The sequence below is a fragment of the Schistocerca americana genome, chromosome 1 (genome assembly GCF_021461395.2).
Source record: "Schistocerca americana isolate TAMUIC-IGC-003095 chromosome 1, iqSchAmer2.1, whole genome shotgun sequence".
Lineage (NCBI taxonomy): Eukaryota > Metazoa > Arthropoda > Insecta > Orthoptera > Acrididae > Schistocerca > Schistocerca americana.
The window spans coordinates 727314862-727386950 of record NC_060119.1 but is presented as its reverse complement, the minus strand read 5'-3'; the positions used below and the strand labels follow the sequence as shown (position 1 = coordinate 727386950).

At 40.4% G+C, this 72089-nt stretch overlaps 1 protein-coding gene across 1 annotated transcript; it reads right to left on the bottom strand.

The window, feature by feature from the left end:
* Positions 1-28091: 28091 nt before the first annotated feature.
* LOC124610535 (splicing factor 1-like) lies at positions 28092-66574 on the bottom strand. The gene is made up of 9 exons (XM_047140166.1): positions 66306-66574; positions 61155-61286; positions 60213-60288; positions 38443-38595; positions 38257-38363; positions 38010-38176; positions 37586-37744; positions 34886-35026; positions 28092-29897 (listed from the first exon to the last, which is right to left on the bottom strand). Exons 1-9 carry the CDS (start codon positions 66421-66423, stop codon positions 29076-29078), a joined length of 1875 nt encoding a protein of 624 aa, XP_046996122.1. The 5' UTR covers positions 66424-66574; the 3' UTR covers positions 28092-29075.
* Positions 66575-72089: the final 5515 nt, after the last annotated feature.

The following is a 72089-nucleotide window of genomic DNA, read 5'->3' as shown; positions in this document are numbered from 1 at the left end:
ATGTTGGGGCGTGAGCGGAAGACGGCCTAACGGTGTGCGGGACCGTAGCCCAGCTTCATGGAGATGGTTGCGAATGGTCCTCGCCGATACCCCAGGAGCAACAGTGTCCCTAATTTGCTGGGAAGTGGTGGTGCGGTCCCCTACAGCACTGCGTAGGATCCTACGGTCTTGGCGTGCATCCGTGCGTCGCTGCGGTCCGGTCCCAGGTCGACGGGCACGTGCAACTTCCGCCGACCACTGGCGACAACATCGATGTACTGTGGAGACCTCACGCCCCACGTGTTGAGCAATTCGGCGGTACGTCCACCCGGCCTCCCGCATGCCCACTATACGCCCTCGCTCAAAGTCCGTCAACTGCACATACGGTTCACGTCCACGCTGTCGCGGCATGCTACCAGTGTTAAAGACTGCGATGGAGCTCCATATGCCACGGCAAACTGGCTGACACTGACGGCGGCGGTGGACAAATGCTGCGCAGCTAGCGCCATTCGACGGCCAACACCGCGGTTCCTGGTGTGTCCGCTGTGCCGTGCGTGTGATCATTGCTTGTACAGCCCTCTCGCAGTGTCCGGAGCAAGTATGGTGGGTCTGACACACCGGTGTCAATGTGTTCTTTTTTCCATTTCCAGGAGTGTATTTTTGAAATAGGCAACACTGGATACTGTGTATATTGTGCAGTTCATGACACTGCAGCTGGGAATGAGAGCTTAACATAAAGAGCAGTACTTTAGTGAGGTACATGTCATATAATGCTGCATTATTGACAATTATGAGCTTGAAGTGGTAATACTGGAACAAAGAACAGTAATTTTGCGGATTAATTTATAACTGTGGTGCTAGAGTGATGTGAATAATCTGACACATCAGCTATTTGGTAACATTTTGTGAGGATTTAATTTTCTGGTTGCATGAGAGTAGTACTCAGAGTTGAGTGGACAAGTAGGGCTATGATTTCAAACAACTTCCATCCCTTAATTTTGATTTGAGTAGTGATTAAGTTATTTGATTGTGACTATTCTTTTTCCATAGTGTAATGATTAGTATATCTATGCTACTGCACATCTTGAGGTTTTGCTAGAGGTAATGTACATATTTTGGACATTAAGATGATGAGTCCATAAATGATGTGAATTTCATACCAGAACTTGCATTTTAGTGATTTTGTAAATGGAAAAAAAAAACCCAAATCTTCCAAGTTTAACCAATTTGAGACATAATTATGTCATAGTGTAATGTTTTGTAGCACAATGTGCACTTGATTTTAAATTTTTACTAATCCACACTTGTCGTAGTATAGTCAATTTTAGCGCTAATTATTGTGATGTTATGAGAACTGTGTAATGTATTTATTTATGAAGTAATGACTATCGTTTGCCATTAGTGCGAAACATTTTTTCCTTATACTTAGAAGTTAAAATGAGTGTACTAAAGTAGGGTATTTTGTCTAATTTTTTCATGTACTGAGGCAGAGGACAACCACCTCCAAGGGAACTGACAGCAGTGCATTTCCTTACTACACTCCATATGTCAAGAGAAGGGCTCTGACAGCTGGCAGCGCAGTTGCCAGTATTCGACACCGACGGGCAGTGAGCCAGCAATGGGGGGAGCGGGGTGACAGACCTTCCCATTCCACCCTTCGCCCAACAGCAACACTTGACTCCTTCAGAACCTAACAATGCCACGTCATTCATTGCAGCATTCTGCTGTGTTCCTTGATGGTATATTTTTTCACATGCGCTACCAGTGTTTGTCACCTTACACAAACACATACATAAATATTTTCTTCAATGTTGCAGCCATTTGACTGCAACAATTTTTATTTTATTATTATACGGTTCAGATTTTGCTGTATTTCATACCAGTCTGATATCTTTTGATATATAAATAAGTAACTGTACTTGAAAATGGCCTATGGCTGAACTCTGAATCGTATAACAATAAAATAAAAATCATTACCATCATACGGTGGTAACAACATTAAAAAAAAAAGTTACACAGAATCAGATTTTCAACATTAACAAGGTAAAGCAAATTGCACAAACGATGCATGTAAAATATCAAATGAGGACATTACCTGTATTTTTCGTTTGGGAGAACGGAAACCCCAGGATCATCGTCATCTGATTGGTCATCTCTCATCATGACCACGTAGTCTTCGGTATCTTCACTGCTGCTCTGCTCATCGTCTGATAAAGAAATTACAATATTATGAATGGATTCTTCTCTTATACCTTCTTCTATGTTTGACCTTGTAATCTCTTTCCACACGTGGTTTACGATGTTCTTCCAATTTTCTGGCATCATTCAGCCTCATTTAGCAGCCTCTCTGTGTCTTATAGTGTAAAGGTTTTGTTTCGCTCCGCAACATCTGCTTTTATCTGAGCCCAGATGAGTTCAATTGTGTTGTAATGGCAGTGGTATGGTGGAAGACATATAACTTTGTGATCGTGGTTCTCTGCTAATGTATCAATCGCATATCGCGTGTTCTGTGGCTTGTATTGTTTCAATAATTCCAGAAGTTCCGCTTTCCACATAATCTGTTCAAAGCCTATTTTATTATCTTTCAACCAGCTGACTATTTCGTCTCTCCTTGCAGCAGCTGTTGGTGCCTTATTTAATTTACAGAATGGTACAGCGGATTGCCCATTACAAAAACAGAACTGAAGTCTGGTAGCAAATGAGTAACGAACCAGTCTTTGAATGTATCTGCATTCATCTCCTCATGGTAGTAGACACTTTTTTTTACTGAAACATCATTGTAGCACCAGGCACAAAACTGTTCATAGAGCCAGCATAAACTATAATTGGTCACCCTCCCTTTACCAGTTGGCACACTCATAGTTCCATGGCGTTTGTATCTGTCCATGCAACAGAATGTGCATGACACACGTTGACCCATGTTTGGTCAATCTATATTACATTTTCTGGATTCACAGCTAGCAACTCGTGCAGGAAACGACGTCTCCATACTACAATGTCTCCGCGTTCCATTAATACATTTTGTTCTGAGAAATTTTTCCAACTGAAGCCAATTTTTTTCAAAATAATGGAGAGAATTGTCGTTCTGCCTGTGAACAAATCACTGTCCAACAGTGATGCCATTAACTTTTTTAAGTGTTGGATACTCCTTCCTGCTGTAGTATGCATATATGTGTTGCCTGACAGCATTTTCGTTAAAGTTGTCTGTTTCAGTCACATGACAAGATCTCTTCCTCGACCTTCCACGCATCACAATAACAGGGCTCGCAGCTGAACTGGCAGCCTCTTTATCATTTGTGACTCCCTTCACTGTCGCTGTAGAAATGTTCAATGCTTCTGCCACTCTGTCAACCACTTTACTCACTGATATCAAAGGCCCACCAGTATGTCTTTCCATTTCACAGTAAACACGCAATCTCTATATAAACTCGCATGCTTGGGATTTCAGCATAGCTCCTTTCCAAAAAAAATCCTCTTCTCAGCACTACAGGTAGCCATTTTCCACTTATACACACTTACAAACACCTTTCCTCTTACACACACGGCAAGAAACTCACAGAAGTACTGGTAATGGAATGCACAAGTATACACACTAACTGGAACATAGCACGTGGCGCAACTGACTGAAAGCAGCGGTCGCCCAGCACTACAGCAACACTGGGGCATTGCCATGGTAATGTAAACAAAAGCTCATGATCTGATTGGCTGTTGTGGATGGGTGAAGCATGTGCGCCAAGACCATGTCAACTGTCAGATCTCTTCTCTCGCCGTATGGAGTATAGCTGCCACTTGGACCTGCTGAAGGTGTGGATGACTTGGTGAGAAAATGTGTTAAAGCTCATTAAGAGTAAGTGAACTGAAAGACACAATGCAATTTAACTTTTTGCAACCCATGATCATTTATTACTTGGAGCAAGACAGGACTTGTATAAAGTGATATGGATTTTAGAACCTAATCTTTGTTTTCCAAAAAGTACATCAGTTATGTCGAAGATGCCTACCTTTTATTAAAAATATAACTTGTGGATATTTTGTGCAATTGTACACTACATTAAATGTAAATATTTTGTATGCAGATTTTCATATGGCCAGTTCATATAAGTAGAAATTTGAAAAACTATGTACTGTAGTTTTTGATAAGATTTCTTATGTAATATTTTGTTGTGTGTAGATTGTTGTTGAAAATTAGGTGGACTGATAAGATAATGAATGAGGAGGTTCTGTGCAGACAGCACAGCTTCCATGGTACTAGAGGGAGCTGTAGAGGGCAAAAACTGTTGTTTCTGGGGTCACTTGTGGCCATTGAATTGCCCAGTTAGCTGTTTGCAATATCACCTGGCGAATCCAAGAATCCAATGAGGGCGTAATGCGATGAAGCAAGCTGGGATCTTTTTACTTCCTCTCTTGTTTTGCGATCTGCCTCCTTAAATTCACTTTTGACTAATTACCATTAACATACATGAATATAATCTGCATTTTCATAAGAGAGAAAGGTTCGCCATCATTCTTAAGAAATATACCACCAGATCTAATTTTGTGTTTAGTTTATATCTAAAAACAAAGATGATGTGACTTACCAAATGAAAGTGCTGGCAGGTCGACAGACACACAAACGAACACAAACATACACACAAAATTCAAGCTTTCGCAACAAACTGTTGCCTCATCAGGAAAGAGGGAAGGAGGGGAAAGACGAAAGGATGTGGGTTTCAAGGGAGAGGGTAAGGAGTCATTCCAATCCCGGGAGCGGAAAGACTTACCTTAGGGGGAAAAAAGGACGGGTATACACTCGCGCGCACACACACACATATCCATCCACACATATACAGACACAAGCAGTGTTTAGTTTTGCGTATGTAATTAGTTTCCTAATTTATTTTGACCATTCCTAGCTAATACTTTTGTTATAGGGTGAAATACGTAATTGTTTCCTGACTTAGATTCAATTGTTGGTTTACAAACAAAAATAAATTCTGTAATAATTATAAACATTTGGAAGAAGAGCTACTAGGATTCTAAGTATTTATTTAGCGCCATTCAAAAACATAGTAGCAAAACCAGCCTCTATTTAATACCAAAATAATTACCAGTTTTGTCGAGAGCATTGTTTGCATAACTATATCTGTTAATTTCATTATTTACACAAATACCACGAACCCACTATGCTGTCATAGTAGGAGGAGGGGTGATACTCCAACGTGGCGCGTCCCATGTGGCGGATAGGGAAGTCCTCACCGGTTTACCGGCGGACTTGAGTGAAATAAAATAGCTCTCGCAGACCAAACACACTCTCTGTGGTTAACAACAGTAGTTGTAAATCGGAGCTTGCTCCAACTAAGGTTGACAACCTTCGAAAGTCAAAAATGGAAAGGTCTTTTAGGAAAAAAATTCCACCGTCCTGCTCAAAATGGCAGGAAAAGGCTACATAGGATTCGGTGGGTAGTCAACTAGAAGATAGCAACGAATCGGAGTGTTTGCAACCATCAAAATGCACACAAAAACACAAAAAGAAGATTGCTGTTGTTGTTGTGGTCTTCAGTCCTGAGACTGGTTTGATGCAGTTCTCCATGCTACCCTATCCTGTGCAAGCTTCTTCATCTCCCAGTACTAACTGCAACCCACATCCTTCTCAATCTGCTTAGTGTATTCATCTCTTGGTCTCCCTCTATGATTTTTACCCTCCACACTGCCCTCCAATGCTAAATTTGTGATCCCTTGATGCCTCAGAACATGTCCTACTAACCGGTCCCTTCTTTTTTTCAATTTGTGCCACATACTTCTCTTCTACCCAGTTCTATTCAATACTTCATCATTAGTTATGTGATCTACCCATCTAATCTTCAGCATTCTTCTGTAGCACCACATTTCGAAAGCTTCTATTCTCTTCTTGTCCAAACTATTTATCGTCCACGTTTCACTTCCATGCACTCCATACAAATACGTTCAGAAACGACTTCCTGACACTTAAATCTATACTCGATGTTAACAAATTTCTCTTCTTCAGAAACGCTGTCCTTGCCATTGCCAGTCTACATTTTATACCTCTCTACTTCAACCATCGTCAGTCATTTTACTCTCCAAATAGCAAAAGTCCTTTACTACTTTAGGTGTCTCATTTCCTAATCTAATTCCCTCAGCAACACCCCACTTAATTCGACGACATTCCATAATCCTCGTTTTGCTTTTGTTGATGTTCATCTTATATCCTCCTTTCAAGACACTGTCCATTCCATTCAACTGCTCTTCCAAGTCCTTTGCTGTCTCTGATAGAATTACAATGTCATCGGCGAACCTCAAAGTTTTTATTTCTTCTCCATGGATTTTAATACCTACTCCGAATTTTTCTTTTGTTTCCTTTACTGCTTGCTCAATATACAGATTGAATAGCATTGGGGAGAGGCTACAACCCTGTCTCACTCCCTTCCCAACCACTGCTTCCCTTTCATGTCCTTCGACTCTTATAACTGCCATCTGGTTTCTGCACAAATTGTAAATAGCCTTTCGCTCCCTGTATTTTACCTCTGCCACCTTTAGAATTTGAAAGGGAGTATTCCAGTCAACATTGTCAAAAGCTTTCTCTAAGTCTACAAATGCTAGAAAGGTAGATTTGCCTTTCCTTAATCTTTCTTCTAAGATAAGTCGTAAGGTCAGTATTGCCTCACGTGTTCCAATATTTCTACGGAATCCAAACTGATCTTCCCCGAGGTCGGCTTCTACCAGTTTTTCCATTCATCTGTAAAGAATTCGTGTTAGTATTTTGCAGCTGTGACTTATTAAACTGATAGTTCGGTAATTTTCACATCTGTCATGAGCAAATAAATTATATAGCAACACACAACATAAACTCACTACTTCAGACCAGAAAACTCAAGGAGCTCACAGATGAACTAAATAAACAAAAAATTTTAATAACAGGGATCCAAGAAATGAGAAACACCACAGAGGACCCATCCGAATCACAAGGATACAGAATTTATAGTGGGAAACCAGGACCGAGGGCAATGAAACAATGTCCCCAGTTTGGAACAGGGTTTTCAGTAAACATAAAAATAATAGATTCATTAACGGATTTCCAAGCAGTATCACCAAGAATTGCGACTCTAAGCTTTAAAACAATGAATAAAACCTATACAATAATAAATGCTCATGCCCCAACAAATGAAAAAAATTGTCTAACAAAAACAAAGGAAGATGTAGATAAATTTTGGGACCTTCTAGAACAAACTGTGAACAGAGTAAATAAAAAGAAAGTAAAAATCTTATTGGGAGATTTCAATGCTCAGTTGGGAAAACAAAGGAAATATGAAGATATAATTGGAAAATGGAGTAAACATAAATTTACGAACAAAAACAGTCAAAGACTTGTAGAACTCTGCAGAGAACACAACCTTATATCTAAATCAACATACTTTAAGAGAAAGCCAAGTAAACTTAAAACATGGAAACATCCAGACTGGAGGAAGGGGGTGTGGCAACTAGACCATGTCTGTATGGACAAAAATTTTCATAAGGAGATCCACAATGTTAAAGTACTGAGAGGAGTAGACAAAGGCTCAGAACATTATATAGTTAAAATTAAAATCAGATTCACTCTGTTAAAGAAGAGCACCGGAAAAACTAATAAAATAAAAAGTCGGTTTGACCCACATCAGCTAATTAAAAATAATAAATACCAACAAATAACACAAACCATCAAATTAACAGATGATCTAGAACAACTAGTGCCTAATCTTAAAAAAGAAGCAGAGTATCTAGCTCCCTTGAACCCACAAAGGAAACATGCATGGTGGACATCAGAATGTGACAAATTCCATGAAGATAGACACCAAGCATGGTTAAAGTTTCAAACACATAAAACTGAAGAAAATGCCATCAACCTAAAAAATGAAAGAAAAAAATTCACACAAAATATCAGAAGAATCAAGAGAGGTTCCATAAAGATATTGTAAACTTTATAGAAGGTTATTATCATAAAACCAACAGAACTACTATAAAATCTTTGGGAAACAACTACAACAATATAAGGCCCCTACACTAATACTGAAAGATGAAGCTGGAAGAATGACACACAGTAACAAGGAAAATGCAGAAATCATGGCAAAAGCATTTAACAAACTTCTGAATTGCGAGGAATCCAAAGAACCCTTACAAATCAACATAAATACCCCAATAAAAACCAAACCTAACAAACTAGACCCTCCAACTTTCCAAGAAGTAGAAAAAATTCTTAAAGAACAAAAAAAAAATTATAAGGCATGCGGAGAAGATCAGGTTTTTGTTGAAATGTGGAAATATGCAAGTGACACATTCAAGACCTCCTTACACATGGCTCTAACAAAAATTTGGGTAACAGAATGATTCCCCGAACATTGGACCACAGCTATCATCCACCCACAACACAAAAAGGGAGATAAGAGTAACCCAGACAACTACAGAGGAATCTCTCTCCTAGAATGCACATACAAAATTCTATCCAAGATCCTATATGAAAGAACCAAGGAACAATTAGAACAGGAGTTAGGGGAATATCAGGGAGGTTTCAGACCATGGAGATGCTGTGCAGAGCAGATAATTAGTTTAAAATTGATTATGGCATACTACAAGAAACGGAACAAACCTCTGGCAATAACATTTGTAGATTTTAAGAAGGCATATGACTGTCTCCACAGACCTTCAGTATTAAAAATTTTAAGAAATCTAGGATTCCATCCAAAACTAATTAAAATAATACAACTCACTCTAACCAACACCAAATTAAAAGTGAAGTTTAGAGGAGAAATCTCGGAACCATTCCTCACAAAAACAGGCTTAAGACAAGGTAACTGCCTATCACCATTACTGTTCAACTGTGCACTGGAATACATAATGAGAGAATGGTACAAGGACAATCCAAAGATGATAAGAATTGGAAGAGCAAAAGATAATATTAGCTTAAACTACTTGGGATTCGCTGATGATCTTGCTCTCCTAGCCAACACTGTTAAAGAAGCCAGGCAACAAGTGAAATCACTACAAGAAATAGCAGAGAAAGTAGGCCTTAGAATATCATTTGAAAAAACGGAGATTATGCTAACTGATCCACCACTTGCAAACAAAATTACAATAGGAGAACAGGAAATCAAAATTGTTGATAAATTAAAATATTTAGGCAAAATAATAACATACAATCTAAATGAGAAGCCATCATGGCAGAATAGAATAAAAAAACTGAACTACGCAAATTACATTACCAAAACTACATACAACAAAAAAAGCCTATCTATAGATGCAAAATTAAAACACTATAAAACAGTTACACAACCAGAAATAACGTATGCAGCTGAAACTATCTTCAAAGCAACTAATGCAGCAGAAATTGACAGAATACTAAAAATAGAAAGAAGAATAATTAGGGCATGTATAAATAAACAGTATAAAATAAATGGATATTGGAGAATAGCATCAAATGAAACAGTATATAAGAAAATAGAACCAGTCATGAGCACAATCAGGAAGAAACACATCTCATTCTTTGGACATCTGATGAGAACTCAAGAAAACAGAGTTAGTAAAAAAATAATACAAAAATTGTGGAATAGCAAGAGCGACATTAAATGGATCACAGAAATTAAGGAAGATGTAAAAGAACTCCAAATCACAGTAGATGACCTAAAAAACAAGACAGAGAGAACCTGAAGAAATATTGGGCAGACAGAAGAGCAAAACACCTTTCATATAAGAATAGACTCTAATAATTATATTACCTAAATATCATATTAAGTTATTGTTGAGCCAAATTGTATCCCTGTGTAACAACTAGTTTACAACTTTGTATTTTTGACTAGAGTGGTCCAATGAAGACCATAAAATAAATAATAAAAAAATAAAAAAATTACACAAATAATTCAGCCTAAACTTTGTGGTAGAAGAAACTGTTAGAAAGAAGGCATTTTTCAATGTATTCAGTTAATTGAATGAGATATTTTTTAAATTGTAATTTCTGTAACTTAAACATCGAACAATGTATAGTTTCAGTGCCTATTATTGTGAGGATATATAAAGGCCCGGTTTTTTATCCCGAGACAGTGAGTCCATGGCCGATTTTCAGATGGGAAGACTGTATCAGTTGGAATAACAATAATGCAGTGGAATTACCAGTAGTGTAACACCAATAGGCTGTGCACTAAAACAATGAGACTGTCTGTTCAATTTATTTGAGAAATAGTTAACTGTGTGGTTAGGTACTAACTGCTCATAGATATTCGGCAGCAAACTATTGTAGCAGTATGCTGATGTTTGCCTGCAACTTATTAATGAGACTTATCAAAATTTACCAATAGTGAACTGGCCATATAACTGTGTAATATTGGGGGTTGTGAACTGAAAGTAAAGGACTGTGAAACGCAAGTGTGAAACTGTCGGCTACATCATTTACAGTAGTCAGTGTTGACTTCCACCCCCCATTTTTCAGCCAGTATAACAATGCAGTTCGTCAATGCCGAGGACTATCAATGAAGAAATAAAGAAGGCAAACGACACAAACTAATGTTTGACACAACCATTCTGATCCATACAAAGGATGTGCTCAGCAACAACACATATTAAAATCAATGCCCCTGCAGGACTCGTACCGCGATCTTTGCTAGAAGAGCCACTAACATTACCCTGAGACCAGAAACGGCTGCTCAGCGCCGACTTCAGACATCTGCACATGCAGAGACCCAACAAGTGTGACATTTACCAGCTGCTTTTAATCATATTTGCGGGGTGCCCATAGAGATTACTGTCGTTTTCCATATTATTAGCCCTTGAACAACTTCATTTTTTTTTCATCAGAACTTGTTTGCAAAATATTTTACCCACTTGCATTTCAATAAAAAATTTTGAAAGTTAATGGAACATGTCCTTCCATACTTCTATGATTTTGATGTTGCAAATATATGTTTTAAGACATATTTCAGTTCAACATTCTAATTTGTTAACCAATGAAGAAATCAATGATGTTGCCCGAATTCCTGAAATAAAATTAAGCAAGCACAGATAAAAAAGTCTGAGACCAAAAACTTAAGTCTCATTTTGGTCAAAGGAAAATAATTCACAGTGAGAACCAGTGGCGTAGTGTGAGGGGAGACTTTGAGACTTAGTCTCCCCTGTATTTGTACTAAAAAAAAAGATGCAATAGTAATTCATAACAAAAATGTAAACAACTTTCTACTAAGAGCTCTAAATGTGCGAAAGACATCAGTTTTGTAGCCCACGCCGCACTTTGAGTGTTCGTGTATTTGCCTGCTTGAGACTCGACTGCTCTCAGTCTCTGCCTCCCTTGCCTGGCTGTGTGGGCCTGCGCGTTAGTGGCTTTCTCGGCTCCCCTCCACTTTCCCTCTCCACGAAGGCCGGTGCTCTGCACTTGCTAGCGGGTATCAAGACTAGTCTCTGCCGCTTCTATGCTGGCTTTTAACAAGGATGTGAACAGTCGCGCGGTTTGTGTTCATAGTCATTTTTGTGTGATTTTAGTGCATATTTTCATTGTGTCGCCAACATGGGTGAGCCAGCAACTGAACACCTTATAGAATTTTTATTAAAAACCCCTATTTCTACATTAACGCACGAAAAAAAGTGCGAATTGAAGGACAAACTTTTCAGACTGCCTGGCACAAAAAGTGTACTTGGCTGACTGCGAATGCAGTTAATAACAGATTATATTGTTATATATGTCTTCTGTTTGGTGGTGAAAATGAATGGTGCAATGGGGGCATTTGTACAATAAAGAAGTTTGACAGGAAAGAACAAAAGCATCAGATATCAAAACGTCACCTGCAGAACAGATTCATTTCAGTTATTGGGCAAAAGTGGAACTGAGCACGCCCTTTATGAAGCCGCTCGTCTGACAGCAATAAAATACAATGAACAAGTTGCATCCAACAGGAGAGTATTGGCTCGTCTTATTCAGGCAATTGTATTTCTTTGCAAACAAGAACTAGCCTTTCGTGGCCATCGAGAAGAGAATCCTACAGCAACAAAGGTAACTATCTGGACTTGTTGGATTTACTAGCTCAAGGAGAGCAGTTAATTCGAGACCATCAGTCATGCTCTTCAACCATTAAAGGAACTTCTCCAGATATACAGAATGATGTAACAGAAATGATAACTCTGGCAATTAATGAGAAAACAAAATCTGAAATTCGGAACTGCAATTTAATTTCGATTCCGGCTGATGAAACATTAGATGTGTCATGCAAGACTCAAATGAGTATAACATTCAGCTACTGTGTTGCAGACAAAATTTAGGAAAGATTCGTAGGATTTTACGATGTTTCTGAAGATAAAGCTGCTGAAGGTTTGTCAAACATTATTCATGCAGTGTTGAAAGAATGGAATGTGGAAGGAAAAGTGGTTAGTCAAACATATGGTGGCCCTTCAGTAATGGCGGGCAGAGAAAGAGGACTACAACAATTGGTGAATTAGTTCTGTCCCTATGCGCTGGTTTATTCATTGTTACACACACCAACTGAATTTGGTACTGTTACATGCCTCCAAAATCATATGACAAGTACGCATGTTTGTAAGTGATCTTACTGCATTCCATTCGTTTTTCAGCAAATCATCAAAATGAACTGTATTGCTAACTGAGAAAGGATTTAAACTGCCACATGGAAGCAACACTCACTGGAACTTTCGCTCCAGAGCAGTTTCAACAATACCTAGTCATTTCTCAGAGCTATACGGTGCTTTAATTATATAATTGATGATACAGAATCAGTGGGACCCAGAATCTTTGAGCTGTACTGTGGAAATGAAACGACAGATGGATGATCCTACGTTTGTCTACATGCTTTGCTTCTACCAAGGGTGCTTTGTTTATGTTTATCACCTCTTTAATGTTCTTCAGTCAAAATCTGTCAGTATAACTGCTTGCCACAATGAAATAAGAAGTGTTTTGAGCAACTTACGACGATTAAGAGCGGAAACATTCGTTGTTGAATGCATTAAATGCAGTTTGTGTTTGAATGGCAACTTATCGTTCTGTGACAGTCAAAAGACATCTCTCAGGGCACTAACTTACAAGATACTGGATTTGCAAATTGTTCAGATGGAAAGAAGATTTCAAGACTTTCCCCAAATTCAGTTTGTTGAACTTTTGAACAAAAAGTGTTTCCCAAACTATCAAAAAGAACTCCTAAAGTTGATACTGCATCAGTTATTAGAAAAGAACCCTTTTTTCAAACAAGAACAACTTGAAAATGAACTGCATAACATATACGCTGATGAAAAAGAACACTTATCTCCAAGAATCCTCTTAAAGTGCATTGTCAACAATGATTTAGACTCTGTTTATGAAGAAACAACGAAGTTCCTGCGTTTGGTTTTGACCCTGCCCGCAACTACAGCAAGCAGTGAACAAAGTATGAGTACTCTTAAATGAATGAATAATTATTTAAGGAATTCAATGTCCAACACCCGGCTATTGTGTTTGAGCACGTTAGCAGTAGAAAAGACATTACTTGGAGAGCTATCCAGTGATCAGATCTTTGTTGACCGAGTTATAGACTTATTTGTGGAAAGAAAAGACAGCAGCATTACACTTGTGTACAAGAAAATATAAGTGCTTCTTCTCTTGCTGCTGGAGTACTACAAATTTATCATCGTTTCTTGAACAAGTTAGTTATTATTATTATTGGATGGCAATCGTCATAAATCATTTAAAATCTTGTAGCCTTATGGACAAAATAACGCTCATGAGGGTTCAAATGAAAGAAAGCATTACAAATAATACAAAATTGAAGCAACATGAGGAATGGAAAAAATGAATGCAATAACGGGCGAAAATATAAAATGATATAACGGAAGAAATGAAAGCTCAGTTAATACATGGAAATATTTAAAATCACATGGACAAAGATTTCAAATGAAAGACGAATGATACAAAGAAAAATAGGAGCAAATAACAAGCCATGATAATTAAAATGACAGTGAAGGATTAGAAATGAAAAAATGAAACCAGCTAATGGAAAGAAAATAATAATCAGGTATTGTAATTAATCTAGATCCATCAGCATATTAAAATTGTTACTGAAGCACATGTTATAATGTTACATTGGATAACATCAACTTTAGCATACCAAAGCAAAAATTTAAATACACTATGTAATGAAAAGTATCTGGACACCTGGCTGAAAATGACTTAAAAGTTCATGGCATCGTCCATTGGTAATGCTAGAATTCAGTATGGTGTTGGCCCATCCTTAGCCTTAATGATAGCTTCCTCTCTCGCAGGCATATGTTCAATCAAGTGCTAGAAGGTTTCTTGGGGAAAGGCAGCCCATTATTCACAGAGTGCTGCACTGGGGTCAGTCGGTGAGACCTGGCATAAGTCAGTGTTCCAAAACATCCCAAGGGTGTCCTATAGGATTCAGGTCAGGACTCTCTGCAGGCCAGTCCATTACAGGGATGTTATTGTCGCGTAACCACATTGCCACAGGCTGCATTATGAGAAGGTGCTCAATCATGTTGAAAGATGCAATCACCATCCCCGAATTGCTCTTCAATAATGGGAAGCAATGTAGGCCTGTGCTGTGGTAGTGCCACACAAACCAACAAGGGGTGCAAGCACCATCCATGAGAAACAGGCCCACACAGTAACACCACCGCCTCTAAATTTTAACGTTGGCACCACACGCTGGCAGATAATGTTCACCAAACATTTGCCATACCCACACCCTGCCATCGGATCGTCACATCACAAATAGGAGCAAATAACAAGCCATGATGATTAAAATGACACAATGAAGGATTAGAAATGAAAAAAATGAAACCAGTTAATTGAAAGAAAATAATAATCAGATATTGTGATTAAGATCTAAAAATTAAAACTTAAGCACTTCACAAGACTCCAATCTAGGACCATCAGCATATTAAAATTGTTTCTGAAGCATTATGTTATAATGTTACATTGGATAGCATCACTACATGCAACGTTTATCCACTGTTCATTCGTCCAATGTTCACGCTCCTTACTCCAAGCGAGGCGTCATTCGGCATTTACCAGAGGGATGCGTGGCTTATGAGCAGCCGCTCAGCCATGAAATCCAAGTTTTCTCACCTCCCGCGTAACTGTCATAGTACTTGCAGTGGATCCTGATGCAGTTTGGAATTCCTGTGTGATGGTCTGGATAGATGTATGCGTGTTACACATTATGACCCTCTTCAATGTCAAAGGTCTCTGTTAGTCAACAAACAAGGTCAGCCTGTACGCTTTGTGCTGCAAGTGTCCCTTCACGTTTCCAATTCACTATCACATCGGAAATAGTGGGCCTAGGGATGTTTTGGAGTGTGGAAATCTCACGTACAGACGTGTGACACAAGTGACACCCAATCACCTGACCATGTTCGAAGTCCATGAGTTCTGTGGATCGCCCCATTCTGCTCTCTCACGATGTCTAATGACTACTGAGGTTGCCGATATGGAGTACCTGGCAGCACAATGTACCTAATATTAAAAACGTATGTTTTAGGGCATGTCCAGATACTTTTGATCACATAGTGTACATGTCTCATTAGCTGTGCTTGCCACAATGATATAAATGTTTGTGTCAGTAATGTTCTGACATTACCAAGCGAAAACTGAAAACTGATGTCAATTCTAAAGAACAATGAGAACTCACTGGAATCAAGAACTTGTGGTTCTCGCTTTGCCCCTTATTGCCTCGCATATGTATCCATGTTGCATTGTGTCGCAAATTAATACATCCACTAATGAATTACAAGGCAGCTCCTGGCCCATCACAGCACCACATTTATTTTCCTCAAGTGGTAGTACAGTCAATCAAGGTCACTTTTTACCAGTCAGGGTATCTTATACTGTGTATTATTATTATTTCAAATGGTTGGTATACCATGTACTGGCATTATTTTATTCTAGGAATAAAGCTATTACATTTCAAATAATATAAAGCCAGGACTTGGAACTCAACCCATCTGAAAGAAAAACACTAATTGGTACGATACCCTGACCAGTAAAAAGTTACCCTGATTGCATTTCATGGGCTGGAACCAGAAAAATAATAATGTCAATCAATGCTGCAAGCAGGAGAGTTTCTCTCTCTCAGTGATGAGACAAACAGTAATGCACATACGAACAAGCTATGTCAATGTGGGAAGGTAATCCTGAGAAATCGCTACCAACTCTGCCTGTCTTCCCTTTTCTCTGAATTACCGTACTCTAAAACGGCAATTTTGTCTGTGTGTAGAAGCATCGTTACTGATTGTATGAATTCCTGCCGCTCTTTCCCATACAAGCCGACTGAAGCGTATGCAGCTGTGTAGGTTAGGATCCCAGATATTATCACATCAAGCAATCGTTTACTGTGGTGGAGTCTTGTTTATGAGTAATCAATAAAAAATAATTTTCTGTGGTCTATTACACGACTAAAGCCTCAAGAACAACGGCACTGATCAAAACCCCTCTGCAGCAGAATGTTCACTATCTACCCACTGGTAGGGAACCACCCACACTGAGTTATACACTATGTCGGCTCAATCTTGATTGATCAGAGATTCAGAGTATGGAGGTAAGGTTATTGCATCACTTCAACCAGCAAACAATTGTGATATCAACAATGAGCTGTGTACCCAAATCAATATAACACATTTGTACAATGTTGCCAAAAAGTAAATCAGAACTGTGGATACAGTGTCAAAAGTTACGTTGCATATTCTTAAACAATGGAAAATCCAGGATGGAATGTAACAACACCAGAGAAGGAAAGTTGCTACTCACCATATAGCGGAGATGCTGAGTTGTGATAGGCACAATAAAAAGATTCACACACTCATAGCTTTCAGCCATTAAGCCTTTGTCAGCACTAGACACACACACACACACACACACACACACATGCAAACGCAGCTTGCACACACGTCTGCAGACTCAGAGCTGAAACTACACTGCATATTCTTAATATTATGTGTGTTGTAGTGGTTAGTTGGTTGATTTGTGGGAGGGGACCAAACAGCAATGTCATTGGTCCCATAGGATTAGGGAAGGAAAGCGGCCATGCCCTTTCAAGGGAACCACCCCGGCATTTGCCTCAAGCAATTTAAGGAAATAATGGAAAACCTAAATCAGGATGGCCAGACACATGTGTTATAGTGGGGTGGGCTTTGAAAGCAGTGAAAAAAGATCAAGTCTGTGTAATACATATCTACATTCACTATTCCAGTCAAAAACTCCACTGGTTTTGTACAACAATGCAGACGAGACACAAATTACCAATCCAGTGCTGATACTGCAGAGCTTGTACAGGAGTTTCTATTCTACATCTCACTCCCAGTCTCATGAGACTACAGCATAAATAAATTAAGAATTTCATATGGACAATTTTGCATAGAAAATTTTTATGTAAACTTCGCTAAGGTCTAGTGAGAAGCCATAATTAAAAATGGAACTCGTCCCATTCACTTCTTAAAATCAAATGTACAGATAGCAACTCAGCATAATATACAAGAGCAATCTGTACAGAACACCTGGAAATAATCAGAGTCAATGTTGTTAAGTCAACGGAACTACTTTTCATAACAATGTTACTTTGCATCTCACTGCAATATGTATCCCAAAAAACAACTACTTCAGGCATGTCTCCTAACAATACGGAACACAGACAATATCTGAGCCAATTTAAGATTTATATCAATGCCTACAGTTCCGTTTCTAACCCATGCAAGTACTTCTCTGTTGTTCTAGCGTGTATCAAAAATACAGGTGTCAGCATATTGACCAAATTTTTAAATTATCTTCCTACTCTTCATTCAGAACTACAGTGTTGCGGAAACTACTGTTTGAACTCTTAACAAAAATGGTGTTCAATTCACTAGAATGCTTCCTTTATCAGTCCCTGGTGTAGCCCCAATTAGAGATCATCACAATCTTATCTTTTGGCATCTAGTTCACAGAACATGAAATTGTAAAAATATGGTACTGCACAGTTACAGTCTGCAGTGGAGTAAAGCCTTCAACATTGATCAATGCTTTGCTCTTGGAAGAAGCTAAAATATCTCTGCATGTCCAGTGCCAGTACTGGTTGGACAAATTTATGATGCAAGAATCCAAATCTGGAGCCTACAATCACTCAAATTTCCAGGGTTACACAAGCCGCTTCAAACAAATTAACATCTATCTACTGAAACAAACGGCATGTTGCTAAATAGTAATCCCTATGTAACAGAAATATTTCCTTATTGCCCCTTTCATCGTGTGAACCAGCACTTCAAAACTGTTTTCTTTCTTCAGCAACTTCATTCCTGCAACATCCGTCTTCACTGCAAATATGAAACATTACACATATTCGAGATATTAAATCACCACATAGCCAGATGCAATCAAAATATTCACTGGTGGATCAAAAATACTGATCAGCCACATGTGTAAATTCCGCCTCCTTTTAGCCTGATCTCTAAGCACAATGATTGTACTACCTCCGTTATATTAATCACGAGAAGTTGCTTTTTGCAGTCACTAGCAGTAGGCTCAATCCTTTGCAGACAGTAATGGGTGATGCCTCAGCTAACGAAAATTCAAACTTATATGTATTGAAGCCGATGCTTCCTAGCACTCTCAATCACAAATTTGAGTAACAAAATGCCGAGGTAGCTATCTCACTCAGTCAGGCCTTAGACGTGCAAAACCTTTTGTTAAATACGAACATAAAAGCTGAAGACCAGATGTTGGACAAAATGTTGCTGGAAAATTACTAGACCCTAAGAAATTCAAATAGTAGGTTTGACAGTTTTAATGGGCAAGTGACGGGGTAGATGAGCAGACAGGTACCCTTGAAACATTGGATAGATGGATATGCTAAGTTCAGGTTCAAATCTCTATGCAAACATTACAGATTATGACTATGAAATCTAAGACTGAAGGAACATAGGAAAAGTTATAGTCGATCATAGGTTCTGTAGGAGAAGTTGTGAATGGAAAGGTCCAAAGCCATGTCAATCACTGAGTGAGGATTTACTCATTCGAAAGTGGTGAGGTGCAAAACTTGAATACAGCAATAAATAATAGGATATACAGGCAAGAGAGCAAACTTTCATAACCACAAGAATCCAACTGCTGCCACTCCCCAGTATGAGGGCTATGCTGAAAGTTTTTAGCAGCCCGTAAACCGTAAGGCAGAGGCCAATGGGGTTGTTTTCATTCGAAAGAGCGATGTTTTTCGACCTTGGGACGTACGCGCGCAGCCCTTGGCTAGTGGTGATCCCCCACAGCGCAGTAAGAATCCACAGGCAGTGCCGAGTCAGAGATGGTGCAGGATGGAGCTGTCATGCCGCGACTTTCGCGCCATGATTTTTTACGATTACAAAAAGGGTTTAAGTGCCGAAGAATGCCATTCTTCTCTGCTGCGTGTTTTTGGTGAAGCTTCCCCTTCTAGGGCCACATTTGGAAATTGGTTTCACGAGTTTTCGAGGGGTCGACAGTCAATTGAAGATGAACCTTAACCCGGTCGGCCAGCAACAGCTGTGACTCCTGAAAACATTGATGCTGTGGGAAAATGATCAAAGAAGATCCACATTTTACATTTTGCAACATTGAAGGGACCCTAAATATTGGATCAACAGCAGCACAGACCATCGTTCATAGTCACTTAGGCCTTACTAAGAGATGTGCCCATTGGGTGCCACATTCCCTGACGCCAAAGGACGTGAGAGTGGACTGATGTCGTTTCTTGCTCGAAAAATTCAATGGAGGGAAGTCCCAAGACACCTACAATATTGTCACAGGTGATGAAACGTGGGTCTACCATTATGACTCTGAAACGAAGAGACAGTCTTCTGTGTGGTGCTTTCCAGGGGAGGAACCACCCTTAAAAGTTTGACGAAGTCTGAGCTCTGGAGAAAAGATGGTGGCAACTTTTTTCACAAAGATCAGGCATCTCACCTCTGTGACCTTGGACACACGTCCTACAGTCAATGCTGAATGGTACGTGAACAATTGTCTTCCAAAAGTCATCGCCACATGGAAGTCACAGCATCCAAAGTCCAAGAGTGGGCACCTTCTGCTGCATCACGACAATGTGTCTGCGCACAGGGCTGCCAGAACGATGGACTTTCTGGAGAAGGAAAAAGTGCGAGTGTTACCCCATCCCCCATATTCACCTGACCTGGCCCCCTGTGACTTCTTTCTGTTCCCTAAGACTAAGGAAAAATTTGAGGGCAGCAGTTTTCATCAGATGAAGAGGCTATTGCAGTGTACGAGAGTGCACTAAGTGACATCCCAAAAGAACCTTGGACTGACACATATTCTAAATGGTTTCAGAGAACAGAAAAATGTATACATGCTAATGGAGAGTATTTTGAAAAGTTGTAAATGTTTTTTTGCAAATAAATTTTTTTCATACATCCTGCTAAAAACTTTCGGCATAGCCCTCGTAACTTACAGAACCCAGACGAGCTCCAGTGCCACTTGGCTTAATATCGAACATTTTTAAAAGCTGAGAAAATGAGTTTGTATAAAATTTCTTTGTATTACAAAGTCATACTTGTTACTCACAGAAAGGTTTAAATGCCATTTTATCAGTGAACCACTATTAGATATAAATCACTTCGCTTTCTGTTCTACAAAGGTGAAAATCTTCACGTCTGCTTCTGGTAATTTCTAAGTGCTAAGGTTCTGCAATGTGTCCTGCTCAAACATCTTGGAGGATGTTGGTTAATTTTAGACACATAAGACTAAGTTACAATAAGCAGTAAGAAGGAAAGAAAGAAACAAAGAAGCAGTAGACCACCTCAAGTTCCAATAAGACTGGAGCTTATTCCTACTCTTACAATGTGTTTAAATACATTTTCTAAATGGTCCCAAACATCATATTTGTCAGTCACTTAATGTGACTAGAAATTCAATAGACAAGAATTCCTTGGAAGCTAGACTGTAGTATTTACTAGTGGCACAAGTGTATATTATTGTGTGAAACTAAGAGTGGTTATTTTACTTAGGTTATGAACAGTAAAATATCCTGCCCTTGAAGTGTTCATAAATCAGCCAGCAAGCCACCAATACCTGTGTTGGTTTGAGCTACATCGCAATAGATTAAATAAAGACATTGGTCATTTCGGACTTGAGAGGAATGACAATGCTCGCCACTAACAGATTTTGAGCAAACTGAGGTGGCTCACTTCATCCAAGGCAGAGTTCTAGGACAGAATGCTTTTTGCCTGTCTGCCAAAAAGAAGAGGGTAGTCCTACAAGTGGAGAGCAAATCCATCTCAGTCTCTGAAAGGGGGACTACCTGCCACCACTGCCACCCTACATGATTGGCAAGCTCCCATGAGACAGCAGGGAGTGCTAAGACGTGAACAGCCCGATTGACACCTGCTATGCCTATTTCCATTTGTCGGCATAGTGCTGAGCCAGGCACGTATGTAAGCCACAGTACCCCATCTAAGCGAGCACAGAAAGTATTTTCCATTCCCCCCCCCCCACACACACACACACACACACACACACACACACACACACACACACACACACACACACACACACACACACACACTTTCTTAATAATACTTTGAATTAATTCTTGTTGGAAATATTGTATATTGTAGAAGAAAATGTTTACTGTCTTTACACCGGGGTAGCCTTGAAACAGTATCTAATGATCGTTATCACCACCATCACCATGCTCTTGCCCACAAGTCCAAATAAAAAGGACTAATTTCTGATTCCTTGTCTATGCATGACCTTTTTTTATAGTGGAAGAGATGAATTTAACTATAGTCAATGCACCTGTCTCAGACATTTTGAAAGTGCAGTTTTAACACATTATGAACACTCCTAAGATGACCACGTGCCGGGACACGTGACCATACAAGACGAAAAACAAAGGTTGAGTTGAATAGAAAAATAAGTAACAAATCACGTGGCATACTCAGGATCCTTTGATGAAACAACCCTCTGGTGTATTCATAATTTGCTTATCAATTTTATTTTGAAGTACTTAAAAAATGCAATCACAAATTAACTACTGAATAAATTTCAGAGAGGAAAGAAGCTTAATTATAATAATCCCCGACATACAGTGAAGCCAAAATCTGGAAAGAGATTTCGGCTGCCGTCGTTTTTAGGAATTTCTGATTTACTCACAACAGTGTCAATTGCTAAAAATGATTCAAGTTTGAAAGTAGTGTCTTCTTACTCGTGAGATGCATAGGAATACATAAAAGTCCGCCATTCTGATAGTTGAGGCTGCATCAGGGTAGGGAACCATAAGGGCAAAACAGAAGTGGCTAGCTAGACAATCATACTGTTTTCCGACATTGTACGACCACAAATTATACATTCAAAACAAACGTTTGAGTTTTCATCCTTTGTGCTCACCCAGAAAAAGCAAAAATTGATTAACACATTGAATTAACACTTTCCACACCACTATGTATGCACCTCGACTGTGCAGGTGTACTGGCGATTTTCAAGCAACTTTAATGAGTAAGTGTACACAAACCAAGCGCCTCAAAGGCACATTTCTAGCATCATTTGAAACTCCATTGTAAGCTTTATATATAGGGAAACATTCCACGTGGGGAAAATATCTCTTTCCTGATGAAGCAACCGTGGGTTGCAAAAGCTTGAATATTTATGTGTGTGTTTTATTTTATTGTGTATATCAACATACCAGCGCTTTCTGGTTAGGTATATATATGTTTGCATCGGTAGAGGTGAACCAGCATTCCCAAAAATATGAAAAACCTTCACCCAGAAAAAATATTTACATTTCCTAACATGATTTTTACTTAATATTTTATGATATAAAATGATCACATATACTTTATACATAATTCACTTTCAAGTGGTAATCCTGGAAGCACTGAGGTAGGCAGAGCCCTACATTGCAGTCTTTGCACCACCATCTGTTTTCTTTCCTTATCCACTTGAGGGTCCCTTTGTCAGAGCAAACTTTGCAATAACGCATAGTATTTACTTCGTTGACAGTGGGAGGTACTTTTTCTGGAAAGCGACGACCAAAATTTCTGTCCAGGCTAGTGCTTCGTGTTGGTTCTGAAGATCGAAAGTCTCCTCCTGTTGCTACAAATTTCAAGCTAACATTTTCTTATGCTGTCCACAAGAGATTTCCATTTACTGACATCGCTGTACAAAATAAAACTGTTCATGACAGACATTGCAAAAACATGAAAGAAAAGTTTTTTCCCCCACTTCATTGTTTTTCATGCAAATAGATAGTAACTGTACAGCTGATCCACATCAGTCTTGTTCAAATTATAGTCAATCACAACGTCTGGTTTCATTACTGTTGAAATACCATCTTTTGAATGGACTGGAACGTCTTTGGTGGTGGCCTGGTGTTCTATTTCATTCTGCTCCAGTTTCTTTGTTTTGAAACTTCTCTGTTTTTCTTTACAGTTTAAAAAGCTAATATATTTTTCTCCACCATCTCCAGTAGAGGAACACTAGTGTAATATCCGTCCATGTAAATACAGTGGTCTTTACCATAATATGGAGACATCCGTCTATTAACACTGGAATACGGTTGTCCGTCCTCCCTGCTGATCCTGTGCGAACATCGCTGTTCACGATGTAGCCTGTTGCATCATCACAAAGTGCATAAAGCTTTATGCCACATTTGTCTTTTTTTTTTTTTTTTTTTTTTTTTTTCTTTCCTTCATGTAAACCCTAAAGCCAACACGTCCATGAAACTGGCAAATATTTTTTCACCTGTAGTCAAATTTTCGTATGGCATGAAACGGGATCTACATTTGCTGACAAAAAAGTCCCACACAGATCCAATTTTATGAAGAGGATCGTCGTTTTCCTCTCATTTTTTATGAACGTTATCATTGGCATGCAGCATGAACATAAAAATACAAAAAAGTTCATGTAGTTTTACTGGATCCATCTGTGCCACATAGAGTTCCTTTTTATTTCATTTCACTGTTTCATTGCTGCATATCTGTTTTGTCTCAGTCTTTATGTTTAGGATAACACCACCACTAAAAAAGTTCAAAGAATACTGGAAGCTGAGGCTGTGGTCCTACCGGTCGTCAGCACTGTGTTGAGTAAGGTCTACAGTCACATTTGCTGATTGTTGCAACTCCTCATTTAATGGAAAACCATAATTCAAATTAGTTACAAATTCTCTGTATCATTAGCAACAAAATTGAGAAAAAATAAAAACTATTAACTGATTCGTCACTTGGAACACTTTCTCGCTCGTAATTACTGGTTGCCTATCTTTACAATCAATGTGCTATCACAAAACCATTTTTCTATTTCCATGTGACACATCTGTCATAGCATATCATCTGCACGAAAAGCATATTTTCAGCACTTCACAAAATGCTTTCACCCCTACCTACACTTCCATCATTGAAGGGCCACTCCTCTCCAGACACCCAAGAGGCGAGCTCATTTTACATGGGTTAGTGTGGTGTGGTGGCTACTGGGTGATTTAACAAGTCACCAACCAATAATAGTTCACTAGCTGGAAACGTGAGACATTTCCTCGATTATAACCGAGCACATTCTACGAGACTCAGTGTTTGAATTTAAAAGGTTAATGATTGGTATTGTTGCTGAATACAGTACATTGGATGAGACTGAGAAGTGCCACAAGAAAAGGGTGTGGTTGGGTCCCTTCGTCATGTACTGGTTCAGTTCGGAACACTTCACATCGACTGTCTTGTTTTCTCCATTACCGCTGCAACCTAGCAGTAGCTATGTAAAAACAAGTTGTCTTGGCAACACCAATCGTAGATTACTTTATTTCCTCTCTCTCGTCTCCCTCTCTACAATGGTGTAAAATATTCCCATAACTCCACGACCACTCGTGGTGCAAACAATCTGTCTTGTGCCATATATAACTCATTCAGTCATATCAAATGTCAGAAAGAAGAAAGTCAAGTGGGATGTTGAGTGATATTATAGGTTTTTCACAGGAGCTACAAATTTGTGATTTAGAATTGCAACAACGTAAAATCTGAAAATGTAAAATCGAAGTTCCACAGTAAATAAATTATACGATTTATTTAAAAATCTACGTTAGCTTAGTCTGTTGTGATAATAGCAGAAGACACTCATCGACTGTAACCTCTGTCTTCAAAAAACTGATGAGTTGTAGTTAAGCAAACATTTTAAACTGAACAAATTACTACCCAAGTAGTTGCTTAAAAGATTTTAACGCGAAAATGCTGCGTGGCTTTCTTCACTCTAGACGGTGAAATATACTTTGCATTCATCTGAAATTTGCAACCAAAACTTTAAAAACGAGCTATGAGGCAATCCATCTTAAGTTTCTAATATCAATAAAGTTTTGTACTTTAAAATGTATTTTCCCCACAAAAATGTATAAAGACATTCACCATATAGCGGAGATGCTGAGTCGCGATAGGTACAGCAAAGAGAGTCACACAATTATAGCTTTCAGCCATTAAGGCCTTTGTCAGCAGTAGAAACACACACACACACACACACACACACACGCACACACGCACGCACACGTCTGCAGTCTCAGAGAGCTGAAACCACACAGAGAGCTGAAACCACACTGCGAGCAGCAGCACCAGTGCATGATAGTAGTGGCGATTGGGTGGGGGTAAGGAGGAGGCTGAGGCAGGGAGGGGGGAGGGATAGTATGGTGGGAGTGGCGGAAGTGAAGTGTTGCTGTTTAGACGGAGGGCAGGAGAGAAGGTGCGGAGGGGGTAAGTAGCAGAAAGGAGAGAAATAAAAATAGAAAGAGATTAAAAGACTGGGTGTGGCGGTGAAATGATGGCTGTGTAGTGCTGGAATGAGAACAGGGAGGGGGCTGGATGTGCGAGGACAGTGACTAACGAAGGTTGAGGTCAGGAGGGTTATGGGAATGTAGGATGTATTGCAGGGAAACTTCTCACCTGCGCAATTCAGAAAAGCTGGTGTTGGTGGGAAGGATCGTATGGCACAGGCTGTGAGGCAGTCATTGAGATGAGGGATATCATGTTTGGCAGTGCGTTCAGCAACAGGGTGGTCCACTTGTTATTTGGCCACAGTTTGTCGGTAGCCGTTCACGCGGACAGACAGCTTGTTGGTTGTCATGCCCACATAAAATGAAGCACAGTGGTTGCAGCTTAGCTTGTAAATCACGACTGGTTTCACAGGTAGCCCTGCCTTTGATGGGATAGGTGATGTTAGTGAGCAGACTGGAGTAGGTGGTGGTAGGAGGATGTATGGGACAGGTCATGCATCTAGGTCTATTACAGGGGTATGGAGGTAAGGGATTGGGAGCGGGAGCTTTGTAAGGATGGACGAGTATATTGTGTAGGTTTGGTGGACAGCGGAATACCATGGTAGGAGGGGTGGGAAGGATAGTTGGCAGGACATTTCTCATTTCAGGGCACGGCAAGAGGTAATCGAAACCCTGGCGGAGAATGTAATTCAGTTGCTCCAGTTCCGGATGGTACTGAGTTACGAGGGGAATGCTCTTCTGTGGCCGGACTGTGAGACTTCGGGAGATGGTGGGAGACTGGAAAGATAAGGCACGGGAGATTTGTTTTTGTACAAGGATGGGAGGATAATTACGGCCAGTGAAAGCTTCAGTGAGACCCTCTGTTTATTTTGAGAGGGACTGCTCGTCACTGCAGATGCAACGACCATGGGCGGCTGGGCTGTACGGAAGAGACTTCTTGGTACGGAATGGGTGGCAGCTGTCGAAGTGGAGGTATTGCTGGTGGTTAGTAGGTTTGATATGGACAGAGGTACTGATGTAGCCATCTCCTTCCCACTAACACCAGCTTTTCTGAATTGCGCAGGTGGGAAGTTTCCCTGCAATACATCCTACATTCCCGTAACCCTCCTGACCTCAACCTTCATTAGTCACTGTCCTCACCCATCCAGCCCCCTCCCTGTTCCCATTCCAGCAATACACAGCCGTCATTTCACCGCCACACCCAGTCTTTTAATTTCTCTCCTTTCTGCTGCTCACCACCTTCTCTCCTGCCCTCTGTCAAAACTGCAACACTTCACTTCACTGTCTGCCACTCCCACCATACTATCCCTCCCCCTCCCTGCCCCAGCCTCCTCTTTACCCCCATCCAGTCGCCACTCCCATCATGCACTGGTGCTGCTGCTCGCAGTGTGGTTTCAGCTCTCTGAGACTGCAGACATGTGTGCTAGATGAGTTAAGAGAGTGTGTGTGTGTGTGTGTGTGTGTGTGTGTGTGTGTGTGTGTGTGTGTGTGTGTCTACTACTGACAAAGGCCTTAAATGGCCGAAAGCTATAACTGTGCGAATCTTTTTGTTGTGCCTGTCGCGACTCAGCATCTCCGCTATATGGGTGAATAGCAACTTCTCTCTCTGGTATTGTTACACTCCATCATGGATTTTCCGTTGTTTGAATAAAGACATTCCACATTCTAACACCCGAGTACATGTTTCATTACAAGAAGGGATACTTTCAAATTCAAATCATGCTGACTACATTGACGATTATGTTACTGTGATGATTTCATTTTGTATTATTAATCAGTCACCTAATTCATTGCAATAAAACATGTAAGATTTAAAAGAATGGGATTAAGGTCTGGTGCAGTTACCCAATTCCTTTCAACACAACCGGTTTGATTTAAAATATCATTAAACAATAGAAACTCCAAGTTGGAAAATCACCAATATTCAGAAAAGGATAGATTGCCACTAACTGTAAAGATGGCACACTGACTTGCAAACAGGCATAACAAAACGACTGTTAGACATTTAGCTTTCAGACAAAGCCTTCTTCAAAAGGTCCAGTCCCAGCTGCTTGAAATGGTGGTCCTGTGTGTGATATGTGCTTGCTTGTGTGAATGTATTCATATTTTATTTTCCGGAAAAAAAAGGGGTCTTTGGGCAAAAGCTAAATTGTAAGTGTTTTTGTTGTGCCTGTCTACAACTCAACATGTCATCTTTATGGTGAGTAGCATTCTATTGTTAGAACAACATCACACATTTAGATTATCACTAAGCAATTGCCTCATTGTGCATAGTGTCATTAGTAAGAAACTCCTTCAAAGACAATTATGGTGTTTGCAGTTAAGCGTAAACTTACAGAAAGCTAAATAATCCACAACATAAAAAGTGCAATATAAAGTTAAATGACCCACTACAACAATAATACAGAATAGATTTTTACAGTTTATTGGCTATTTAAACCAATAGTTTCCAAAAACAAAACAAAAAATAATACAGGCCACAGTAAATACACATTCTTTGTACATCACTTGTAATAAAGAATATACACCACCTCAATGTTAGGTGAAATATTAAGACTTACTATCCAAATGATTTAGAATTATGTCACTCTAAAACATTATGAATGCTATTATATAAACATTTACAAGGCAGCATGATTTTCCACTAAACCAGTGGGCTATTCTTATTGAAGTATCATAGTTCACAATAAAAATATTCAATGCAAAAATTAACTTAATGGCAGGTGAGGTGCTGTTTGGTATTATAATGGTCATACCAATTACATGGTTCATTAAAAGTTCCCATTTGTTTCTATATAATCATTAAGATAAAAAATGGTGATTCAAGCAAACTATTCCACAGGATGGGGATTCTAGCACCCCATGTAGCCATCCTAAATAACCATCTACAAAATCTAGTGCTGAATGGCAATTTTGGCCAGTCCACTGAAGCATTTTGCCTCTACATGCTTTTCACACGACTCCAACATACTGCACTAAATGTACTACACTACAGAGATCATACGAGTTACAGAAAAGACAGAAAGAGTTATGTAAACTGTGTGAACATACACGAACCTGTGATACAATAGTGATATATCTAATCGAAGACCATGACATTTTGTTTACTCTATACACAAAGTACAAGAAAGTGACAATTGTCACTACAAGACACGTAAGTGGAAATTATTTTAAGGAAGGCTGCTGTCCGAAATATTCTCTCTACATTGCTGAAATGATTAGCTAGCACCCAGCAATACAGACAGCACAAAGTGTAAAGCAATATCATCTTCCTAACAAGATTCTTGTCCCCAGAGCAGAAAACTGCAAACAAAATAATGAATCAAATTCTTCGAAATCAGAATTTCTCAGTGGACTTCATTGTATGACATTTCATATAAATAAATCAATATGTTAACTTGGAGGTGGTGGAGGAGGAGCTGCCAATAAATTGGGAAGCCCTGCAATTGTATTGATATCGACACTGCCTTGTTGCTGCTGCTGTTGCTGCGGTTGCTGCTGCTGCGGTGGTGGCTGTGGCTGAGGTTGTGCTTGAGGTTGTGGCTGTGGCTGCTGCTGTGGTGGTGGAGGTGGTTGGACGGGCTGAGGTTGTGGCGGAGGAACACCAATATAACCCTGATGCCAGGGGAAAACAGCAGGTGGGGGAGGTGGAGGTGCACGTGCAGGAGGTGGTACTGGCCCTGGTGGCACAGCAGCAACAGGTGGTGGTGGTTGCTGCCAAGGTGGTAGACCAGGAGGTGGAACATTTGCTGGCGGAGGCTGAGCTCCTGGTGGTGGTGGTTGTGTCCATGGAGCTAAAGTGGCAATAGCGGAAGTGACAGGAGGAGGCTGGACAGCTGGTGGTGGAGGTGGAGGTACCTGAAGCATATTGGGTGGCGGTACTGCAGCAGCTTGCCATGGTGGTGGAATGGGAACTGCTGTGGAGACTGGTGGAGGAATGTGTGTCATAGGAGGCATTGCTTCTGGTTTCGTTGCTGGAGGTATGCCTGGTGTCCAGGGTGGCGGCGGTAATGTGTTAGGAATCAATTGAGGTGGTGTAGGCATTGCTGGTTGCTCTGCTCGTGGTGGTGGTGCCATTATTGCCCGTGGCGCCATCTGACGCTCAAATAAATTGTTTGTGGCACGGCGATTGTTATTGAAACGATTGTTGGCATTGTTGTCTCCATCTCGATTGGGAGGTGGACCTTCTCCCAATTCAGCCATCAGCGACATATACTGAAAGTAAGGAAATGTTTACAATAATAGTAAGTTTTCACACACACAAATCCTACAAATTTTGTCACTATATATTTATGCACAAATAATAAACAGTACAAAAGCTGGCATTGGGTTAAATTTGAATTTACTGTCATGTTACACAGGAACAGTTACATTACAGTGTGTAAAATACTGCTCATAAATGTTAGAACTATAATTAGCATTCTGGCCTGAGCTGCCTGTCATGTGTGTGAGATGTGCTTGCTTGTGTGTGGGAATGGTGTGTATCTCTCTGTTTCTGTTACTCTTTTGCTGATTAAGGCTGTGACCAGAAACCATGTGTCTTAATTGCGCCTGTTTGCAACTTAATGTGTCTTCTTTACAGTAAGTAGCAATCTATCTTTTCATGCATTGTAGGCTTGTAATAGTGATGTGGTGGTATGCCACGTAACGTGTAAAAATAATACTGAACTTCACAAATATAACAAAACTGACGTCGTAACCGAATGAATATTATCGCAGAAAAATCGAAAAGGTTATGTGATCATCTAATACGATCTGTGATTGTTATTGTAATCTCTTCTCCCTTTGATAAAGGATCACACACACTTCCCTTTTGTCTCTTCGTAGTGCAAGAAGCCATTTTGTGACAAGGCATGAAAACGTGTAACTTTCATGTGAAGTTTAGACTAATTATAATCAAACATTACTTAAAAGTGTCACTAATGTTTTACTGTAACACATCCTATATTCACGAAGTGAATGGCGTAAATAATTTAGGTAAATTTTAGAGAGGAACATTGGTGCAGAGATGAACGCCATTGTTCTGAATGATAACGGCCAGAGTCGTAATAAATATTTTAATATTTGCTAATTTTGGCAAAAAATTAAAAATAAATGTAAATGTAGGAAATTTCTCTTGATTGGCGGTTCTTCTTTTGAAACAGTAATACTAGTTTTTTCTAATATTGAACAATATTGATGTAACGTGATTTCAGTTAGCTTTTTGATACCCACTTAACGGATATTGCGAGAATCTCCTCACAAAAGTAAAAACAACAACTAACAAAAGTAAACTGCAACTATATATCTGGAATATTGTGTTGGTGGTGACTTTTGATATAAAAACAGCTTGTTGGGCAAATAAACTGCGAGAAGTACTGTAACTTAGTCCATGGCATAAATAATTTTCCAGTTGTGAAGCAGGCAGAATAATACTAACTCCAACTTTACATAACAAACAAAAACCAACAATGGCGTTCACCTCTGCTCCAATGTTCCCCAATAAAATTTGCATAAAATTTTTACGTCATTCACTTCATGAATATAGGATGTGTTACAGTAAAACATTAGCGACACTTAAGTAATATTTGATTATATTCAGTTTAAATATTACATGAAACTTACATGTTTTCATGCCTCATCACAAAATGGCTTCTTACACTACGAAGAAACGAAAGGGAAGAGTGAATGAGTGTTTGTGTTTGTTTGTGTGTGTGTGATCCTTTATCAAAGGGAACAGGGATTCCAATAACAACCACAGACCATATTAGTTGATCACAGTCTTTTTGATTGCGACGTCAGTTTTGAATATATTTGCGAAGTTCTTCAATATTATTTTTTCACGTTACGTGGTGTACCGCCACAGTGAGCGTAATAGAATTTATTCCTTGTTAGCATTCAGCACAAAGCACATATCATCTAAAAACACATGGAAATTTGCTCCATGCTATTGGCTCTGAGCACTATGGGACTCAACTGCTGAGGTCATTAGTCCCCTAGAACTTAGAACTAGTTAAACCTAACTAACCTAAGGACATCACAAACATCCATGCCCGAGGCAGGATTCGAACCTGCGACCGTAGCGGTCTTGCGGTTCCAGGCTGCAGCGCCTTTAACTGCACGGCCACTTCGGCCGGCGCTCCATGCTATTCCTACAGCTTATGAGGTGGGGGAAAAAAAAACACTGAGTTGTGAGGTGGTGATCAAGGGCAGAAAAAACAGTGTAGATAATTATTGCAACACAGAATAGGGACTTCTTAGCTTGATGGTAGAGCTGACATTCTGATACGCAACTGCAAGGCAGCAGAATTCGGATCCCCAATTTTGGAAACTATTGTTTTGTTTTAGTGTGTCAATTTGTTTAATCTTATTCTGACTGTGACACTATTTTCAGAGTTTGGCACTACAAAGTTGGTGAAGGTCTTTCCCTATTGGCAGCATGGGCAGAGAGGATTTGTTGCCTCTGAGGGAGAGTGCATGTGCAGAGGTGAGAATAAGGAGTTGCTTGTGAGAGATTAGCCAGGAGAGATGTGGCCCGGCAATGTTGACGACTGGATACTGTAGCTATAGCATGACCAAGAAACACAAGACGAATGCTCACCTTTGCTCTGTGTGGAACCCAAAGCAGTAAATATCATGGTAGCTTCTCAAGAATCGTTGGAACGGTCCTGTACCCTGTTTGAATGCAAGAACAAGAAAGGCGAACTGCCGAATTGAGATATAAGCAGCAGTTGTGAGACAGGTGCCTGGCTATTAGACTTGGCAACAAAAGAGAAATGGTAGTAAGCAATTAAAGTGCCTAGGTTGTTTAATAACTGTTCTAAAGTGTGTCAATGACAGTACCCCACTCAGACCCCACATCACAACTGTTATCAACATTGTGAATAATGACCTTTTGCTGCCTGTTGTTAAAGTAAGAGGTGAACCAATTGTGAGCTACTCCCCGTATTCCGCAATGGTCCAACTTTTGGAGCAGTATTTTGTGATCAACACAATCAAATGCCTTAGTAAAACCAAAAAATATGCCAAGTGTTCAAAACCTTTTATTTAACCCATCCAGTACCTCAGAGGGAAAAGAAAATACAGCATTTTCAGTTGTTAAACGACTTCTAAAGCCGAACTGTACATTTGATAGCAATTCATGTAATATAAAATGATCAATTATCCTTACATACATAGACTTTTCAATAACTTTTGCAAACAGTGATGGCATAGAAATAGGTCTAAAATAATCTGCATAACCCTTTCTCCCTTTTTATAAAGTGGCTTAAGTACTGAGTGCTTTAATCACTCAGGAAACTGATCATGTCTAAAGGAAAAATTACAAATATGGCCAAATACAGGGCTAACATGTGCAGCACAATACTTTAATATTCTTCTACACACTCCATCATAACCGTGAGTGTCCTTGGTGTTCAGTGATTTAATTATTGACTCAATCTCCCTCTTGTCTGTATCACAGAGAAGTATTTCAGACATCAATCTCTGAAAGGCATTTGCCAAGAAAGTTATACGATTTCCTGTAAAAACTAAATTTGTATTTAATTCACCAGCAATGCTCAGAAAATTATTGTTAAATACTGTACATGTATCTGATTTATCAGTAACAGAAATACTTTTACTGCGAACTGACTTTATATCGTCAACGTTGTGCTGCTGACCAGACACTTCCTTCACAACTGACCATATGGTTTTAATTTTATCCTGTGAATTAGCTATTCTATTTGCATACCACATACTCTTTGCCTTCCTGATAATATTTTTAAGCACCTTACAGTACTGCATGTAATGGGCTACTGTAGCTTGATTTTGACTACTTCTAACATTTCGATATAACTCCCGCTTTGTTCTACATGATATGCTTATCCCACTAATCAGCTACCTAGGCTGACCATTACTGCTAGTACCCCATTTAGAATGTTCTAATGGAAAGCAACTCTCAAAGAGCATGAGAAATGTGTCAATAACCACAATGGACCTTTTATGTTTGTGATCTTACTATTATGTGCACAGACCTCTCTTTTTCATCTGTTGAACCGGGACTTGAACGGGGGACTCTACCTTTCACAAGCAAGAGCTCTACTGACACAGCTATTCAAACATGACTCACACACGTGTCCTAACAGCTATACATCTTCCAATATCCACTCTCCCAGGCAAAAGCACCATTTCAACATACAGTTTTACTTGCCACGAAGTTTCAACTTTTTCATTGTTCAAAGTTGTTTTGTGTGTTCAAAGTTGTTTTATGGTATCCCAAGTTTCACCAGCCTTCCATACGATGACCACTACGCACCTTTTATGTTTGTGATATTACTATTATGAAAATCTTTCAACGTATATGCACACAGCAGTAGCTGTTTGTTGTAGTAAGAACACTTGTGCTTATAAAACATCAAAAACCAGCTCTGAGTAATTAATTTTTACTTTAGATACCCCAAATCTGAAAGACAACATAGTTAATGTATCTTATTTTTGCTTAATTTAAACCCATTTTTCCCTACTATCTTCTCCCTGGAGCACCATTTTCTTTGTGTTGCTTTTACTTTTTCTGCTGCCTACATCATGTTACCTGTAAAAAGGATTCCGAAGGTGTTTCTCCAGGTTCTTCACTCTTTCTGCCATATAATTTTTATAACCTAGAATCCTCCTCCAGTACCTATGTGTCTTCTCTTTGTTTTACGGCTATCATGCATGTTTTAAATAATAATAATAATAATAATAATAATAATAATAATGTCAAAGAAGCAACCTACCTAGTTTCTTTTAAGCCCATAAATACCCCCAATGAGGGAGAGGGAGATTAGATTAGTACTTGTTCCATAGATCATGAATACCACACTTTGTAATGATGTGGAACGTGTCAAGTTAATAAAAGGTGTCTATACAAGATATTACATTACACAAAATATTACATGACACTTAATATTTTTATTTTATTTTTGGTGGGTGTTGGGGAAACTACCCACTTACTATATCCAAAAATTCTTCTTCTGAGTAGAAGGAGATGCCATTAAGAAAGGGCCAAAAAGGGAGAGGGAGGAGAAGTAATGATAGTAGGTGTAATCAAATGTAAAATTTACAAAGCATTTTAACTACAGAACATTGTTGATTAATACAAGAGCTGATGGATAGTATTTTATAAACTTCTCACATACTTCACAGTGCATTCAAATAAATTTTAAAAAATCATCACTGCTGCTTATAATGAAAAACAATTTTACCTCTTCATCAATCTTATTTTTATCTCCAGTGGTGGCTCCAGTTGCACCAGGTCTTTTCTGCCTGCAATCTCTTGCTATATGACCTGCTCCGCCACAGCTTGTGCACACAATGTTGTTTGTTACATTGGGTTTGTCTGGGCACTGTAAAAGGGAAATATATTTTACTCCACAATCCAGTCAACTTCACTCAAGCTTACAATGAATTCCTGATGTAATAATCATTTCAACAGCATGGTCACAACTGCTTGACAATTTCCTCATCTTGGAAAACAAGTTCCTCAACTAAATTTATAGACATCAATCAATATTATGTTACTACACGTTGATATTACTGTAGAATTTAATAAGAGGAAGGTTTTCTTATGATCCCTTTATCCAATCTTTATGTCCAAGGATCAGGCCTGGCAGTCAAGACGTAAATCACTTGATGGAAAACCAAGATGGCACAGGATCATATCCCAGTCAGACACTGGATTTTTCAATCTGAAATTTACCCTAGCCTTCACCTTTCAACGATGCATGGAGATGCCAGAAATGACATGTGGTTCAGACTCCATGCTAAGCTGATGGTCCCCTTTCCCTGGTTGGATAACTGGGATAGGTTAAGGACATGCAAATCATGGAAGTGGTGTCCAATTGAAAGACTTGCACTAGACCAGTGAATCACACCAAATAATAATAATAATAATAATAATAATAATAATAATAATAATAATAATAAGAAGAAGAAGAAGAAGAACTGTGCTTTTTGCTTTTAAAACTGGTATTTTGTAACATTCTCCACCTTCCACCATCTGAACATTTCTGCAAAACCAAATTTTCTTCAAACCAGACATTTGTGTCCTCTGCAAGGAAACTCAAAAAGCTATCATACAGTCATACTGCAATTATACAGACTCAATTATTTACGCAGCTGACAAATTGATCTAACATGACTTTCTGGTTTTTAACTTTGTAACTGAACAAATAGCACTACATAATATTTCTCATTCGTGCAAAAGCTTGTCAGTGGTGGAAGGACATATGAAACATTACAAAAAATTTTGTCGTAATTGGGTCACACACTTAAAGCAAGCCAGTAAATTTTGAAGTTACCCACGTATTCAAACAAATAAAAAGGAAACAAGTGTTAAAATTAAATACACCACAAACCACACAATCCAGTCATCACACTACTGTTTTTAACACCAATTAATGAGTAGAGAAATCAAATTTGGGACGAAATTATTTGATGAACATCTTCAGCGTAACAACTTATTTTTAAATTATTGCTTCCAATTACTATTCTTTGTGTATAAAGCTAGAAATATCATTAAAAACTGCTTATACAGTTTAAGTCTCAAATGAAAGCTACAAATAGCTGTAAAGAGTAATAAACACACAAAACGACCAAGTATATTATGGAAAGGGTAGACTGCTCCTCACCACTAAGCAGAGACACTGAGTCGCAGCAGACAGGCAAAACGGAAAGACTGCTACACAGCCAAGCTTTTGGCCAAGAGCATGCATGTGCACACATACACACGATCGGTCTCCGGCCACCGTCTAGAAACAGTTATCTCTCCAGCATGTCTCTCCAGTCCCCAACCATCTCCCACATACCCACCATGACTCAGTATCACCCTGAGCTTGAGAAAATGTACTGCATTCAATGTCTGGGTTTCAAATAATTCCTTATCGTGACCTGCAGTGAGGAATATTCTACCCACTATCTTTCCCACCTGTCCTAGAATGACATTCTACTGCCTGCTGCAAATTTACAGTATTCTTGTCCAACCCTACTCCATCCCTGCTCCAAACTCCTTGCAACATGGCTCTTATCACTGTAATAGACCTAGATGCAAGACCTGTCCTATACATCCTCTTACACTATCTATTCCAACCTGGTCACAAGCATCTTTTATCCCATCAAAGACAGGGCTACCTGAGAAACCAGTCATGTGATCTACCAAGTAAGTTGCAACCACTGAGCTGCTTCCTACTTGGGCATGACCACCAACATGCTGTCTGTCCACACAAATGGAAACTGGCAAACTGTGGCTGAGAGATAGCAGACCCACCCAGTTGCTGTATATGCTGACCAACACGATGTACATATCCCCTTCCCTGCCCTCACTCCAGCACCACACAGCCTTCTATTCAGCTACTACTCTTTTGCCCTTCTCTACTTATCTCCTCTTCTGCCCTCCTTTCACTCCCCACCCCTCAAAAAATTATCTAACTGCACCATGCCCCCCCCCACCCCCCCCACCGGCGCGCGCGCACGCACGCATGCACACACACTGCAGTACACTACAATCTATTATTTTCTTGATGTTATTTTTATTCCATCCTGGACTTTCCATTGTTCAAAATGACCAAGTGCTACATAATAGGTTTGGAAGCAATTAATTTGCATTGCACAGAAATACATGCTAAACATCAACTATTTAGAACTAGACATGCTCCACTGTAAACTATGGAATGAGACAAGAAGCAAAATATTACTCGGCACTGTGTCTCTAACAGTGTTATCAGTGATTGTTCTCCCATTTCCAGTTTTTGAAATTTTTCTGCATCAGTCTCTCACTAATTTTCATGTGTCATTATTTCATCTGATGTGGTGGCGTTTTAAGTGCAGTATAGAATAAAGCAGTTATTTTGGGAAATTACATCACAAGCAGAGATCACAGAAACTGAATTACAAATCAAAGTGCGTACCATCCATGATTTGTGGTCAGAAGCACCACAGTTGGTACACCTTGGCCCTTCATTCTCTCTCAGGGTACCATTCAGTAACGCTAGCTCACGGAGTTGCATTCTCCTTAAATCATTCTGTCCTTCAGGAACTTCTACTCCCTGTCTTATTATTTCTTTTATCTGCAAGCAAGAGCACAAGTTAGATTACAAGTAGCATCAGTAATAAGGGTGATAAAAACATGAGAACCAAACCTGTGCCAATTTTTTCACATGGGTAATACACAGAAACAATAGAACAATGTACAGATGTCAATACTGGCAATTTCTTATTCCTTGACATAGTCTACAGTGAACTATAACTAATTATCTTTTCTGCAGTTATAGATCTTTATTACACAATGTTTCCTGCCTACTTCAAAAGTAAAATTAGCCACAATGATATTACCTTGTCAACTGCTTTTTTGACAGCTTCTGGATTGTTAGCTGTGACATACGCATGTAATGGTTCATCTTCTCCCGGGAGAGGTTGGCCATCCTTCCGGCCAACTTTTCCCTCTTTTACAGAACCTTTGCCACGAATAATTATTTTTGCCCCCGTATCACGTTCCATGGCTGTAAGAAATATAATCCATCATTTTGCTGCAAAAAGCTACAATATATGGAGAATAATATACCTAATGAAACAAACTTACATTTTAGGGTGTTACCTCGTGGGCCAATTAATAAACCCACAAAATTGATGTCAGGATGGTCATCCTGAGGAATCATTACTTTGTCACTTACACGGATAATTGGTGGTCTATAAAAAATAAATTTTCATTGTTAATCACAAACATTCAATTTTAGAGATAAGTAACTACTATGAGAAATACACATACTTGTAATCAGCAGGCGGTTTGAAATCTGGATTGAGTGTCAGCATTTTTTGTATGAGATGATGCCTTTCTTCTTCCAATTTTTTCCTCGTCCTATACTCCCTTGTATTGAGTCTCTTGCCATCACTGCTGTAAATGGGTTCTGGAGATGGAGATCTGCAAACAAGTTGATGTAATTAGTTCTAATCTTCAGTAATATAAAAACACTATGTGAATATCAACATAAGCATGCATTAACTTAACAACCAGACATTCTGAATACAGAATATTCTCACCAAGTACAAAAGATTAAGCACCATATTTCTATACGCAAAGCACACTCTTAGTAAAAAACGGAATAGCAATATGACAAGAGGTGTAATTGAGAAGGCCAAAAACATCGATCACATTTAAGAAAATGAAAGTCGAGCAAACTTAGTATTGTGATTAAAACTTTCTGTTTGGGGTGGAAGAGTCTTGTTGTCCATATTTTGTAGACATGGTTCACACATCTCATTTTTCATGAACTAATATTTCATATTTCTCATCTCTTCCTAACTAACATTATACAGTACATAACTTCTAACATTTGCAAAATGTTTGAATCACAATTGTAACAAGACTAAACTGACAATTTTGAAGTAATGTTGTTAAAGACAATAGATGTTGAAACACGACGACTCAGTCATATTGCGATGTTTGTAGATGAGCTGCACTTTTTTATGAAAGGTGTCTTTGAAATGGTACAACAATGATTTTTTGCAATGTGAGGAAGTGAAAGAGAAACAAAATTAATTGAAAACAATGAAATTCCTGTGCTATTCTTAGCACAAGACAACTATTTATCTTTAAAGCGAAGAAGGGACAGAGGCACTTCATTCAGTGAGACCACAAAAATATTTAAAAAATATCTTGATGAAAGTTACAAAAAGCTCCGTATAATACTGCAAAACATGACAGTCATCCTCCATTACAGAAGATATTTTATTGGTATGATAGCAAAAAAAAAAAAAAAGTAAGTGTCAGTACCCTAAGAAGACACGTTTTGAATAGAGAACAACTTGTTACAACCACATCAAAGGCTTGCCCTGCAGCTGTACAATGACTAGTAGGTTACTGATTCACAATTTATGTTTGAATTTTACAGCACCACTCCTGGAATACTGCATTCCTTTTCAGCTAGCAATCTGGTTGTTATCAGAAGAAGAAGAAGAAGAAGAAGAAGAAGAAGAAGAAGAAGAAACTCCTTTAATGACTACCACACCATTGCAGAACAAGCTTCATGAAAGTAAATGAGTTTCCATAGAAAGAAAATATATCAATTCATGTGACAATTCAGTCTAACCTTCATCACATCGAAGATAGATAAGGAAAAACTTTTTATTCAGGATTAGAAAAAATGGTTAGCAAAAACCTCCACACTATACTGACAACCGTGATGTAACGATTATTATGATCACTGTTTTCAAACCATAAACTAATGAGTCATCAATGCCCTTACACAAAATAGATTAAAAGAACAAAAGCTCTAAAGCCAACAAAGAATGATATATGAAAAAGAAAACAATTTAAAATACAACATCAATCCAACTGAGGTCACAAAGATAAAATAAGAGAAACACGGCAGTGTAACTGTCAATAACATCCATTACAAAATAGCAGGACAAAAACAGTTAACTTCCTACATTGCACAGAATATAATAAAAAAATGTACAATACGGTACCTAATCCCTGTTGGTCCATTACGGCCAGAGGACATCGGCTGGTGGTACTTTTCAATTCAATAACTTCACCAAAAGCCGTACACTTTATAAGATATTTTATTTTATTCTGAAAGCAACCAGTTTCGGCAATTTATTTTGCCATCTTCAGGCCCCATACCCTTTTATTCAAATCAACAAACTTACCATAAAGTGCCGTAAAACTGGATATCTTGAATTCCAATCGTTGTGCAGCTGATTCATACTAAAGTTGGAATTCACGATATCCAGTTTTATGGCACTATATGATAAGTTCGTTGATTTGAAAAAAAGCATATGGGGCCTGAAGATGGCAAAATGAACTGCTGAAACTGGTTGCCTTCAAAACAAAATAAAATATCTTAAAGTGTACGGTTGTTGGTAAGTTTATTGAATTGAAAAATACAGTACCTATGTCTGCCATTTCTCAGCTTTGTAAATGTATTCTGATGTTTGTCTTACATGTATTGTTTGTATCAAGGTACTCTATGATGCTTGCCCTATCACAAAATACCACAGATGGCAGCATCTGTTGCTCATACTGGTGAGAAAGGTAAGATCACATGCTGTGCAAACAATCTCTATTGTTGTCTGCTACATGCTTTATAGGCAACGTATTTTCAAGATGGCCTTGTGTGTTGAGCAGACAGTTTTTGTTAAGGACTAGTGGTTCAGTGCTTGATAAACAAATTTCTAATTTTGAAAGCAGTGATAAAAGCTATTTGTTTCATTACTTTTTGCTGTAAATGTACATACTGTCTATCGTACAAATGTAACTGTCAGAACAAACTAGGGAATGATAGAGATTAGACATAATTATGTTCAATTCTAATAAAAAAGGGCCATTACGGACACCAGCAACCAGTACTGTGCAATATCCGTTTTTGGAGAAAGCGAAGTGGTGGTAGAAAGTTTTTTTTATATTTTCATGATGACTGTAAATTCATAATTTTATACAAAAAGGTATGGGCCAACATTATGTTTAATTCATTATTGAATTGGAAGAGATTGGTGAACAAAGTGTGGCGAAACAAGCACTGTGTCACTGTGCGAGGTACAGAGGTGAGCGAGTGTGCTGGGACTTAAACCAGTTCACTACTGTTAGTGCCACATCACCATAAAGTGCCTCTGCATAGCATACTAAGTATTGCACCATAATCTAAAAGTGAAATTAAAAATTAAAGTAACTTTTCCAAACTTTGTCAGTGTTTGCTTCAGTATATTAATGTTAAAACTGTTAAATCTCAGAAGATCAGATGAGTACGTTCTGGTAAATGAATTATTTTAAGAAAAAAGAAGTCTTGCTAAATAAAGAAGCCAGAAAAATAAAAATTGTTCAGAATGTGCAAATCTAAATTGTAATCAAAAGTTGTAAGTCTCAACTTGATTAAAGCAATGTTTTGGGCAAAACTGGCATTTTTTTGAAAATTTGAAGGCTTTGAATATTAACTCAGAAGAAAATTCATATGTAACCCCAGTCAAGCAAAAATCCTTACATGTGACACTCAGCTACCTCTATTAGTTTTCAAGTTATTTATTAAGAACTAAATTTGAAACATGGAGTACCTTATAAATAGTCTTCACAGGTTTGCTGCCAGATCACGTTGTGCAAATTCCACAATATTTCCTCAGAGCAACTGTCCGACATCTTCAGGTGGTTCAACCTTGCTGGTGGCTAGGTACGACTGACGGTATCTGCATGTCAACACCCCATTTCTAGAACACGTGCACGAAGAATGCGCAGGAGCGGAAATCGCTCATGCGCAATGATTTGCAGATAGATGGTGCCGTATTCAAACTCCCTCTGCCAAAAATCGCAGAGCGGCTCTCCTGTGCGTGCACTGTATGCTGCATTTGCCAACAGTGCGGCTAGACATTACTCACCAATGGCCATACTAGACCAATGTTATGAGGGGCCTATTATCAAAGAATCTGGATTTTTGCATCGTGATTTAATAGCAGCCAATGCAGGGTTCCAAGCTGTCCTCAGTTGAAATCCCGCATCCTTGTTGATGAGATTATCAGCTGTACGAATATGGATTGCTTCCTTAATGACGCAAAGATACATTTGTGGTGTGGCCACATGGGCTTTATACACTACCTACGTTTCTTCGGCACCTGAATTCACTGCATCCAAATATAAACTTCAAAATGGAAGCGGAAAAAGATGGTACTTTACCTTTTCTTGATGTTTTGGTACAAAGGAAAGCAGATGGAACCTTGGGAAACAGCATCTACAGCAAGCCAACGCATACGGATCTATATCTGCAGGCCACAAACTGCCATCACCCTACACAATGCGGTACTGCATTACATATGTTAGTTCATAGAGCATATGTGCTATCCGATCGTTAAAGCCTGTCGAGTGAGCTAAACATTTGAAAACAGTGTTCTGACAAAACGGTTATTCTGAAAGACAGATACGTAATGCATTCAGGCCCAGGCGAGTTCAATCTATGGAGCAGAATGAAGATACAAAGACACCCACCACTTTAGCCTTTTTGCTGTATTTTGGTGCCATGTCGTCAAGAATAGGAAGAGTCGTCTGAAGATATGGAATTAAGTGTCTTTTTCAACCATTTGCAAAACAGAGAAACCTGCTGGGTTCGGTTAAGAATGAACTTGGCCTGAAGAAGGGTGGTGTGTAAAAGATTCCTTGTCAATGTGGGGCAGCGTATATAGGCCAGACATGTCGCACAGTACAAGAACGCTGCGATGAACATCAGCGTCATACACACCTTAGTCAACCGGAAAAGTCGGCAATTGCGGAACACTGTCTGAATACAGGACATTGGATGATTTATGAAAAGACAGAAGTTTTATCCCCAGCATCATCTTTCTGGGATTGTGTCATTAAGCAAGCAATACATATTCGCACAGTCAATAATCTCATCAACAAGGATGTGGGATTCCACCTGAGCACAGCCTGGAACCCTGCACTGGCTGCTATTAAATGCGAAAATCCAGATTCTTCAACAACACACCCTTCATAACATTGGTCTAGTACAGCCATTGATGAGTAACGTCTAGCTGCACTGTTGGCAAACGCAGCATACAGCACATGCGCAGGAGAGCTGCTCTGCGATTTTCGGCACTATCTATCTGCAAATCACTGTGCATACGCAATTTCCGTGCCTGTGCATTCTTTGCGCGTGTATTCTAGAAACAGGGCATCGACATGCGGATACCGTCAGTTGTACCTAACCATCAGCAAATTTGAACCAACTGAAGATGTCTGACAGTTGCTCCGAGGAAATATTGCGGAATTTGCACAATGTGATCCGGCGGCAAACCTGTGAAGACTATTTGCAACACATCCACCAGGAAAGCTTGAAGAGTCACAAAGACTACCTTATTCATAAAATATTATGTATCATTTGTACTTGTTATAGAAAGTTCTAATTACAGCACTTGATTAAACTGATGAAATAATAAAGCTGTACCAAGTTTCAAGATTTTAGTGCAAGTCATTACAAGCAATCTAAAAGAGGCAGTTCACATCACTTTCCACTGTTGGTTCCGTTCTAAAAATTCTAGCTGACAAAAATTGAATGCAGTCGAGCTAAAATTTACTAAACCAAGTTTAACTCCATTCATATAAAAATTAAGAAAACTGAACTATTAAATGCCAGAGATATTAATGTATATAAAAAAAGGGAACATTTATTTGCTGCTACATGTACCTAGAGCTGTTGGTAGCATATGTTTCGTTTGGTGGTGCACTGTGCCCATATATAAATACAGCCAGAGGCAGTAAGAAGAGAGACTTCACACCAAAATATGAACCTGTCAGCATCAGTCAAATGCCTGCATATGATGCGTCTCTGATGACATGACAGCTAGATAGCTACCAAAAGCATTTTCGGTAAACATAGGAAGTCAACTAATGAAGACCGTACACCATCCTGGACTGCCCAGTTTTCATGGAAGTAACTGAGTGTACTGCCCCACAATATTAACAAAACCACATGGCAAGTGGTGAGATCATTTTTCGCCTTTAAGGCGAGCAATTGACATTGACGATGAGAAGTCGGGGTAACAGAACATTTTACGTGGAACTTACTCTAGAGGTCATCTCTGAACTGCTAATTGTGCTGTTTCCGATAGGGACATCATCATGAATAATGATATGTTTGTGTGTGTGAATTTTTACTAAATATATTAATCAGTTTAATGAGTTACAGTTCGAAACCTATTTATAGTTTTAGTTCCTGATTCCGCCGAGTAAAATAGCGAGTAGGAACATTTTCTCTCAGTGAATCCAATGTGTAATATGGCCTTGCAGACTTGCAATTATGGTCAGTATGTTCTCCATCGCTTTCTGGCTGACCGCAAGAATTCTTTTCATACTCTTGTAAACAGCAAAGTTTTATACACTAAATTCATCTGCTGCCCACATAAGAAAGCCTGGTTGTATCAACCAACTCAAAATGGCTCAGTGAAGGACACTTCCCTAAATCGATTCCATCTCCAAAAGTGTCAAAATCGCATTGGAGAAAATGCAAGGTTTGTGCATGATGAAGCAAGTCAAGGTCTGGGAAAGTAGCAAGAAAAGATACCCAGCAATGTGTACCCCTGCTTCAAAATGTTTCATATGAAGGCAAATGTAAGAAATTAATTTTCAGTAAGTAACCACACTTCAAACAATTTTATTTTTAGTACCAATATCTTCTAATTCTACCTCCATTTAGGAAATTAAAGGCAAAAAATATTTCTTCTTGTTGTGAAAACAGAACATATTTGTTTCAATGTTAAAAAGCCATGTTTCTTTGCGGTACTTTGTAGAAAAAGACCGCTCTTTCAAATGCAATGCAATTAATTGACTTAAATTCTGTGCAGCAGAACCTGCAACATGAACTCCAGAAAAACTGGGGAAAAAAACCCAGCATCTACCAGTTGAACGATACCCTAGCTACCCAGTCTGCACTGTTATGATAGCTGGTGGACTAATAATGGATAACCCAGCCATGCTGTTACAAGCTTAGTGTCATGAAGGCCAAATGTGCAGAACCTTAAAACTTTTACTACATTTTACACATTATTATTTACAGCAGGGGGTGGTTGGGTCGTATGGGAGAGACCACCCCTCACGTCAGCAAAAAAAATTTTACTCAAAATTTGAGGCATCGACACCTGTGTGGATCCTCTCATTGTAAGAGAAATATATGTTCATGCTAAAATGCCTGAATCGTTTATATAATGGCTAAACTGTTGTGAGCAACATGAGGTAAGCCATGGTCGCACTGTAGATTTCACTATCTGTGGCTTATTGCCCCTCATGTCCTGCCAATGAGCCCCTCACCAACAAATGGCCCACCATGTCATGTACCAGCTGGCTAAACAGAGTAGGTCAGAGACAGTGGAGGTAACATTAACAAGTTCTTTTCCTTAGATTTCCACATGTCCTGGTACCCAGCAATAAGTTTCTTCTGCCTCTGAAAGAGAACATGATAATGGATTATGATGTTAGAATTTTTAGGCACATCACACTGAAGTATTTACTCACAGATCCTATTCTTAAGTTTGGGAAGATAAACTTAAAAGAACAAGACCGCCCTGGACCATCCAGTTCAGTGCTGACAGAACAGCAAATATAATTTTGTATACTAGAAAGAAAACTGCTCTGGAAGCACTATCATGAGAGTATTATCAAGAAAGCACATTTAGGCAACATGACTGAGCAGTTGACAGAAGTTGTCATGTTTGGACACATCAGTGTCAACCGTAAAAAAAGTTTCCATGTGTCAATTTTGAACTCACAAAATTTAAATAATGTAATGCGGATAAAGGCCTTCCCACTTCAATTGTAAAATTAATTTGGGCCACTTTACTAAGCATAGAGATGCTATATTCCAATCTTTGCTTTGGGTCTTAATTCCATCAAGTGGTAGGATTCTGAACAACTTTTACACACTGATCCCAAATGGCCTCATGGCCCATGGACTATTGTTGAACAAACATTCCATTGGTTGTAGCATAATGTAGATAGATACTAGAAATTTTGGGTATTCTATGAAGCTACATTAACTAAAAGTGTGTGAATGTGTAATTTTTTTTTTGGTCATAGAAAGAAACCATTATTAATCAAATGGATTAGATTTATATATGAGAGTCACTTCGTACACTACAAAACTGAAGAATGATAATCCTTTCACAAAAGTATTTAATTTTTTCTAAAAACATACCACTATTCCTTGATAAGTTTTTACTGTTTATATGCTGCCATCAACTATGTAAGGTATGCAGCAATACTACCACCATTACAATACATCAAACATCAGTTAACAAAAACATACCCAAGATGAACTGCGCAAAAATGTCTTACTGGCCTTCAAAATCATTTAGCAAGTATTGGTTGTCAAGTTTTAAGAATCGTTTGGTCATTCCAATAAAATATTTATCAAATACTGTGTTTTGTGCACTGATAGTTCCATATGGCGCCTGACTGGAAATGTCTTCTACTCAGAATTTATGCAAGTATTTTAACCATTGACTCAACAGTTTCATCTGCAAAGGAGAAGTATAGCACACCTGAGACATAATGGAAATGCAGGAGATGGACCAAAAATTCCTTTACTACAAAAAGTTACACAGAGCATTTTCGTCACTCCCTAAGTAATAAGATGAATGCCAAAACTTACTCTCCCTAATTTTTTTTTGTCTCTAATGTAGCCATCATCTCTCTTCTTTTTAAAATAATTTTTAAGGATTAAATGAAATTAATCCAATAATCAATACATGCATTCTCGGCAATCAATCCTAAATAAAAGTGAAGCATATGTAGAAAATTTGTGCAGAAGTGACTTATCCTATGAGTTTCATCAACAGGGACTGCATGCTTAAAAATCAATCTCTAATGGTGGACACACTAATATAAATTAACCACAAAAATGTATCTACTAGTTTTATTTCTGCCAGTATAATCCGAAATTTTCAAACACTTCCTACCATTTCATTTCCTTATGTTTTTACATCTCACAAACAGCAATATGTTAGAAGTTTGATGATGTGGCAGTGAACTTCATCAATTTTTCCTCTGCATATTTGCCATGGGGGGATTTGTGGTAAATCACAGAAGAATTAAGAAGAATACAAAGAGATTCAAGTGAGGAACACAAGCCAACAACTTTCCAATGGACAAAATTACACAGTAATGACATCTGATTTTTTATTCATTTGCTCAATTTTATGTGAAGTAAGGGAGACACTACTGCAATATGTAATAGTTTCAATGTAACTATAGGAAAAAGAAGTCAGCAAGGTTTGTGTTGATGAGGATATTATGTTGTTCAATGAGATGTATAGTTTTTAAAACATGTTATAATGAGCAGTTTCATACAATCCTGAGCACACTGGTGACAACACGACCACAAAACAGATCATAACTTATAGGTAAAATAAAGTAAGTAAAGGCTATAGTGTTGCTTGTACCTTGATTACCTAAGTTACTAGTTAATGAAAGAAGATTTCTGTGCAACTTTATTACATTGCTTCAAATTACAAGAAGTTGTTTACTTATAACATGGATGTTCCGAATAAAGTTGTGTATCTTTACATGGTTACCTATCAGTTTATGTTATAATTACAAAAACCCTTCTCGCCATCTCATTCAATGATGCACTGAACTTAAGGAGATGGAAGTGACTTACGGAAATGTGATTAATGATAATAATATCTTAGAAATAATGCAGGCCCTTCATACCAAAATATGAAAAGGATCTGAAAACTGGCTACAAGATGAAAATCAATAAAAGCAAATTACCAGCAGTGGAGAGTAATCTAATTGTGAGAGGGAGGAAACAGATCAGGAAATGAAATTCTAAACACAGTAGATGACTGTTGCTAGTTGGACTGCAAAATAACTGATGATAGCAGAAATAATGAAGATTTAACACACAGACTGGTAACATCAAGAAAAGCTCTTCTGAAGAGATCTGTGAACATCCAATGCAAATTAAAGTGTTACAAATATTTTCTGAAAGGTTTTTTCAAGGGTATAGGTATATGTGGGAGCAAAACACTGACAATAATCAGTACAGACAAAAAGAGAAGCTTCTGAAAAGTGGTACTACAGAAGAATGCTGAAGACAGTGTGTAGTTCAGGTCACTAATGAAGAAGTCCTGCACTGAATAGGGGTGGTGGTTACTGCTGAAACAACCAGTTTTCAGTTATCAGGTTTTTTCAACACCACTTTAACCTGGCTGTTAAAACTGCTCAAAATAACCACTTTCTGAAATAACCTAACTTTTTTTAATTCCCATTATTTCCTGTAATAAATGCAGAAACCTAATATTGTGACTTCCTCGGTTTCAAGATGCACAGAATCAAAATATTAAATCAAATAGTCAAATAAAAGGAAACATAGTCCAGCCACTGTTGCTTTTCTTGAAAGGGACAAGTGGTTGAATACTAAAATCACTGGTATTATTCTAGTTATTCTAATTTTTTGAAACGTTGCTAAAAATCATGTTCTAATCAAAGTTTATAATACCACTATTTGGGCATTACACACAGTCAGAGCTCAATGATGAAAACTGAGGCTGAAGAACTCGAGCTCGGGGAAGGGGGGGGGTGTGAATTGGGGCGAGGCGTGTGCAAGCTCGGGGGGGGGGGGGGGGGGGGGGGGAAGGATGGGGTGAGGCGCGATCGAGGCCGGGGGGATGGGGCGGCCCCAGATGGGGCGAGGCGAAAGCGGACCGGGGTGGGGGGGATGGGGCGAGGCGTGGGCGAGCCGGGGTGGGGGGGGATGGGGCGGCCCCAGATGGGGCGAGGCGAAAGCGGGCCGGGGTGGGGGGGGGGGATGGGGCGAGGCGGGAGCGAGCCGGGGTGGGGGGGGGCGGGGATGGGGCGAGGCGGGAGCGAGCCGGGGTGGGGGGGGGGCGGGGATGGGGCGAGGCGGGAGCGAGCCGGGGTGGGGGGGGGGGCGGGGATGGGGCGAGGCGGGAGCGAGCCGGGGTGGGGGGGGGGGCGGGGATGGGGCGAGGCGGGAGCGAGCCGGGGTGGGGGGGGGGGCGGGGATGGGGCGAGGCGGGAGCGAGCCGGGGGGGGGGGGGCGGAGATGGGCGAGGAGGCAGAGGAGGGGGGAGGGGCGAGGAGGCAGAGGAGTGGCGAGGAGGCAGAGGAGGGGGGAGGGGCGAGGAGGCAGAGGAGTGGCGAGGAGGCACGAGGAGTGGCGAGGAGGCACGAGGAGTGGCGAGGAGGCGCGAGGAGTGGCGAGGAGGCGCGAGGAGTGGCGAGGAGGCGCGAGGAGTGGCGAGGAGGCGCGAGGAGTGGCGAGGAGGCGCGAGGAGTGGCGAGGAGGCGCGAGGAGTGGCGAGGAGGCGCGAGGAGTGGCGAGGAGGGGCGAGGAGTGGCGAGGAGTGGCGAGGAGTGGCGAGGAGTGGCGAGGAGGGGCGAGGAGGGGCGAGGAGTGGCGAGGAGGGGCGAGGAGTGGCGAGGAGGGGCGAGGAGTGGCGAGGAGTGGCGAGGAGGGGCGAGGAGGGGCGAGGAGGGGCGAGGAGGGGCGAGGAGGGGCGAGGAGGGGCGAGGAGGCAGAGGAGGGGCGAGGAGGCAGAGGAGGGGCGAGGAGGCAGAGGAGGGGCGAGGAGGCAGAGGAGGGGCGAGGAGGCAGAGGAGGGGGGAGGGGCGAGGAGGCAGAGGAGGGGGGAGGGGCGAGGAGGCAGAGGAGGGGGGAGGGGCGAGGAGGCAGAGGAGGGGGGAGGGGCGAGGAGGCAGAGGAGCGGGGAGGGGGAGGGGCGAGGAGGCAGAGGAGCGGGGAGGGGGAGGGGCGAGGAGGCAGAGGAGCGGGGAGGGGGAGGGGCGAGGAGGCAGAGGAGCGGGGAGGGGGAGTGGCGAGGAGGCAGAGGAGCGGGGAGGGGGAGTGGCGAGGAGGCAGAGGAGCGGGGAGGGGGGAGGGGCGAGGAGGCAGAGGAGCGGGGAGGGGGGAGGGGCGAGGAGGCAGAGGAGCGGGGAGGGGGGAGGGGCGAGGAGGCAGAGGAGCGGGGAGGGGGGAGGGGCGAGGAGGCAGAGGAGCGGGGAGGGCGAGGAGGCAGAGGAGCGGGGAGGGGGGAGGGCGAGGAGGCAGAGGAGCGGGGAGGGGGGAGGGCGAGGAGGCAGAGGAGCGGGGAGGGGGGAGGGCGAGGAGGCAGAGGAGCGGGGAGGGGGGAGGGCGAGGAGGCAGAGGAGCGGGGAGGGGGGAGGGCGAGGAGGCAGAGGAGCGGGGAGGGGGGAGGGCGAGGAGGCAGAGGAGCGGGGAGGGGGGAGGGCGAGGAGGCAGAGGAGCGGGGAGGGGGGAGGGCGAGGAGGCAGAGGAGCGGGGAGGGGGGAGGGCGAGGAGGCAGAGGAGCGGGGAGGGGGGAGGGCGAGGAGGCAGAGGAGCGGGGAGGGGGGAGGGCGAGGAGGCAGAGGAGCGGGGAGGGGGGAGGGCGAGGAGGCAGAGGAGCGGGGAGGGGGGAGGGCGAGGAGGCAGAGGAGCGGGGAGGGGGGAGGGCGAGGAGGCAGAGGAGCGGGGAGGGGGGAGGGCGAGGAGGCAGAGGAGCGGGGAGGGGGGAGGGCGAGGAGGCAGAGGAGCGGGGAGGGGGGAGGGCGAGGAGGCAGAGGAGCGGGGAGGGGGGAGGGCGAGGAGGCAGAGGAGCGGGGAGGGGGGAGGGCGAGGAGGCAGAGGAGCGGGGAGGGGGGAGGGCGAGGAGGCAGAGGAGCGGGGAGGGGGGAGGGCGAGGAGGCAGAGGAGCGGGGAGGGGGGAGGGCGAGGAGGCAGAGGAGCGGGGAGGGGCGAGGAGGCAGAGGAGCGGGGAGGGGCGAGGAGGCAGAGGAGCGGGGAGGGGCGAGGAGGCAGAGGAGCGGGGAGGGGCGAGGAGGCAGAGGAGCGGGGAGGGGCGAGGAGGCAGAGGAGCGGGGAGGGGCGAGGAGGCAGAGGAGCGGGGAGGGGCGAGGAGGCAGAGGAGCGGGGAGGGGCGAGGAGGCAGAGGAGCGGGGAGGGGCGAGGAGGCAGAGGAGCGGGGAGGGGCGAGGAGGCAGAGGAGCGGGGAGGGGCGAGGAGGCAGAGGAGCGGGGAGGGGCGAGGAGGCAGAGGAGCGGGGAGGGGCGAGGAGGCAGAGGAGCGGGGAGGGGCGAGGAGGCAGAGGAGCGGGGAGGGGCGAGGAGGCAGAGGAGCGGGGAGGGGCGAGGAGGCAGAGGAGCGGGGAGGGGCGAGGAGGCAGAGGAGCGGGGAGGGGCGAGGAGGCAGAGGAGCGGGGAGGGGCGAGGAGGCAGAGGAGCGGGGAGGGGCGAGGAGGCAGAGGAGCGGGGAGGGGCGAGGAGGCAGAGGAGCGGGGAGGGGCGAGGTGGCAGAGGAGCGGGGAGGGGCGAGGTGGCAGAGGAGCGGGGAGGGGCGAGGTGGCAGAGGAGCGGGGAGGGGCGAGGTGGCAGAGGAGCGGGGAGGGGCGAGGTGGCAGAGGAGCGGGGAGGGGCGAGGTGGCAGAGGAGCGGGGAGGGGCGAGGTGGCAGAGGAGCGGGGAGGGGCGAGGTGGCAGAGGAGCGGGGAGGGGCGAGGTGGCAGAGGAGGGGGGAGGGGCGAGGTGGCAGAGGAGGGGGGAGGGGCGAGGTGGCAGAGGAGGGGGGAGGGGCGAGGTGGCAGAGGAGGGGGGAGGGGCGAGGTGGCAGAGGAGGGGGGAGGGGCGAGGTGGCAGAGGAGGGGGGAGGGGCGAGGTGGCAGAGGAGGGGGGAGGGGCGAGGTGGCAGAGGAGGGGGGAGGGGCGAGGTGGCAGAGGAGGGGGGAGGGGCGAGGTGGCAGAGGAGGGGGGAGGGGCGAGGTGGCAGAGGAGGGGGGAGGGGCGAGGTGGCAGAGGAGGGGGGAGGGGCGAGGTGGCAGAGGAGGGGGGAGGGGCGAGGTGGCAGAGGAGGGGGGAGGGGCGAGGAGGCAGAGGAGGGGGGAGGGGCGAGGAGGCAGAGGAGGGGGGAGGGGCGAGGAGGCAGAGGAGGGGGGAGGGGCGAGGAGGCAGAGGAGGGGGGAGGGGCGAGGAGGCAGAGGAGGGGGGAGGGGCGAGGAGGCAGAGGAGGGGGGAGGGGTGAGGAGGCAGAGGAGGGGGGAGGGGTGAGGAGGCAGAGGAGGGGGGAGGGGTGAGGAGGCAGAGGAGGGGGGAGGGGTGAGGAGGCAGAGGAGGGGGGAGGGGTGAGGAGGCAGAGGAGGGGGGAGGGGTGAGGAGGCAGAGGAGGGGGGAGGGGTGAGGAGGCAGAGGAGGGGGGAGGGGTGAGGAGGCAGAGGAGGGGGGAGGGGTGAGGAGGCAGAGGAGGGGGGAGGGGGGAGGAGGCAGAGGAGGGGGGAGGGGTGAGGAGGCAGAGGAGGGGGGAGGGGTGAGGAGGCAGAGGAGGGGGGAGGGGTGAGGAGCTAGCGGACAGATTCCTCATTTCTAGATTTCCAAAATGAATTAAACACAGTGCCTTCTTGTTTTCCACTGTAGAAGAGTAATTCGAGTATGGTGATTGCATCAACATGATCAAGCACCTGTTCATAATGCACGGCCTGCGGCGGAGTGGATGCACGACAATAACATCCCTGTAATGGACTGGCCTGCACAGAGTCCTGACCTGAATCCTATAGAACACCTCCGGAATGTTTTAGCGTGCTCGGCAATTTTCGATTATTATAAAAAATAAAACAACGAATTTTTTTCAAATTGTGTGTGAGAAATGGAATCACGTGGTCTAAAACACTTGAAATGTTGACAGTGGCATACAGTGAGTCTGCTCTCAGTAAAAAAAAAAATATGTTTACAAGTCGTACAAACTCTTCCAAGGTGGCCGAGAAGATGACAATGACGAACCTCACTCTGGGTGCCCCAGCACATCAACAACAGATGATAACATCTAAGCTGCTGTTAAGAAAATTGTTTTGGAAAAGTTGGTTCCAAAACTTTGCAATTTTGATCAGGAGAGCCGTCACGTGAGCGTCGCTCAGGACTTCTTGAAAGACGTCAATGATGAACCTGATTTGCTCAAAAGGATCATAACTGGTTACGAAACATGGGTTGACGGTTATGACGTCGAAACCAAAGCCCAATTGTCCCAATGGAAGCATCCTAGGGAGCCAAGACTGAAAAAAGCATACCAAGTTCGATCAAATGTCAAAGTTTTGGTCACTGTTTTTTTTTCCAATTACCATGGTGTAGAACATCATGAATTTTTGCCTTGATGTTGTACGGTCAATAAGGAGTATTACCTTGACATTATGAACCGTTTGCAATAAGCAATATGCAAAAAAAGTCCAAAATCATGGAAAAACATTTCACGGCTTTTACATCATGACAATGCACCAGCTCATTCATCATTGCTTGTGAGAGATTTTTGGCCAAAAAACATGACAATCATTCCACAGCCACCATATTCACAGGATTTGGCCCCCTGCTACTTTTTCCTGTTCCGAAAACTGAAGACACCTATGAAAGGACAGAGATTTTCAATGACTGAGGAAATAAAAACTGCATCACTGGATGTACTGAAGGATGTACCAAGAAGTGCTTACGAGAAGTGCTTCGAGGATTGGAAGAAGTGTTGGCACAAATGTATTGTATCTGAGGGGAATTACTTTGAAGGAGACAACAAGAATAATCAATAAATATTTTTTTCATGAAAACATAAAACCACCTCACTTTTTGAACGTACCTTGTATAGTAGTAGAAGCATTTATAATTCTGTGGTTGATGTCATCTATTTTGTAAAACCTTGTGCAGCAAGGTACAGGGAGAGGTGGGTGTACCATATGGTCTGAAGTCATTACCAGAGTTCCTTACTCCCAATATTCTTTCATGCAGGTCAGAATAACAAAGCCTCACAAACTCACAAGCATCAGTTGTGCCTCTCTACCCTCTGTACATTAAACCAGACTTTCAGATACAGATAATTCTGGGAGAGCACATTAACAGTCTCCGGCCTTGGCATGGTTATCCTCACAGCAATCTCTGACCAGACTCCCAAATGCTTTTGAATTTCAGAGCCTAGGGTCAACACAACCAGTTGGTCGTTGATTATGTGGTGGCATAGTCCTATAGTTGATATGATTTAGAAATTAGACACACTTCGAGTCATTTGTAACACATTTAATCAAGAGGGGTAGCAGATTGATTCACTACACTCACTGCAGTGTGCATTGGCAAGAAGCCCATTCATAATGGTTCCCCAGAAAGTGAAATGTCAAGAAAGGTACCTTATAATTAATTGTAGTAGCATGGTGTGAATTTGTGGAATGGACAATGAGATTTACTCTGGTTGGTTCAATTAATCCTCTATTCTCCTTAAGCATCCTTTGCAGTAAAGAGAGAACCTAAATGTATTTAACAGGCTGCAGTGGAATAAATCACAAAAAATAACTCAAGTGAAGCAGCAATAACACTTGTTCATAGTTGCTGAAATGTCAAATATGATTAAACAGATTTAGGAAGAAAACTCACGGCACTGAACTCAATAGCACAGTAATGGGAGACTTGAATACTGAAATTAATGAATATGCATTTTATCATATACAATGAAAAAATGTTTTGCTTTCATTATATTTCATTCTTTGTGCTTTCATGTCACAATCCTACACTGCATATTAAAATCCAGTTTGTGCCTGTATTTAATGCTTTCCCCCTTACTATGGAACTCAAATTAATGAAAATAGCTTTAATGTCTTTACATTTTATGATTCTGTAGTAGCTTCAGCTCAGCCAAAGTTCTGGCTTACTGCATCTCAATACTTGCAGACAGTACAATGTGCACAGTCACATTACCAGTTTACCAAATACTGGAAAACTGTAGTGCAGGGCCCTGTGAAATGAGTGCTAGTGAAGCACTTCACTCCACCTCCCAACATCACCCCTCTCTGGCTCTGAGCTAGGAACACTCACAGGGAGAAAGTAATAAAATTATATTTTCACATCTATGAACTCCATTCAGGGTCATCATGCACAGAATTTGTTCTTCAGGCAGAAAGCAAATGCTAGAAAGCAGGTAGATGTGACAAAATTACTTAAAAGAACATTTAAAGAAAGATGCAAAAGCAAAAATAAATTACAAAAACCACATATGGAAATGGCTAATCAAATAACTTTATAAGATACAAAAGGAGCAAGAAATTATTTTACACAAAATAAGAGAATACCTGACTATTTATATGAGTGATGGTATGAAAACCAAATTTGAAAATGAAATTTGAGTTGGGTTTCCAGTCACCCTATCCATTTAAAAACCCCTACTGATAATAATGAAGTTTTGGTTTATTGAGGACATTTCCAGCATCCTTAACCTGTCAAATCAGGAAAATTACTGCCTAAATTAACAAGCTGGTTGTAAAGAAATGAAAAAAAAAAAATTGTAACACATGGTATCTGAAAGCTAGATGGAAACGTAAATCTAAAAACAAAACCACTCTTGATTAAAAGGGAGTGACTTCCTGAAAGAAAGTATCATCGATTTACTAAAATATTATTGCTTAAATAAAAAGCTGCAAAAGAAAAGTGGAAATATTATGAAGAATTTACTTTCCCTCATTAATTCACTTTTGCCTGAAGTTACTGATTTGCTATTCAGTCACCAATTTAATCACAAATGCAAATGCAGTAAGAACGGTCATACTTTCTTACTGCATCGCAGAAGTAAAAATCATTTTCAATTTCATTGATAAAGCACAATTTGTGACCACATTATTAGTTAATTACAATGTCCGGACCATACAAAGATGAACCATACAAATGGATGCTATGGAGCCTACTGATATCAGAAAATCAGTAAGTGAGGTATTTTAATGTGTTTGAAGACTAATTTTGGCACCACAGGTTCTGCAGTCTGAAATGAAAACTGATTAAAGCAACCTTCTATTCTTTAGGTCAGCAGTTATGAAATGTGAAGCTCCCATCCATCTTACTTTAAGATAGTGGTTATTAAGCCTAGAATGCCCTTGCCAAAAATGGCCTGTGCAACCATCATCTGTAAGAATGTAGAGAAAGTTATCAGTTTGTGCTCTTAAGTTTTTTAAAATAAAAAACATGAATACACTAAAAATAAAAACAGTATTCAGATACCTACACTACTATGGTAAGACATTTTTCCAAATCCGATGCCCCACACAAATTACAAGGGCAAAATTAATAAACTATGTAACCCATACTTTCCTGACTGTGAGGAGAAAACAACAATGGTAGCCCTAACACACTGATTGTGTTCTACTCCACACTTTATCATCATCTTTTCATGTGGGTGGCCTATCATGTGTGTGTCTTTAAAAGAGACATACATCTTGGATGCCACTCTTCCCCAGTACATTTCTTATTAGAAAACTATACAAACTGACAAATGTAGTGACAAAGAATATTTCAGAGAATCCTAAGTGCAATGTAACTAGTCAAGTCTCTTTGAAAATGTTCTTGGAGCAATCTGCATATAAAACCACATCAAACAGGAGTTAACGCAAGCAACAGCCAAGTATTCCTCAATCTGCTGAATTAAAATCCATTCAGCATTCTCAAATGCCTTGTGACAATTTCAACAAATTCAAATAAGAAAAATTCTCACAGGAAGATGCTTTCATATGTGTTTTGCTACATTTCAGTGAAAGACAAAAATTCTGGCAAAAAGTCTGATACTACATGTCACACACTATATGTGTAAAGAAACTAGGACAAAGTAGTTTAACAAATATTTTGGGTATTATCATTATGCCCTAAAAACTGCAACAATCTCTCTTGCATGGCATTATGTAAATACTAGAACTTGCTACTTAGTTATTAGAACAAAAAGTGCATGGCAACCAAGTTGGGCAATGTTGTCACTCAATTTTCTCTTTATTTTCCAACCTACAAAGAGTTGCTTCAAAACCAAATGTATGCCTTTCACCAAATAAAAAACAAACATGAATCAGGATTTTCGTGTAGCAGCTACTGTCAGTAGTTGTTCTTCAAAAGCACTAAGCAAGGAATTAATTTTACAAACGTATCCAACTTCAAAATACGAAATTTAGTAAAGAAATGTCTATTAAATCAATCAGATTCCTTTCCTTTCCCTTGTGTATACCATTTATCAACAGAACACCAACCAAGGCGATGCAACAGAGAAATCTTCCAAGATACTTTGACAGTACAAATCAGTTAACTTTAAAATTATGCTGTTGAAAGTTAAGAAATTGCAACATATTACTGAACTACAATAGAATTAAAAGAACTGCATGACATACATGTAACTGCATTTATGCAACACAGCAAAAACATTGGTGTCTGAATTGCAGGATTAATATAATGATGAACTCTTTGTAATGAACTATAACCAAGCAATACTGAAAATTATGTTCACTACTGCACTACACAAATTTAAATTAACTATGTTTATTATTGTTCCACTGGTGTACTAGTTTTCAAGGCTGTAGCCAGTGTCTCTGGAAATTATGAACAATGGGTGCCCATAGAGCAGCTACTTTGATTTAAACTTCACCATCTGTTGATTCATTCCAGAATGCAGAAATTATCAACAGTAACTACTTCGGGGTAGAACTTTAATATTTTCATTCTTGTTGATGCCACATTTGCATTATACAGGGTGATTCAAAAAGAATACCACAACTTTAGAAATTTAAAACTCTGCAACGACAAAAGGCAGAGCTAAGCACTATCTGTCGGCGAATTAAGGGAGCTATAAAGTTTCATTTAGTTTTACATTTGTTTGCTTGAGGCGCTGTTGACTAGGCGTCAGCGTCAGTTGATGCTAAGATGGCGACCGCTCAACAAAGCTTTTTGTGTTATTGAGTACGGCAGAAGTGAATCGACGACAGTTGTTCAGCATGCATTTCGAACGAAGTATGGTGTTAAACCTCCTGATAGGTGGTGTATTAAACGTTGGTATAAACAGTTTACAGAGAATGGGTGTTTGTGCAAAGGGAAAAGTTCTGGACAGCCGAGAACGAGTGATGAAAATGTAGCACGCATCCAGCAAGCATTTGTTCGCAGCCCAGGAAAATCGACTCGCAGAGCTAGCAGACAGCTGCAAATTCCACAATCAACTGTATGGAGAGTCCTACGAAAAAGGTTAGTTGTGAAACCTTATCGTCTGAAATTGGTTCAAGCACTGTCTGCAGCTGATAAGATTAAAAGAATCGATTTCTGCGATTTTATCCTTGCTCAAATGGAAATAGATGAATCTTTCGTTTCAAAGATTGTGTTTAGTGATGAAGCAACTTTCCACACTAACGGGAAAGTCAACCGTCACAATGTCTGTATATGGGGCACTGAGAATCCGCGGGAAACAACTCAGTATGAACGTGACTCGCCTAAGGTGAACGTTTTCTGTGCCATTTCAGCCAATAATGTTTTTGGTCCCTTTTTCTTCGAAGGTGCTACTGTAACTGGACTACAGTATCTGGAGATGTTAGAGAATTGGCTGTTGCCTCAGCTCGAACAAGCAGCACAACAATTCATATTTCAACAGGATGGAGCGCCACCACATTGGCACTTATCTGTCCGTAACTACCTGAACGTCAACTACCCGAGGCGATGGATCGGCCGCCAGGCAGCCCGTGACAGAGCACTTCATCACTGGCCTCCAAGAAGCCCTGATCTTACCCCCTGTGATTTTTTCTTATGGGGGTATGTTAAGGATATGGTGTTTCGGCCACCTCTCCCAGCCACCATTGATGATTTGAAACGAGAAATAACAGCAGCTATCCAAACTGTTACGCCTGATATGCTACAGAGAGTGTGGAACGAGTTGGAGTATCGGGTTGATATTGCTCGTGTGTATTGAACATCTCTGAACTTGTTTTTGAGTGAAAAAAAACTTTTTAAATACTCTTTGTAATGATGTATAACAGAAGGTTACATTATGTTTCTTTCATTAAATACACATTTTTAAAGTTGTGGTAGTCTTTTTGAATCACCCTGTATTTATAAATTGAGAATATATTTGCCTGACAATTGTAAGAGATTCCAGGACCAAAACTTACATTATGTCTCTTAATGTCATTCAGCTAAAATGTTTTTTCATAAATCTCCAGTGACTGCAGATAAGTCTTATTTCAAGTTCTATTGAGCACATACCAGTGCAAGGAGACAGTATCAAAATATTCTCCGTATCAACACAATCTTCTTGCAAGAACTGGATACCTTAGACAAAGGGAGGTTGTGCGCGAAAACACATACTGCTGTGGAAGTTTCTCAATAAACTTATGTTAAGCCTAAATACCTAAAATGATTTTTTGCATTTACCTCCAGTAAACCCTGCTTGTAGGCTGACAGATTAATTCTTGTTATAATGAAAGTTGTGTTTAAGGATAACTTTATCAAATTATCACATCACTGTTCACACCCAGGACAAAAGTATTAAAAATTTCTGCAGGAAATGCAGTGGCTAATGGTAGGTTACTTAAACGAGACTTGTATGGACTATCAAATGACAGTGAAATAACAAAAAAAAAGGAAAATTTGAACAATTGGATCATTTGTCTATAGTAAGTCAAACATCCAAAGCATGCAAATTACAGGTTACATCAGTAAGAGTAAAGTGCTATGCCTACATTTCTTGCTATGGTAGTGTTTACAGCGAATACTTGGAATGAATGTCATATCCCAAAACAAAAAAAGTTTAAGTTACAAACATGTTGTAGGTGTAGTGCAGTGGAAGCTGAAGAAGTGTTCCACTTATTGGCATTCATTGGTTGTAAAAAATAGCAAACTCAGAAATAAACAGAAGCCACTGCAAAGTCTGCATGAAATTTGTTTAATATGACTACTTTCAAGTCACAATTTCAGATGTGACTTATGCCTCAACTGGACACAACAAAATTAATATGAATATAAATATTTCAGAACAATGATCTACATTCAATTTTTTTACTTCTTAGTATCCTGCAATTCAAACTAAGACCTGATAACTGATTAAACTCTCAATAAAATTTAAGCTAGTTATCAGCTGTTTCAAACCGTAGTCATCCAACCTGAAATGTCCATCCTTGTAAAAAAAATATTTAAGTTTCCAAACCAATACAAAGCCCATGATAGAAGTAATGATAGGATGGCAGATAAGACTTCTTCAAGATGATGCTAAGCTGAATAGAAGTGGTTATTTTTCATGAAGCACACCTTTCTTCTGGGTTAACTGGTATCCCTAAATCGCCAGTGCGCAGTTTCCTGCTGATTTCTTCAATCTGGAGCTGAACTGAAATTTAATGGGTTAGAAAAGGGCACAAAGCCCAAAAATTAGAAAGTTACAGTAAATACTTGATAAGAATGAAAAAATTTGGTATATATCACCTTCTAAGACTAGTCTGATAAGTCAACTACAGACAGCTTTCATACGGAATGCATAAAAGAAATTAGTCATAACAAATAGAAAACATATAAACTTTTATCTTAAACTAGAAATAATTAACAATTTTTACATTTGAAGTATATAAAGTGATGTTTCTCAGATACAAAAAATGAAATATTTTCATCGATGAAACAACAGGAATAAATAATGGGCCACTACCCAATTAAAAATGTGATTACTCCAAGAAAATCATCCCCCCTCCCAATTACAGGGTCGGTATGTGACCCTACATATACATAAACTGTGCAGTGTGAAAATAAGAGTGATGATGCTTGCAATAATTTATTGTCATACAGCAATTTAATCTTCACCAGTGAGCAATTTGGTTTATGAACAGGCTCAATAAAACTGCAAAAAATAATTGTCATTATTGTTAGAACATACTGAATTTGGTATTACAATGAACACTGCAAAGTATTATACGTCCAACCTCACTTGGTCAAAGATATTGGAGAAAATTATGACATCAAATCCTGATCCCTTTCTAGTTACCTATGGAATCAAGAAAAAAAAAAAATTACAAAGATCAATCACCCATAGTATGAACCCATTTACCTGTAAGAATATATGAATATTCAGTAACACAGAAAAATACATAATCAAATCACCTATCATATTTTTTCACTGGTATCACACGTAGCCAAAATTGTTAATATATAAACCTGTATCAGAACAACAATTAATTAACCCATAATGTTTTATACAAAACTCACCTAAATATGCCTGTTCCTGCTGCTTACTCAGGTTTGTGGGAAGAACAGTTGGCATTCCCGGAATAAACGTCTTCTCTTTCTCATCACCTCCCCATCTGGACCTGCGCCTCTTTCGCCGCTCTTCCTTTTCAGCTACAAAGAAATATCTGTTTTGTAATGGTTTTCACTATCAGCTTCTGAAACTTCACATGCTACAAAACTTGCTGAATGGTATCAATTACAAAATGCATAATTGGAACAAATCCTTTTTGCAAAAAACAAAAGGTACTCGAAGTGCACGTATCACATACACCATGTTTAAGGAATCACAATTACTCACTCTTTATACTGATGTTCCTCTTGTTAAGAATATATGAAATTATTATTCATACATTATTTTCACTAAATACTTATGTTAGAAACCAAGCATCTCTCTCTTCTCATTTGTTAAAGATGTCCAATACTAGTTGCTGGTGTAAACCACCAAGTATATCTGATGTTTTATCAGCAGATCACTTCACTTCATGATTACGAGTGAAATGGATAACATCAATTTCAAAATGCCTAATGCCTAACAGATTATACACATTTTTTTTAACATAAATATAAAATCTGCAGTAAAAAGCAACTACACATGAAGAAGAAAAAAAAAGTATATAGCAAAACTAAGGTTAACAGTAAGATCAATCAACACACTAAGATTTGTTTGCACAAATCGCATATGAGCAAACAAATCTTTGTGGGTAGACCACAAATCCGTGCAGACCTGGGGTTAGCACAGAGCCTGAACAAAACTGCTCACATATATGGTGATAACTCCACGTCAGTTCGATGCAACACTCAACCCAACCCAGTCGGATCTCTCTAAAATTTGGAGTATCCAATGATCCAAATAAGACACAAAACTACCAATCTGGAGGAGAGGTATATGACAACTGTGAAGAAAGTTACAGGTCTACGAAGTTTGGGGATTGTGTGAAATTTACGTGCGTGTCTCAACATAAATGGCTATAATTTTGGTTCTAATCTGAATATAGCAATGGAAATTTTGACACTGAAAAGTTAACAAGTAAAGCTTTACACTGATATGCAACATGGCAGGTTTCTAAGAATTTTACATTCAGGTCATTGACCTTAACCTTTGACATTTATACCTCAAAACAATGCAGATTTTTTTAATATACTGTGTTGGGGCAGTATGCTACTTGCTAATTGTTTCGTGCATCATGTTGTCGATTGACACCATCATGTTTCCAGAGTGGAAAAACAGAATGTGTGCATTTTGTCATGCTGGTGGTGGATGACAACAATCTAGTAAAGCGTGTGCCACATGGAGCACTTTCGTCTGCTTTAAATAGGGAAGTCAACAGTCGAACGTTTGTTGTGCTGTTACATGTGCTGTGGTGTGTGGAATGCACTTGACACCATTTCCTTTCTGTTTCGAGCCTGTCAAAAATTTATAGAAGACAAAGTTGTTACAAGTTTGTTAAAGGTATGGTTACTGTGTGTGTATTATTTTGGTGAACTTTTTTGTTACATTGTTAGTGACATTTTTACAAATCTGGTTGTCACTTGACACCACTGTGGCGTTGCGCGTTCATGCTGCATGGACATTCTCATTTTTGTAGATACCATTTTTTGTGTTCAGTTGAATTTATTTTGGAATCTTATCATTCTTAATTTATTTGATGGATATTCCAATTATTTTCATGCCTCACATAGCTCATTTCAATAAATACTACTGTTTTTCAGACTAATATGGTGAAACTTTCCATCAAGGAAACCGAGAAGATTCTATAAGAACTCAATGACAGTGAGCTTTCAGAGCTCTCAGACAGTGAAGAAAGGACATGAAACTGTTGGAGATACAGCAGAGACTAGGAATGAAGAAGCACAATGGGAGTGCCAGACCTCACAACATGAAAGAAACACTCTAGAAGCTGAAAAAGAAGTTTCACCAAGCAGAAAATGAACAGCTGCAAGGTAACTTCAAATGGAAAAAAAAAGCCTTTCAGGTGCCTTGACACTACTTTCAGTGATCCAGAGAAGGGGAGAGAGTGGGGGATATGCATTTCAGAAACTGTAAGATGGTTACCAACCAGTATAAGCATAAGGCATGGCAGCAAGCAGATAAAAAGCATGAGCATTCTGGAGATTATGATTTTCATAAGTGTGAACCATAAACTGATGAAACGTACAAATCATCTGTGACCGAAGTGGGAAGAAGCCATACGGAGCAGATTAAATTCCATTTGAATTATTGAGATTCTGCTAGACTATTCCATGGCAAAACTACTACAACTGCTATGCAACATATATGAAAAATTTTAAGTGCTATTACACTTCAAGGAGAATGCAACAATTCCAATTCAAAAGAAGTCAAGGTGTGGTGATATGAATGTGACAGACCCATCAGTTTCATAAGTCATAACGACATGAAATATTTACACAATAATGGAAAAAAACTGATAGAAGATGATCCTGAAAAAGATGTATTAGGAACCCAATAAAATTTAGCAACACTCACAGCAATATTGTCTAATGATGCATCTTAGATGAGATATGAGGATAGGAAAAATCTACATTTATAGCACTTGCATATTTATAGAAAGCTTTTTGCTATGTTGACTGGAATACTCTCTTTGAAGCTAAAGGCTAAAAGACAGAGCAACAGGTTACTCTTAGCCATAATTTACACACAAACTAGACGGCAGTTATAAGAGCAAAATGATCTGAAAGGAAAGCAGAAGTTGAGAAGTAATTGAGACAAGCCTGTAGCACATCCACAATGTTATCTACCTGCAAGCAGAAAAGGATCCCAACCAGCAATTTTGAAATGGAACTAAAGTTCAAGGAGATAAATTCTGATGTTTGCAGATACTGTATTTATGCCAGAGACAGAACTACAACCAGCAATTTTGAAATGGAACTAAAGTTCAAGGAGATAAATTCTGATGTTTGCAGATACTGTATTTATGCCAGAGACAGAACATGAAATATCAGTTGAATGGGACATATAGTGTCTTCAAAAGTTATTTGACGATTGTCAAAAAATGAAAAGCGCAATGGAAGTATGGTTGCCTCATTAAATAAGACTACTTGGCGGGTAGAACAATAGACAATGGTGAAAGCAGACATTATATAAGATGCACAAAACTGGCACTAGCAGGAAAAAGTGTTTCTGAAAGAGAAATTTTGTTAGTATCAAATATAAATTTCAAAAATGTTAAGATGTCTATTCTGAAAGTATTTTTCAGGAGAGCAGCCTTGTATGGAAGTGAAACGTGGGTGTAGTACAGAAGAGAGAGCAGAATGCTGAGAATTAGATTGGTGTATCAGATAACATAGGCTAAAAGTGAGATCGATTTCTTAAGGGTAAAGGGGTTTCCTGAAGTATTTTTGGATGCTAATTTCGTGTAAAGTAATTAGAACGTGAATATTCTGACAAATTTAGAATGTCTGTGAGCTATGCAAATTATAGCTTTTTAATCTTTATAATAATGCCAGCATTGGTCTGTGAAGGTTTGCAATGCAACCTGCAACAAATAGATGTTTAACTATATAGCCCACAATACACTGATGATACCGTAATGTTTGGATCTACATGTTTTAAATATTGTTTTTCACACAACTTCAGAAACAAGTACCAAACTGACTGATGCCAACTTTTGTGAATTTCTTACCTTCCGGAAGTTATATTAATGCTCCTGACCAATTCAGATACATTTGTGCCAACATATTGAAAAGGCAGCAAAGCTTTGTCAAAGAAGTATATTTTGGGTACTTTCACATCAAGGTTGGGGATCAGGACACATCATGAGTCTTACATCAAACATGTAAGGAAGGTCCCCTACTACCTACGCATATAGGCCAGTCATGCGAAAGACGTGCTGGTATCAAAACTATATAGCCAATTAGAGCACCAAAAGTTGTTGGAAGATCATACCATTCGAGCCAAAGGTGGACGCAAACAACCTCTGCCTCCACTTCACATAAAATCTTACATTGTTACACAAGGCGAAAGTTCAGCTCCGAAATTTAAAAACTAACAAAAGGTGAAATATATTAAGACAGACTGAAACAAATTTAAAGACCTTTGATAGCCTTTAAACAAGTTGTGAAGTTTCTCGGCAACTCACAATGATTAGTAAGAAACATGCTGGATAATTTCAAAGTATTGAATGTCTCAATGAGCATGAAGCTGTACTTTCTGGACTCCCTAGAAAATCTAGGTCTGTGAGGGAGGAACCGGGAGAAAGATTCCATGAAAAATTAAACAAATGGAATGAGGATAGGTACAGACTATCAGGACCAATAATTTTGCAGCTTGATAGCTGACTACAGCCAGATGTTACACATGGAGTGTCCACATTCACTGCACAGAAGAAAATGTAACACATTTGCTGGGTGGTTTGGGCGGAAAGACATTAAGATTATGGCTTTCATCTTCGGTATGACGAACATAATACTTCACTATAATGTTAGGAGTGTTCTATTTTTTTATTTTTAAAAAAAGTGTGGGTATCAGTGTTTTGTTTGAATTCTGTGGGCCATCATCATTACTTTGCGAAAATACGCCATGCGATAATATATCAACATTAGTACCACAAAATTATGAAACAATTTCATCTGTAGACCTACATAACTAGTGAAGTACTTAAAAGTAGAGAGGCACACCTGAATATTTACATGCAACAAAAAACGTTGACAACAGGAAATACCCTAACCAGAGGGGCAAAACGTAATGTTACCACTGTTTACGGAACGTTTAGAAAACCTTTACTGTGTACAAGACTGACAGATAAATGTAACGAATAAAATAATTCAGTGTAGATCAACGCATCACAGCTAAGACTTTACGCAATCTGTCAATGAGTACACATTCTACTTTACTACCTCATCTAAGATGCATCTTTAATCCTGAACGGTTACTTTATGTGACATGAAGACGTGCGAGTCGTGCAATGAAATGTTTAAAACTGTAAACATAACCTAATTTGAAGAACTGACTATTTCTCTCTCAAACCAACTTACGAGTCGATATCTTCCAACGTCACAGATGCCAATAAAATTCATCAAAACCTCATTACAAGTATATATTACACCAAACCGGCAGTAAAAAACTAACAATACTTCGACTTCACAATCCAAATTTTCATTAATTAAACTAACCTTCGGTCTCCCGTTTTTTCGAGTCCTTCCCAGTGGGTGAATGGTTAGAATGGGAAGAACTTCTACCGCTCGAACCATACAGAACTATTTGGGTCTCACTAGTCCCATTAGAGCTCATTTTTTTTCTATTGTTGACACCCAGAGTTAGGGACGAATCACTATAACACGATTTTCCTTTAAAATATATACATATGCTGCACCTCCGCTAAAAACAAAATGGCGACCTAGAAAATGCCACACAAGCTTCAACTCACTACTGATCTTTGCTTTGCAGATCTTTGCTCGGGTACCCTCGAAACGTTCATTTCGATATCAACAAATTGCTTTTAATTAGTTAACAGCACTTAACGCCCATCTACACGAAAGCGACCTGCCTATACAGATATACACCCAAATCTCTATGCATGCAATAGATCACTGTAAATGTGCTGACTGTTGTGTTTATTGAGGGACAAACCGCAACCTGAGAACTGCCAAGTTATCGATTCTAACGAGTTCTTGCTGTTCTCGAGATCCGATGTCGGTTCTCGGCTTTCGATTCTCGCTTTGTGGTGTCAGAAAATTCTGGACACAAACGTTTCTATTCCTATCAATAGCGGAATCACTGGCAACGTAACACTTAATTACATTTCGCATCCGTACTGTAATGTTGATACTGTTGTCCAAAGTAGTTGTATACTAGTGCAGCGCTTTAATAACAGCACTGGAACAATCGCTATAAGTCTTGGGTTCTAAGCTCACGAAACAATTAGAAATTTATATTTTTAAATCTTAATTGAGATAAAATTATTAGTTTTATTGAATTAATTGATTTAAATGTATATTGTTTCATTTCTACTCCGTCACTGCATCATTCTCATCGTTGCAATTTCGTATTTATCTGCTGATACCGGGCAACCGACTTCAAGTACAAAGTCTGACCTGTACAGGAATATACATAATGGAGTTCAGGTCGTAGACGCATGGTTGACGACATATGAAAGTTTGGGTCTGGGTGTCAGCCGTGCACAGACAGCCAAATGATACGGCAGCCGCTTGCGATTAGTGGGAAACCCAAGTTCGTGTCCCGGTCTTTTCATTGACATCATTTCCATCTATAGCTGATGGCAGTCCTTACTCACAATTGTGAATTCATTTGACATGTTTCGTATTTCCTGTGGTCGCCACAGTGCTTGTTCCTTTGCAGATGTATGTATATCCAAAGGAACTTTGCATCATAATCAGAATAACACAGGCACTGCAATATCATATTAAAAGTGTAACTTGCAAGGCCAGTAGTATCATACATAGATATTGCTGCCTCAACTGGGAATAATATAGAGTTTCGAGCACCACAGCAAAGGTACAACATGCAGAAAACATAAACACTATCAACACTATCTGCATTTTGGCAATGGACAACAGGGATGCCAAGGCTGTGAGGGAAAGACTTACCAAATCAATTAACTATGTGAAGGACATTCTCAAAATTAAAGCCATTACATTGACACAATAAAAGGATAATCTTAGAACCCGTAAACAAAGCAGACTGGAAAAAAATTATCGATTAAGTTAAAACAATGGCGAATATTAAATTCGAACTACCTAAAAAGAAAAGGCCTCTACATTCAATATATGACATACCGAAAGAAATGAGTGACGAAGAAATATTAGAGAGGCTCTATGTATTAAATGCAAAATACCAAGTACAGAGAGCTGATTTCTTGGAACAGAGAAAACTCTGCTTCAAACTGGGATGTAAACTGAGAAACACATTTCGTCAGACCATTGAACTAACTCCATGGCTCTGGAACATACTACTGGAAAGAGGAAAGGTGTACAAAGGATTCTAGGAACTTAATATTAAAAATCACAATTCATTTCCGAGATGTTTTAAATGCCATCATTTTAACCACACAACGAAACATTGTAACACTCAACATATATTGGTCACCTGACTAATGAATGCAAAAACGAGTCAGATGGATCCATACTATGCCATTATCTCAAGAGAAAGTGCAACAAAAGCAGCAAAGTCAACCTATTTAATGTTTTTGCAATGACAAATTGCTAGGAAGCACTATGGAGAGTAAATACGACTTCATAAAGCTAGAATCCAGTGCAACCACTTAAAGTAAACTAAAATCATAATTCACATCATGCACAGTCAAAGCGAACAAAAAAGTTGGGTTGTTTTGAAAATCAGCCTCATGCAAACACAATTTGTTTACTTTTGTATTTACCATGACATGTTTCGACAACTATGTGTCATCTTCTGTGTGTCAAATTTTATTTCTTAAAATTACATCAATAAATGAACAGCATTATTATACACTGGCTTCTTGTGCTCCTTTTGTCGTTTTTTTGACAAGATGTCATCTGCAAAATTTTTCATTCTGTTGCATGTCTGTCTGGAATCTCAATCAACGGCTATTCAGTGTACTGTCTGCATACAGTTTTTCTCGCAATTTTTGCTCGCTGGTTCACTTCACATGGACTTACACAAAATGTGGCGAAACATGATCTGGGCAGACACTTCTGACTCCATTCTCAGTGAGAGGTGAGATCTGATATAGAATTAACAAAATAAGAAACAGAATTAGAAAACATGATCACAGAGACAGAATACATAATACAGTATGAAGAGAAGTTGGACAACCCAAATTTCAATGCCAACTTGACAATGGTACTTTTGGCAGAAGAGAAGAGTACAACATGGCACATACTACATACAGCAAAAAAAGGTCCACAGGGTGGGAAACATACTGAAGAAACAAGGCCCACAAATATCATTTTGCACAAATAACATAGTACAGAAAAATCTAAGCACTAAGCACAAATGACCAATTCTTCAAACACATCATCAACGAGGACAGGACACACACCATCTCAAAAACAACAGAGCAAAATATATCCACAAATTAAACAAAAAACTCCAAGAACACAATGCAATCATCACCACAGCAGACAAAGGGAATACATGTGTACTTATGAATGAGGCAGAGTACATAAGGAAAACAAAAGAATATATAGAACAGAACAACATCGTCAAATTAATCAATGATCCCACCATGAGGTACCAAAGAAACATACAAAAACTCTTAGAAACTTTCAAAGTCACTGTCATGGAAATTCAAGCCAAATACATGACACAAAAGAATCCCAAAGCACCCACCCTCAATAGCTTACCAAAGATAAGTAACAATAACTGTCCGATGAGGCCCATAATCAGTTTGAAAAATGTACTGTCTTACCATCTAGCTATACACCTACATATATTACTAAAGAAGTTATACGCTTTCACAAATAACAAAAACCTAAAAAATATCAGTGAACTGATAGTAAAGATAAAAGATATAACCATACCATCAACAGCAACCCTGGTATCTTTTTACATCTCATCCATCTACACAAATCGACGGTTCAATCCCGTCTCCGGCCATCCTGATTTAGGTTTTCCGTGATTTCCCTAAATCGCTTCAGGCAAATGCCGGGATGGTTCCTTTGAAAGGGCACGGCCGATTTCCTTCCCCATCCTTCCCTCACCCGAACTTGCGCTCTGTCTCTAATGACCTCATTGTCAATGGGACGTTAAACCCTAATCTCCTCCTCCTCCATATACACAAATGCACCAGTAGAAGAAACATTCAACATTGTTAAAAAACAACTCCAGTATCAAGGAGACATAACAAGTACACCCATAGATGAAATAAAAGCCACCTTAAATATTATAACAGAACAGAACGACTTCAGTTCCAAGAAGGAGTTCTATCTACAAAAAGATGGCCTACCAATGGGCTCACCCATCAGCAGTCTACTTTCAAACATATTTCTAAACCACACTGAAAACAAAATATTTATTGAAATCGTATATACAAAACAGTACAAGTTTATATACTAGTACCGGTATGTGGATGACATCATTTGCTTGACTGATGAGGCAGACACCCGAATAAAATAATTACACGGTGACATAAATACAGTTCAACCAAAAATAAAATTCACCATTGAGACAGGAAAGGAAATGAAACTTAATTTCTTAGACATCACCATACACAGAATCAACAACAAACATAATTTTGGAATTTTCAGGAAACCTACAGCCACAAGTACAAATATTTACATCAACTCAAACCACCGCCAAGCACACAAACTCTCAAGTTTCCGACACATTCTATACAGGATCAACAGAACTCTACTGGACAAACTTAACTACACACAGGAACTAAACACAATACACCACATAGCCAAAGAGAATGGATGCAACACACAAATGACAAACAAAACTAAATAACAAAATTTTAAAAAATTTAAAAGAGAACAAACCAAGAACAAATCACCAGCCATGACAGAGAACCAAGAACACAAACTACAGACAAATACAGAGTACCAGGAATACTCTACAGAGGGCACAGCATGGCACATACTACATACAGCAACAAAAATGTCCACAGGGTGGGAAACATACTGAAGAAACAAGGCCCACAAATATCATTTCGCACAAATAACACAGTACAGAAAAATCTAAGCACTAAGGACAAATACTCCAAAGCCAGAATATATCAGTTAACCTGCAGTTCATGCCAGTCGGTCTACATAGGCCAAACATGCAGAAATTTCAAAATGAGGTACTCTGAACACCTCAGAGCCCTAATAAATGATAGTACACACTCTAGTTTATCAGATCATTTACTACAAGAAAACCACCACACAAATAACATGGAGACTGATCTTAAGATCCTCAGAGGTAGCAACAGTGTCTATCAAAAACTCACAATAGACGAGAACTACCATATACAAGAAGCAATAACACAAGGAAAGAGAGTCCTAAATGAAAATACAACACTGTGCAACAAAACATTGTTTGGAACACTCAGTTAAGTATACAAAGGCACCTCCCAACATAAAACATAACACTCAATAGCCTCAAAAAAAAGAGAAACCTTCTGATTTTCTCATTTCCTCCCCACCCTTTTACCAACTCTCTCTCTCTCTCATTCCACACACACACACACACACACACACACACACACACACACACACAAATATACACATTACATACATTTAACTCCTTCCCAGCAGCCATTCCCGCTCAGGCTGCGGAGTTGAGTTAATCGCTGCACATAAGCGCTAGCTCTCCAGCATGTACGGACGTGGCGGAAAGGGAGGCAAAGCTGCTGCCCTGCTGCAATTGCTGGGCCTTGTGCTCGGCGCATCAGAAGACGGGAAACACAAGAAGACGGCGGAGCGGAAGGAGCAGTGTTATCGCTGCCAAAAACTTGGCCATGTTGCCAAGTACTGCCGCAATGCAGTGGCGTGTTTTCGTTGTGCGCAAGCACACGATTCGCGCCACTGCGCCAAGAAAGACGCCACACGCTGCTGCGCCAATTGTGGCGGCCCTCATGCGGCGAATCACCGCGGCTGCAGCTACATCAAGAGCTGGAGTCGCGATGACAAAGTCGGGCGGAGACACAAGATCACCAAGAAGGCGGACACAGCCGAGGCCGTTGCGTCCTCGCCACCCCCCGCCTCTAGCGGATCTGTGGTGGCTGATGACGTGGCTGTACCACCGGACGCGGTCAGCGAGGCGTGCGCCAGGGTCCGCGCCGCCGCCGACGAAGAAATTGCTGCCCTCAAAGCCGCAATGGCGGAAGAGAGGGCAACACTCCAAGCCGAGCTGGCCGAGGCTCGGCTGCTGGTGCACAGTCTCCGTGATGCACTGGCCAGCCAGCCCCTCCCAGCACAGAAGAAGGACGCCGACACGCAGACTGCCGCCCCCGTGGAACCTGTAGTAATACAGGAAGC

Coding starts and splice junctions, on each gene's coding strand:
- LOC124610535 (XM_047140166.1), bottom strand. CDS start 66,423: ATGAGCTCTAATGGGACTAGTGAGACCCAAATAGTTCTGTATGGTTCG. Junction 61,287..66,305: donor GAAAAAACGGGAGACCGAAG/GTTAGTTTAATT, acceptor ATTTCTTTGTAG/CTGAAAAGGAAGAGCGGCGA. Junction 37,745..38,009: donor TCAAAAAAGCAGTTGACAAG/GTAATATCATTG, acceptor TCTTGCTTGCAG/ATAAAAGAAATAATAAGACA.